Here is a 56,781-nt window from a genome sequence, read left to right on the forward strand (position 1 = left end):
TGGTGGATGAAGGCTTTCTTGAAAGAAGGAAGAATTTGATGCACAATTTGAAGATATTTAGAGAGGTTACCTTCATTGGTGGAGTACTCCTTGGTCGCTAAATACCTTGATCTCCTAGACATTGAGTTGCAGCGCCATTCGGAGCCCCATAATTAGGGCTTTGTACTCAGCCTTGTTGTTGGAGGTTGCGCAAAGTCGATGTGAACTGACTTTTCAACCATAGTGCCATCCGGTGACACTAAAACTACCCCGATCCCACTTCATCCTGGATTGGTAGCTCCATTCATGAAGAGTGACCGGACTGAGTTGTCGAGTGGTTTGGTGGAAGGGATGTCGACTTCTGGTTCCCAGTTCAGGTCGTCAACTGGGAAGTCGGTAAGAAAATCAACGACGACCTATCCTTTTTTAGAGGTTTTCGGTGTGAACTCAATGTGATGTTCACCGAGTTCTTCTGCACACATGGTCATGTGAGTTGTGTTGCTAATTTTGAGGAGAAGCTTTTGCAATGGGAGTTCGGTGAGCACTTGATTAGGTGTGCCTAGAAGTATGGTATGAATTTTCATGCTGAGTATAGTAATGCTAGAACGGCTTTTTTGAGGTGGGTGTAGTTTTTCTCCACGGGTAGCAATGTTTTGCTTGTGAAATAGCTTGGCTTTTCTATGCCCTTTTCCTCCTTGAAGAGAATTGAGATGATAGTGAAGTTAGCTACAGCTAGGTATAGCCCTAGTGTTTCACCATTTGTTGGTTTTGCCAGGACGGGTGGGGTTAATAGGTAGTCCTTTAGAGTGGAGAACGTTTGGTGGCATTGTTCGCTCCATGAGAACTGTTCACCCTTCTTGAGAATATGGAGGAAATGACGACATTTGTCTGACGCTCTTGATATGAATCGGTTTAGACCTGCCACCATTCCTGATAGCTTCTATATTTGTTTATTTGTGTTGTGGTCGGGCATGCCCAAGAATTCTTGAATCTAATCTGGGTTGGCTTTGATCCCTCGTTGAGAGACCTGATACCCCAGGAACTTCCCAGATGATGCTTTAAAGAGGCATTTTTTGGGGTTCAACCTCATTAGAGTTCGACGTAGTCGGGAGAACACCTGGTCGAGGTAAGCTAGATGATCTGCTGCTTTCTTACTTTTGACAACCATGTTATCTATGTAGACTTCCATGGTGTCTCCTAACATGTCTTGGAACATATATGTGACTAACCATTGGTAGGTCGCTCCAGCGTTCTTCAGACCGAACGGGAGGACGTTGTAACAGTAAATGCCTTATTCCGTTACGAATGAGGTTTTTTCCTTGTCTTCCTCAGTCAATGGGATTTGGTTGTAGCCACTGTACGCATCTATGAATGATAAGAGCCCAAAACTATAGTTTTAACCCCTTAACAATATTGCTTTTTGACCAATTATGTGATTAATAAGTAAGAGTTAGTATTGTTATCATGTTCTCATGTATTTCAGGCATTGGAGTCGAATATGTGCAGAAATGTGCCCCTTTTGCGAGATAATGGAGCAAAGGTTGGTTACTAAGAAGTTATATGATTAAAGGCCAAGATTCAAGGAGAAAAAGCCTTTTTAAAAGCCTGGTCAAAGCTGAAAAGTCAAAGTCAACGCGTGCAAAAATAACGCACAAAAGTCAGCAGAACTTCCGAAGGCCGTATCTTTGGACTCAAACCTCGGAATTGGGCTTACCTTATGTCAAAATGACCGTCTCAGAACGAGCTTTCTAATAGTCCAAGCCTTGACCCAATCAGAGGAGCAGAAGTGGATGAAAAGGCTGTTGAAATCATTTCCAGCTGAAAACCCCTTTGTGGACTGAAGTAATGAGGTTTTGGGCTCCATTTTCCGGCCCAAAACATGGCTCCTTAGCCCATGCACGAAATTGTGGATCTGGTCTCCTCCATATGAAGAGACAAAGACTTAGCTCTGAAAAACTTAGTTTTTACTTAGTCAATTATCCAATAGTTAGTTTTTATCTAGTTAATTAGCATCAAATTAGTTTTTAGAACAAGATTTAGTTTGTAGAATTAATAACTTAGTTTTTATTTAGTGAATTATCAATAAATTAGTTAGAATAACAAATTTAGTTGTTGGAATCCATTACTTAGTTCATTTCATTTAGTTTGTCTTAAATTGATAATTAGTTATTCATAATCTTAGTTTTAAATTTATTTTTAATTCATTTTGAATCATTATTATTATTGTTCAATTAGATTAATAGAGTTTAATACTTATTCAATAATGACTCGTTCTTATGGGTCTTGTGTTAGAAATGATAGTGTAATGATTTAAGGCTAAAACCTCCATTAGAGGGGTTTGAGGAAACCTTGATGAAACTTGATTTCGATTAGCGTAGAAATGGTCATAGTAATCTATTCCATTCTAGAAAGTAATTAGTTCTCCATGAGAATGGGTTTGATTGCTTCACATGCTGATTGTTAGTTGGTAGAGATTACCATGAATGATTAGGGATTAGATAGACCCAATTGTTATGTGAAAACATTTCAATTCGGATTACGACAATTCTTCGTTAGTTAATCAAGTCGAATTAAGGTGGAATCAAATTCCCCTAATTCAGTCTCATATTGTCAATTTAGTATTGAATTGCCGTCATTTCATTTATCGCATCTTGATTAGTTGATTTACCATCGTAGTTAATTTCAATTCCATTATTCTCACGACTTTGTTAGCTTACACGAACTAGGAAGCGTTACACCTAAATGAGCTAGGAGTGGAACGAATTCTCTACTCTAAACATATTGCATTGATAACGAGAGTAAAATCTTTGATATATATAGGCACGAAAATAGTTCTAGTTTTACTTACATTTGAGTTTCATCGCTTATTCGTAGGTAAAACTATTGTTTTCCCTATTATCAAATGGCGCCGCTGCCATCTTAATTGTGTTTAGTTTCATTTTCTTTAGTAGTGATAATCCTACCAAAGTCCCATTAAACCCCCACCCTTGTTTGGTTATAACTGTGGTTGTTTGCTTTAGAACTGATTTTTTTTTTCGCATGGATACACTGAGCGCACCCCGCGCCGTCCAAGGCAAATTCAGAGTGCACCCCGCGCTGCATTGTCTGGACATCAACCAAGGCACGAAGCATCTTTGCCTTCCGAAGCCAATTCAGAGCACACCTCGCGGCCGACTTGTCCGACATCAGCCTAAGACACGAAGCGCATCCATGCTCTTTGAAAGGCAAAACCCGAGCGCACCCCACGCCCTCTTTTGAATAGCCTGATTTCCATAGGTTAGTACAAACTTCCATTTCTTCAAGTTATTCAGTGTTTCTAACTTGTTAAATACACTGAGCTAGCGTATACAAGACGCTATTCATAAGCGAAGCAAGGAGGCATTCAGGTACTTATTTCTTCCACTCCTCGCATCTCTTGTTAGAGGATTTATACTAGTATATCAGGGTTGTCTTGACTGTTGTCGTGTTTCTTTAATATTGGACTTAGCCTTGCATGGGATTAAGGTCAGGTAGAGAAAAAATGACTAACATAATCTATCGTGAACGTCAACACACAAACCTATCTAGTATACCACATCCTACACCTGAAATAATGGCTGAAGAAAAGAGTTTCCTCTCTCTGACTTTTATAAAGTCCTGAACGATAGCCCAAAATCTTGCATCATTCTTGCAGACCCAGTGGGGGATTTCCAAATCCCCCCGAATATATTTAATTTGTTACCAGTTTTTCATGGGTTATACCATGAAAAACCTTATCAGCATATTCATAGGATTGAACAAGTTCTTACCACATTCCATCATCCTACGATAGGTGCGGAACAAATTAAACTGAGAGTGTTTCCTTTCACCCTAACCGATAAGGCGACGTCTTGGTTAACTGCCCAAGCGCCTAATTCTGTGGACTCTTAGGCCAAACTTGTTCAATTATTTATGGAATATTTTTGCCCACCATTGAAGACAGATGAAATACTTTCCAAGATTCATTTTTTCCGCCAGAATCCTCATGAATCATTTTTAGAGGCTTGGAATCGTTTCACTGATATTCTTATAGAGGGTCCACATCATAACCTTGCAAAAGACACGTTAGTTCGTGCCTTTTTCAAGGGACTTTTACACCACCATAAAGAGGTCCTTGATATAATGAATGGGGGTAGTTTCCTCAGTAAAGGAGCCTCAGAGGCTTATAGGTTTTTAGAAGATCAAACAAAGAGTAATAATAATAAAGGGGGTAGCGACGATATCCCCTGCTCCGCTAGTTCTTCTTCAACAGTTAAGGCTACCAGTATATTTGAGGTTAAATCCGATCCTAAGCTTAAAACTCTAATTAAATCCCTCACTAAAAAGGTAGAAGCTATTTCTGTTCACCAAAGGCCTACCTCTGTCATGAATGTCAACTCTATTCCCTGTAATTTCTGTTTAAGTCCTGTGCATCCCGACTCCTATTGTCCTTTAGTCTATGAAAATCCATCCACTTAGCCAGACAATGTTTGTTCCATTAATAGCGAACCTAACGCACCTTGGAGATAAAATCCCAACTTCAGTTGGAGAAATAATCAACATGTTAGGCCAGCGAACAATTACAATCAAGCTCCACCGAGACAAGGACAAGGACAAGGTAAATATAATAATTACAACAATAATAATTATAACGCTAATAGAGGTATCGTTCCGGTTAATCATAACCATCACAACCCACCTGTTAATAATCAACGTGAGATAGTTCCTGTCACACCACCTGTAACAACTACACATCCACAACCGGACCGTTTCGAGGCCTTTATGTAAACCCAACAACAGATTTTACAGTCCATCCAACTTTCCTTATAGCAGTTAAAGCAAGAGAAAGTACAACCAAAAGGTGTGTTTCCAGGTCAAGTGATAACTAATCCAAAGACAACAAACACAACCTTTGAGGTAAACGGTAATACTAGTAATGAAAATGGAAATGTAGGTGAGCTAAATGCCATCACCACTCTCCGTTCTGACAGAGTGGTTGATAACGCCGTAACTATGCCTGTAGTTACCCCACCAGTAGTCCCTACACTGGATATTGTACTAGATACCGAAGTAGTAACTGAGGATCCTACCCCTGTAGAGGTACTAGTTAAACCACAACCTAAGAAACAAAAAGCCAAGGTTAAACATCCTGTTGATCCATATGCTAAATATAGAGAGAAACCACCGTTTCCCTAGAGATTAGCCATGTTAACCAAGGATACGAATTTCGATGAGATTAGGGAAGTTTTCAAAAATCTAACGATAAGCCTACCCTTTATTGAAGCGACTAAAAAGTTACCTCACCATGCTAAGTTTCTTAAAGAGTTGTGCACTACTGGGCGTAAAACAAATATTTCTAAAGACGCCTTTTTAATTGAGCAGTTTCCAACTTTAACTGAACATAATAGAATCGTTAAGTACAAAGACCCTGGTCATCCTACTGTATAATGCACCTTAGGAGATTCCCACACGACGACCGCGTTATTAGACTTGGGGGCGAGTGTTAACTTACTCCCTTATTATTTATATAAACAAATAGGTTTACAAGATATGCAACCTACTAAAATGACGTTGCAATTAGCTAATCGGTCTATTAAGTATCATAAGGGTGTGGTTGAAAACGTGCTTGTTAAGGTTTAGGATTTCTACTATCCTAGCTAATTTTGTTATCCTCAATACAGAAGTCGCTAACGACTCTGTTCCAATCATCTTAGGGCGTCCCTTCTTGGCAACTGCCAACGCGCTTATAAATTGTCGCGATGGTTCGATGTCCATGTCTTTTGGCTACCTTTCTATTGAGGTAAACGTTTTTAAAACGATGAAACAGTTCCCAGATACGACTTTTGATGGAGAGGTTAGCATGATTGAGAGTTTAGCTCAAGATTATTTCGACAATACATTTCCTGATAATCAGATGCACCAATTTCTAACTTTCGGAAGTTCCAACATTGACGCCATGACGGAAGCACTACACCATATGAAGGAATTTCTAACAACTGCATTTTTTCATTTGTAACACTTACTCAGCCGTTAGTAATTTAATGACAGTTAGTATTCCGTTACTAAGTCATGTAACCGTTAGTAAATTAGTTGAATAATTTTGTGACCTTTATCAGTTATTAACTAACGGATACGTAAGTGTTACCACTGTTAAAAAACAAAACAAATAGCAATATCGGACTAAATAAAAAAAAAATTTAAAATTTAAGCCGGATTATTTTCAGCTCGCTCGTTAGGTCAACTGCCCTTAAGTCCTTATCTAAGAGAAAACATAAGCAAAAAGAAGCAAAGGGTTGCCGCCAAGCTGACCGCCACTGCGAAAGTAATCATCTTCCTCTCGATTTCTTCCTCGTTGTCTTCCTCGATTTCTCCCTTTTCAATTAAGTGATTAATAAGATATATTTGCGAGTCATGGTTCTATACATCTCCAAATTATCCCCTTCACGGAGTTCTATTTACGGATTGACATTGTTTTATTGCTTGATTTTGATAAATTAGGGATTTTGGTTTTTGATAATATTGTTTGTAAAAGTTAAAATGAGGACCTTTTTTTTTTAAAATTTTTTTTGTTTTGTTTTTTAGGTTTGGGTTATTTTTTTAGGTTAGTTTGATTTTACCCCTTTCATGCAAATTTCCATTTTTATGTCACTCCAAACTTTAGGATTATATAGGGCAAGGAAAATAACTTTCTTGATTTATCTTTTTTGTTTATGGAAATATGTAAAGTGTTTGAACTCTATTTTATCTCTTGTTGGTTTATAGCAATTTGTTGAGGTATATTAATGTGTGGGAATTGTAGGGTTTGATTTTTCTTTACTTGTTAATTCATGGCCTACCTTGAAGCCCCAATGATAGAGGTTTCAAACCTAAAGTTTTCTTGTCCCAATTAGCCATGACTAAATGAATGCCCTTTTTGTACTGATTTCTAAATTTTGCAATGTCAAACTGTTGGTAAAGTTAGAAGTGAAGGAGTGTGGTAGAATTGCAGTGAAAAATTTAAGACATTAGTTAATTCACTTTGATAAGCTGTTATTTTTTTTTTGATATACAGCTTTTGTACTAAAGTTGCATTTGGGTGGTCCTGCTTTTGTGGAAAACGTTAATATCTCTCCCAAATCGAAAGTTGCATACCCATCTGATGTAGCAGATAGTCAAGTTGATTCTGAGATGAACTTGAATGCCTCTGAGATGGATGGAAATTGCAAAGGTACTCTTTTATATGTAAATGTTTTTATTAGAATCCTATCCTCTTTTCTCATATCTTTTCATGATGTTTTTGTATTTCTCAATTGTATTTTAGAGAGTGAAGTGTTCATTCTGTTTGTACAGAATAATAATGTTTTCGAAAGCAACGCTGAGCATATTATAGAGGGTAGTTATAGGGGTAATGGGTAGAGTTATAAGTGTCATTGTCAAGATAGTTTATTTATTTAACTCTTGCTAAATTAAGAAGGGGAAACAAATGAGGAGGCTCTGTTAACGGTAAGTAAGCTAGGAGGTGCTCATAGTGAACCTCGATGCATTTGTATAAAAGGTAGTTGCCTTACTTTTATTTTGGTGCTGCAAACAAATGGTTGCTTTGATATTTCTCCCTTCAGGATGGGCATTTCAAACTTATGGTTGCTTGAAGTCAGAAAATCATGATTTACTTCATCTTTCCTGCTGATTCTTGTTGTGTAAAAATTGAGAATGCCTTTTCTTTTCAACTATGGTTTGAAGTGATCCATTAGACCATTGCAAAAAAGAAAACTTGGGTGCCCGCTCACATATACAAACTGATTCAACAAAAAATTGGTTTATGCTAATAGTAAAATGGTTTATGCTAACTGGTCATTTCATATACTCAACTTTTTTATATTCAACTATGCAAAGGAGAATGGGCCATGTGAGGAGTGATTCACAAATTTGTTTCTTTCTATGGAGGGGCTTACTATTAGTTCCCATTTTCTGTGTGCAACTATGGGTTGGGAATTGGTAACTAAATAAGTTTGGAACATAGTCGACGCCCTATAAGCAGCATTTTTATTTCTTAGTCATCATTAATAGAAGCTATGCCATTCATGGTTATACGATTTGTGTTAGATTAGTCTTTTATGTTAGAACTTGCTGATTGCTTTGTTTGAAATGATTTTTGTTTGTAGTATTAGTATGCACTGTTTGGTCAGTTTATGGTCTTTACTAAATAGTTGGTCTGCATCTTGAAAGTGGATATATAGTAGTAATATATATAGTATAGCATGATTGCAGACATATGCATCTTGTAGCTTCCGATTTTAGCTTTTAGTCTCATCTTTGTTGTTTTATTTGCCTTGTTGCCTATCACTTACCAGCTGGATCAGATGGTTCAAGGCTTATTGTTTCATTGGCATGTTTACCACTTAGTTACTTCAAATTGGCTTCTACATGTTGTTAATTTCCAATTCTATCTCGTCTTCTTTTATGATTTAAAACTTAATTTGTTACGCCTCGCATACCTAATTTCTTATACTGTTTATCTAGGAAATATAAAATTATTGAATGAATATCCATGTGCTTGAGAAAATGTTATTTTCATTGACAAGGGTTGTGAGTATATTTACCCCTATCTTACTCTGCCAATGCAAACGTAAGAAAGTTTTTGCATTGCCCGGTTCCAAGCCCAAACAAAGGAGGAAGGAGGGGGTCTCTTGGACGTCTCTTTCTAAACAAAGTATATATGTGTATACAACATGTTGGGCTGGTGGTTAATATATCAAGGTAATGGTGGTATTCTCGGGTTTGTGATGCTTGTCATTTTTTTTTGAATGTAGAATCAATGTTATGCTAGTTTTTTTTTTTTTGCTAATGTGTAGATGTTCCATATGGTAATTTAGCGTCTATATTTTGATGAATTGGTGGAGTCTGTCACATGCATTGGCAATGGCAGTTCCAAGGGGGGGATTGTATGTGGGGTAGTGAAAGGTGAGGTAACTATTAAACTTGTTGAAGTGAGATCTGCGAGGTTTTTATTCCTTGGTTGCCACACCTTTGTTCTTTAATTACTAGGCTTTTTAATAAACTTTGTAGGTTCCCACTCAGATTTCTCTGGGCCAACTTCTAGAAGCACAACTTGTATTGCAATTGTTCCAAACAACCATGTTGTTGTCGCAAATGCTGGTGACTATCATTGTGTGATATCAAGGAAGGGTGAGGTAACTATTAAAATTGGCACAATCTTATTAACATGTGATGCTCTTGTAAACATGTGTTAGAAGCTATTCATATTGTTACAAGTTTGGGTAGTTGATAGTGTTCAAACTTGCCTTGTCTCCGTGTTGATTAGTTTTGGTAGTTGATGTTGTTGCCTTGTCGATAGGGTTCTTTTATATTCAAATACCGTGTAAGTATCCAAATCTCATGTTGGTATTTGATGTTGGTATTTTATTTTATTTATTTATTTTTTTTTTTCTGTAGCCAAATTATGTTTTTCGGGTGTGTGGTTAACTCATCAATTTTTATTGTGGTGAGGTCCGATGTCTTTTACCCGATTCGTTAAATTTTTGAAGTACTATTTATGGTAATACAATTCAGTCCTCTATTTGTGTCATTTGTTTGGTATGTGGTAGCACCGATTAACATAGAAATGGGATTGCTTATGGAAAGTATGCTCTCTAAAAGTCTTAAATTGGTGAAATAGTTTAGTCCTCCACATTAACAAGTGTCGACCCTTGAGAATAGGCAGGTTCTTGACTCTCTATTTGGTGACTTCGACATTGATGGTGGTATATGTTTGATGAGTTCTTTTGGTGGGAAGTTGGAATGCAACAGATATTGCACATCCATCGGCCCGGTATTTATGTCTGCATTGGGATGCTTGGTATGGGTTGTCGAAAGTGATTTTTGCTCCTCAGCCGTTGGTTCCTCCAAGCTCCAAAGGGATTTATCAGCCATACACGTTTCATTTTTTCCATCCAAAAAAGGATGTTACAGCTGTATAAAATCTTCAAAATTTTGGATTTTACTTATTTGTCCCTCATAATTAGAAAGGAAATAAAAAGGAAAAATATAAAGAAAAAAGGAAAGTGGAATAAACCAACGTGTGTTCCTTCTTATACGGCAGTATCTTCAACTTCTTACAGCAAAAACCAGTTACTCTTTTCAATTCTTCTTCTAACCATCTTCTTACATTGTTCGATTAAATTGGGGACCTACTACATTAGCAATGTGAGGACAAAATGGAGAGGCTTACGGATCTTTGATTTTGGGACTGATTGAGTATGAAATCAATTAAACACCCAACAGTTATGGAAATTGATAACATCACAATGACACTTACGCTCATAAAAGGTGCGACTTCTTGGATTAGACGAATTCTCATTTAGCATGATTTTGCATATTCATATTTAATTTAGCCAAGGAAGTTGGTTACATGGAGACTGAAGTCCAGGAGAAATAGTTGTAACTGTGGTACTATGAGGTTGAAGATACTGCCGTATAAGAAGGAACACGCGTTGGTTTATTCCACTTTCCTTTTTTCTTTATACTTTTTCTTTTTATTTCCTTTCTACTTATGAGGGACAAACAAGTAAAATCCAAAATTTTGAAGATTTTATACAGCTGTAACATCTTTTTCTGAATGTAAAAAATGAAACGTGTATGGCTGATAAATCCCTTGGAGCGCTTGGAGGAACCAACGCTGGGAGCAAAAAATCACTCTGGGTTGTCAACCCTCAATACACATTACTATACATGAATGTCAGTCATCTTTCAATTGAACTGTGGTGTGGACTGTTATTGTACACTTTTTGCATGCACTCTTGCAAATCACTCCTTTGTATATATTTCAAGGTCTGACTATTCAATGTGTAGGATCAGACAGAGTGCATACATGGAGAGGGCTATCATCCAATATATATAGTATTCAATCTATACATTGTATTCTTGATGGTACTTCTAGCAATATACAAAGATTGCGGATGAATGCAGAACTATCATGGTGACTTTGGAATATATATAAACATGTCACATAGGTATTTGTGGGTAAAACGATGTGCATGTGTCTCTTTTATGTTGGTCTGTTATTGGAGAACATGGGTTGGTGGGATTTTTATATTGTTATTAAAATCGAAAGTTTCATAATGAAATTCAATTCCCATCTATTAAAATATAGATAACGATTGCCGGAAGACTCTTGTTACTTGTTAGTTACCCCATGATAGCATGTTGTTCAAACTGAATAAATAAATGCAGCAAATGCTCAATATTTATGTCCAACTCTTTTTAATTTTTCTGTATCCCAAATATACCAAGTCCAAGATATAATCTTTTTCCTTGGTTTGTTAACTGCCCTAGGCTTCCGGTACCAAGCCTGGATGTACAGATGGTGGCAGCTGGGATATAACTTGTTCTGGATTTCCCACCCTAAAGAAACTTTATCCCGCCCGTAGTTTAAGGTTTTAAATTTAAAGTTCTGCTGTAGGTTCTTTTCAATTTTTCAGTTGTTCGAAAAGGTATACTTTGACAGACAATTTCTTTGATGGATTCTTTTAGATCGTTGGACACTCATTAGCTAGGTGGAGGCACTGCAGCACTTCTAACATATGCATTAAGGGAGCAACGGGATTTCTCAGTGGCTACGTGTGTTGCATTTTCTCCAGGTATGTGTACGTTGTGCAATATATGTTTGACTTGTAATAATTGTTCCAGACACTATTTTATTGTTTCTTTTTTTGCTTTTTTTTCATGTCCCAGTTGCAACAGCTTTCAAACAAAACAAAACCAAGAAAAAAGTTTGCTCTGTTCTAGATTTAATTTAGATCGAAGCTCACTCTCTATAAAGTTGTTTGTTGGAAACAACTTTCTCACCATCTTCATAACTGATTAGATTTTAACTTAGCAGCTGCTTGCATTTGTATGACATGGGATCTGGCAGAGTCGGGCAAACACTTTATTACTTCTGTTGTAAATGGAGCAGATTTGGTGCCTACCATTTCAGCTGCTTCAGTAGATGACTTGCGCTTTCTGTACTGGGACTTCCATTCTTCTAGACTTTATGTATTACTATTATTTCTTATTTCCTCATATATGAGCAGAAGCATTATACTTCTGAGTAAGCATAGAATTTGGGCCGACTAGCTGAATTGTCAAATCCGAGATATTACTCGTCATTGTCTTATGTTTGTTTCTCTTTCCTTCTGTAGGTAACAACATATGCTTGGCTAAATGATTTGCATAGCCAGATTGAGCACACAAGAATCCTAAGCACTGTCTATCGTTATGCATCAATTTTGGGTTCTCGCCTTCCCTCCATTGCTAGTGCTAGGTAAAAAGTTGCTGGTGCTGAGGGATTTCTGCGTCCCCATTTCAAATGGTACTCGGGTAAGACCTAACTACTACCTTCCACAAATAAAACAAAATATTGCATGGATTTGTACTTGGCATTTTCGCCGCCTGCCTTGTGTAAGGAATTTAATTTGGTACGTATGAGCCTAGATTAAAATGTTGACAATATAAATAATTATATTCTTGACAATATAAATAATATGTTGAGAAGTACTAGATTAAGATGTAGCGTTTTGTTTTATGAAATGATTGAAAACTTCAGATTTTGGGATTGGATGTATGTGCTGATACCTTGGTTGGAAATGATATGTTGAGAGGTATCTCTGGTGGACAAATGAAGCGAGTCACGATAGGTAGAACATAGTCTGATGTGTAGTCAGAATTCCATTCATATGACTTACCTTTGAACCATTTATTCTAAGCCCTATTGCCTAATGTTTTATAGGGGAAATGCTTGCTGGAGCAGCAAAGGCATTGTTCATGGATGAAATATCTATAGGTTTGGACAGCAAAGGCATTGTTCATGGATGAAATATCTACAGGTTTGGACAGTTCAACAACTTTCCAGATAGTGAATGCTTTGAGGCAAACCATCCATATTCTCCAAGGGACTGCCGTCATCTCGCTCCTTCAACCAGCTCTAGAGATTTGTGACCTTTTTAATGAGATTATTCTAATCTCAGATGGTCAGATTGTGTACCAGGGTCCACGTGAGAATGTACTTGAATTCTTTGGATTGATGGGCTTCCAATGTCCTGACAGAAAAGGAGTTGCTGACTTTTTTGCAAAAGTAAGTTTCATTCAGAAAACTACCCTACTTTTTCTTTATTTTCCATTTGCTATTATCCCATGTGAGTCTTTTAGAAAGACTGGGGTTGAGATTGAACTTTCGTTTGTATGATAGCTAGGTGACCTCAAAGAAAGATCAGAAACAGTATTGGGTACGTAAAGATGACAAGAGCAAGAGCCATCATGCAACTTTGACAATGAAGAAGTTTGGGGTTTAACAAGAAGGAAGGAACTCTTAAAAGCTTGCATCGCAAGAGAATATTTGAGGATGAAGAGGAACAGTTTTGTGTACATCTTCAAATTGACATAAGTGAGTTTCATGTTTCCAGATAGAAAATCTTGCTCAATACCTGTTGATCTCTTACTGATTTTTTTTATTATTCATGTTGCAGCTTACCATAATGGCATTCAACACATCGACACTCTTACTGTGTACAGAAATGTCTTGTGATGATGTAGCAGATGGTGGTATATATATGGGAGCTCTATTTTATAGTCTTCTTTTGCATATGTTGTATTTGTGATTGGGCTATGTTAATTGGAAATCGTATATATGTATGGTAAAGATTGTTAGTTTTATGGATGAATAGAAGAATTTTTTTAATATATTGTAGAGTGAAAAGGTTGCATGTGGTGCTTGTAAAAGATTGTGTTGTAGCATTCTAGGTGGGCTGACAAAAAAAGGGCTAGGAAATTCAATTTTCTTTTTAAAAAAAAAACGAAAAAGTATTAGTAACGGATAAAAAACCGTTAGAAATATTTTAACCAAACAGTTCTAGTAACGGAAAAGCAAACGTTGGAAAGGGGTAATTACCAACCCTTCTATGTGTTGGGAACGAATCCTTATCTAAATTAATAACTGTTACTAATTAATTGTAACGGTTGATATGTGTTGTTGAAATTAATTTTAGTAACACTTATGAATCGTTAGTAAATTTCCTAACGGATACTATCCGTTACTAATATCTGTTACTGTTCATTTGTCACGCATTTGTGTAAACGCAAGATAACCGTTACTAATATTTTTTGTAACGGATGTGCATCCGTTACTAATGTCCTATTATGGTGTAGTGAAGAAGAATTTTTTACCCACTATCCCAGTGAGTCTTCTAATTCACCTATCGAAGAATGTCTTGCATATCTAAAAACTTCTGATGATATAGACCTGAGAGCTCTAGCTAAACACCATTCACCCACCGCACATTATCCTGTCACTCATTCACCTTCCATCAATGTTCCCTGCCCTCCACCTTTTCAAAGGAACCTTGAGTTTGCACTTGACCCTCTTGTTTCTCCTATGCTTCATGATTTTTTAAATTCTCCTAGTACGAAATTACTACCTACAGAGCCACATGATACTTTCAATTTCAGTTGTATGATTATACCAACCCACTCCACTAATGAATTTTGTGATAAACCCACTCTCTCATTTCTTCCATTTCTTACTTCTACAATTCATTCATATCCGCTATACCTTCCACAACCATCCATTTACTCAAAATCATTCACTTGCCCACCCTTCCGTTAGAAAAACAAGAAGACTTTGCATACTAGGTTAGATTCTAGATTCATCAGTATTCTCTCTCATTTTGTTATGCCACGTCATGGGAAATCATGGTGTTTGATGGTGTTTGGATGTGTTTTCTGTGATAATTATTTATGGCAGGACCCACAACTATTTCGGTTGTTGATATATGGCAAACTGCAGGGTATGTATATATATATATATCTAGGTATTTGTTAAAGTATCGAGTATCTGACTATAAACGGCTCATTTTATTCTTCGGTGTACTCCATTCCATTCTTATATTTTGGTAAGTGCACCATTTAGATAACCGGGCCCTCCTATTGGAGTGTGTGGTTGTAAGTACCGGATCCTAAGTCCACGTTTAACTTAATTCACGCTTTCCTCTCTCACATGTTTTCTCAGTTTTCGAGTCATGTTTATCTATGGAGTGAATTACGTCTTTACTGCTTATTGTTTTTCTTATATTAATCTGTATTCATAAAAAGAAAAAAAAAACCATAAAATAGTAATCTAGGAAGTCTCGGGAATCTGACTTTAAAAGACCCACGTTTAAAACAAATTTTCTAAACTCTGTTCTATAAAATCTGTTTGGGGGTGGGGTGTTGGTCTTTCCGTCTTTGATTGTTCAACTTTCCATTTTTGTTGCTTATGCCATTTAATCGTATTTTGATTCGGGTTGACATTATCTATGAATTTAGATCTCATTTGTTCGCATAACTTACGTCATTCACACACTTCGAGGCGTTTTCCACCTTTTTATATACCAACCACGGTTAGAATAGAGTATTTTATTGATTATTGGATTAGAAATTCTCTTCTGATCATTTTCATATCTCATTCACAAAAATTGGACCGATAACGAGTCGAGAATTTCATTTTTAATTTTGCGCGCATAAGGACAAAATGGATATTTCCAAATTTGTTTGGGCTTGGCCCCAAGTCAACAGTAAAACCCAAGAACGCATCGCGTTCTTCTTCCTCCTCACGCCTCCAAACTCCATTAACGACCAAAACCTTAAAAAAAAACCACCACCGATTTTAACCACCTCAAAACAACCCACCCACACCGAATTTCGCCCCCTCCAGTTCATTCTCTCTCCAACAGTTCGAAAAAAAAATTTTTTTTTTCAAACATTTCACCTAAATCAAATGACCATTCAACACCAAAGTTTGATATCTAGTTTCAACACCTCTCCCCCACTTTATTCAAACCCACATTTCGAATTCCAATACTCAATGGCCCAAAAACGCAAAATCCTTCCGGAACAAGTTTTCAAAACGGAAAAAGTTTGCGCCGTTTTATGATGACGAGATAAAATGTAGGGATTGACAATGGTTGCGGTATACAGAGGATGATTTTTACCATGAGGATTTGGTTTTAAATTTTTATAAGAAGCGGGAAATTGAGGGGAGGAAGATTTTTGTGAAATCGAATGGTGCGAGGAGAGAAGTGCATGCTTCGGAGATGACTCATATTCTGGGCATTATGCCAAAATGCCAGCTTGTAGCCACCGTGCAGGAATCCCAAGATATGGTAGAGCCGTTGATGAAAGACACTGTTTTGGAGGGACAGTACAATGTGAAATCGCATTGCGTCTGACAGTCGTCTCTGAGGACCAACCAGCTGTTTGTAGCACAGTGGGTTGGTAAGAATGTGATTGAGAAAGAGAAGTTCAGTGACATCGGTCTGAACTATCTGCACGTACTCTCGATATTACAGAAACAGAGGTATGATTTTTGTATCGTCGACTTTGTGTTAAATATGATTAGAGCAGTTGGAGTAAGTTCCACACCCTTTCCTGCATTAATTACGAAAATAATGTTGTCTTTGGGTGAGAAACCAAGAACCGAGCGGACTATGTTGAAGTTGCATGCAAATGTAATTGCTTATACGGACTGTATTCAGAAGGTTTGGAGGTTGCCTGGAGATAGGGTTGTGGAAGAGGTTAATTCGGATGATGAGGATGAGGACACGACATGTTTTGATGTTAATGCCTTGGAGAGGTGTAATTCGGATATGGAACGCATGTCAGTGTTGCATTGTGGTTTGCGTTCCTTGAACCATATTTGTGAAGACCTGCGGAATAGGCAGGTTGCCATTCATGATGAAAATGTGAACCTGCTAGAAGACTGCGGAGACGAATGTCCAGCGCCAGGATGAGCGTTGGGAAGAGATGAGGGTGTTTATGGAGGCACAACACCGGTTCCGAGTGGAAATTCTAGAACGCATGTCACCCATGGGGGGGTCTTCCTCAGAAGAGTCTGTGAGGCATGAGCGTCGTCGCCGAAGGACGAATGACATGGGCCCATCTTCGTCTCAGGGCCCATCTTCATCTCGTGGCTAGTGGTTTAAGAAATTTGTTGTTTTGATGTTGTTTTTATTGTTTTTAGTAGATTGGATATTGAGTTGTTAAATTTAGTAGTTAAATTTGAATTCTGTAGTTAATTGTTATTTGAATTTCTATTTTAATTTAATTTAATTCTTGTCTAAGCATGCGATGATTTTTGAATAAATCCCACATTCCCGAAGTGTTTGGGGTGGTGGTATTATTATTTTTCGCATTGTTTTTATCTTGTCCACCGTTTTAGAAGTTAAATCTTGCAAATCGTGGAAATATGAGTTGTTGGGAATGTTGCCGATATGGGTGTGGCTAAGATTAGATATTGTTGTAGAAAGGAATTTCAATGAATAGAATTAGAAAGTTGCTATTTTGAAATTAACCAAAAAGTTATTGGTTTATATTTGGAATATGCACCTAACTTGTTTCCGTTTTGGTTTTAGAATATTTTGTTTCCGGCAATTGCCTTAAATTTTTTTGGCAACTTGTTGATATTTGTTTTAGAAACTAAAACCCTATATATACTTGATTCACTGTACACTCACAACCCACACCCCTCACTTGCATCTCTCACCTTGAACCTCTAAATTTTTCCTTTTGTTTTTCACTTCATCCTGCTCATAGTACACGGAGCACGCCTTATGCTAAAGCCTCTGGAACTCAAGCAAGACCAGAGCGCCCTGTGCCCTACTAAGGCCAATTCAAAGCGCACCCTGTGCTCTCTTCTCTGGACCTCGCCCAAGACAGGAGCGCACCCCGCGCCCTGACCTTCGCAGCCACTTTAATTTCCTGATTTTTTGTGAGTTTTTCCAAGGTTGTTTGCAGCACTTCTAGAGAGTATTTATTGTGATGACATCTCTTACAGTCATACCTGAGCAGTCTTTCAAAGACTTGTTGGGAAGCGAGACCTATGGAGGATCGCTTACTGCTAAGATCGTGCGATTAGGATGGCAAAGATCTCACCGGTAAGTCCCCGACGACTCGTATTCACCTCAACTTACTGCATATTTCTATAATAATGCTAAATTCTTTTGTCAACCTGATGGAGAACAAAAATCGTGAGAGTAATGGAATTGAAATTAACTACGATGGTAATTCAACTAATCAAGATGCGATAAATGAAATGACAACAATTTAATACTAAATTGACAATATGAGGAGGAATTAGGGAAATTTGATTCCACCTTGATTCGACTCAATTAACTAACGAAGAATTTGTCGTAATTCGAATTGAAATGTTTTCACATAACAATTGGGTCTATCTAATCCCTAATCATTCATGGTAATCTCTACCAACTAACAATCAGCATGTGAAGCAATCAAACCCATTCTCATGGAGAACTAATTACTTTCTAGAATGGAATAGATTACTACGATGATTTCTACGCTAATAAAATCAAGTTTCATCAAGGCTTCCTCAGACTCCTCTAATGGAGGTTTTAGCCTTGAATCATTGCACTATCATTTCTAGCACAAGAACAATAAAAACAAGTCATTTGATATAAGTAATTTAAACTTTATAATTCTAATTAAACAATAGTCTAAGATTCAAAATGAATTAAAACTGAATTTAAAACTAATTTAGAACTGAGATTATGAATAACTAATTATCAATTTAAGACAAACTAAATCTATGAATCAAATATTGAATTAGAAATTAAATATTGAAATATAACTAAGTATTTTATTCTAAAACTCAAATCTTGTTCTAACAACTAATTAGATTAATATATATAAACTAATTTAATGCAATAAAACTAAGTATTTTTATCTTTTACCAAGTAAAAACAAACTAAAAACTAAGTATTTTTAGAGCTAAGCTTTTGTCTCTTGATATAGAAGAGACCAGATCCACAAATTCGTGCATGTACTGAGGAGCCATGTTTTGGGCTAAAAAATCGAGCCCAAAACCTTATTACTTCAGTCCACAAAGGGATTTTCAGTTACATTTGACTTCAACAGCCTTTTCGTCCACTTATGCTCTTCTGATTGGGTCAAGGTTTGGACCATTAGAAAGCTCTTTCCGAGCTGGTCATTTTGAAGTAAGGTAGGCCCAATTCTGAGGTCCGAGCTAGTCGTTTTAAAGCTCTTCGGAAGTTTAGCTGACTTTTGTATGCTATTTCTTCCCGCGTGACTTTTGACTTTTTTGCTTTGACCGGGCTTTAAAAAGGCATTTTCTCCTTGAATCTTGGCCTATAATCATAAAACTTCTTAGCAACCAACATTTACTCCTTTATCTCGCAAAAGGGACGCATTTCTGCACATATTCGATTCCAATATCTGAAATACATAAAAACACGATAACAGTACTAACTCTTGCTTATTAATCATATAATTGGTCTAAAAGTAATATTGTTAAGGGGTTAAAACTATAATTTTAGGCTCTTAGCAAACCACTCCCAAACAATATTTTGTCTTGTCCTCAAGCAAATATGAGAAATTATAATAAGTGACCAAAAATGGAGTTCTAACTAATCTCGTTTCACCGAGTGCGATCACTAGGAATACCCTAGTGAACGAGTTATAGCCTCGTGAGAGTTTTCCAGTGAAGGTACTCACAAACTTCATCTATACTACAACGACTAAGAAATAAAACTATTGTTTTCTTATTTATTCTCAAATATCTATACATCTCACTAGCAATTAATACCGAATAATCAAGTCGAAACCTAAGCTAATATATACATAATAATCAATCATCTACGAATAAACATATATACAATGAGCAATACTATGAAATGCACTAACAGGTCCGTTTCTGAAACTTTGGAATAACGTCCTTAAGTAGGTCCTCACATAAAAGTCAAGACAAAAACACTCTGATTTTTTCCGCTCGAAGTTTATTTACTCCAAGTTAATGCGGTGGGTACACTTTACCTTACAATCTCAATGACACACAAGAAAGTCGAAGTCGATCAAACACATCTGCCACTTACTATCACACTAACCTATTCCTAATTGAGCTAGAGGTCTTTATTAGGTATTGCGGGGATTAGGTGATGGTTTAAGAATGAAGGAAATGGATATTCAAAAAGGACAAGTCTGAGATAATAGAATCTTCATATTATGTGACTAGAGAAAGCCTTGTTCTTACTTTGCTTCTAAACTTTGTTTTCATCCTTAGCCATTTCTTTTTCTTTTTCTTTGGCTTTTGACTCCTTTGATTATGTTTTTGGAGTTCTAACTCTTTATTTTATTTTTATTTATTTATTTGGATGGAACTTTCTTTTCTTATTTGAAGCAACTAACAAATTCTTGATTTCAAAGGTCTTTCTCTTTTATATTCTTCATCTCTATTCTCAGACTCATTCAACGAATGGGTAGGCTGATTTTTATTTTTATTTTGTTTTATAAAAGGGTAAAGGATTTGTGGTTTATGAAAGGCTAAAGAAAGGCTCAGAGGGGAGACTAGTGGAAAATAATTTCATAAGGTTTGAATCTCTAGCTATATCGATCCAAAGAGGGCCTAAATTCTCGTTTAGGATATGGTATAGTGATCAAACACGTAGACGTGTGATTTCTCTATTCGGAATTTACTTCTCTCTTGTGTCATTTCTCAAATTATTTCACTCATATAAGGCCTTTGGCTATATTCTCACAGAATTTGTAGAATAAGTACTCTAGCCTAGATTTCATAAACTTACTGTCAAACAATCATAGATACTCATGCAATATATTTATAGAAAGATGCAAAGATTATTATCTACATATTATCCTAAGTTTCTAAAAACTATTTTAAAGCAAAAGCTAACGTGGAACTTCTAGATTATTAAGAGCATAGAGAAAGAAACAATACCAATATTCCTAAGTGTATAACATAACTTTGTATTTATATTTTTGATTTTTTGATTTTTTACTAGAAAATAAGTGCATATTGTACATATCTATATCCTAACAAATGCCTTGAATTACGCATGTTTCTATGCCACCCCCAAACAAAAAATATGCTTTGTCCTCAAAGTATTGAAATAAAAAATGGTAGAAAAATACCATGGAAACACGTGAAATTTTGGAACATCTGCAAAACAAAGTTAAAACATACTAATATAGATAAATAAAAATAGATGCAACTCTATATGAGTTCCACCCGTCATGGGGTTACAAGAAGTAAATTGCTTGGGACATAAGCAGACACAAACAAAAATAAAACTTACCTTATCTCCAGCGTTTAAACGTCATCATCCTCCTCTTCATAGGAGCGAGGTTCTTTTGTGTCCTGCCACACTATGATAACTTGTCAAGCCCTTCGCCATGTATCATCAACCCGTGCTAACCTATCAAGTGTTACTCGGTCTGATGGGGTGTATGGAGCAACCAAATGAGGTTGCACCTGCCATCCCGGCCAAGTCATAACTCAAAATGAACGAACAACGCAATTGGTGGGTCTCATGATCGATTTCAACCCCAACCCAATCCGTGAACTGGGTATAGAATTCATGTAAACAACTGCGCATGATGCGGCAAACCAAAACAGGCATAAGAAGATACTTATGCCTTATGCTATGGGCTCTCGCAAGACTCGCCACTAAAACTCTGGGAATGTCATATAAGAAATGTCCCTCGGCTAAAGCAAAGAAAACGTCACCAGCTACATTATTTGTAGAAGTAAACCGCCACTCCCCTAAAATATTCATCAGGATAAATAACATGGTGGTGCCTACATTCAGGGACAGGCTACCAAGGGCTATGTTATATTGCCCTTGGTCCATTACACGAAACACCCCTCCCCCATAATGCTCGTGAAAATACACATAGTTATAGAGGTATGCATTATTAGTCATATATCCCCACATGTTTGTAGGATCAGGCCAAGGCATTCCCACAACCAACGCTACCAAAGACTTACTGAATTCCATTATCGTGTCATTAACTACGAAGAATAATTTTTGTTCTCCATCAAGTTGACAAAAGAATTTAGCATTATTATAGAAATATGTAGTAAGTTGAGGTGAATACGAGTCGTTAGGACTTACCAGTAGATGCCGCCATCCTAACTGCACGATCCTCTCGCGGAACAATTCTCCATAGGTCTTGCTTCCCAACAAGTCTTCGAAAGACTGCTCAGGTATGACTGTAGGAGATGTCATCACAATAAATACTCTCTAGAAGTGCCTCAAACAACCTTGGAAAAACTCACAAAAAATCAGGAAATTAAATTGGATGCGAAGGTTAGGGCGCGGGGTGCGCTCCTATCTTGGGCAAGGTCCAAAGAAGAGAGCGCAGGGTGCGCTCTGAATTGGCCTTGGTAAGGTGCAGGGAGCGCTCTGGTCTTGCTCGAGTTCCAGATGCTTCAGCGCAGGGCATGCTCTGGAATGGTGTGTGTAGGGCGCAAGGCGCGCTCCGTGTACTTTGAGCAGAATGAAGTGAAAAACAAAAGGAAAAATTTAGAGGTTCAAGGTGAGAGATGCAAGTGAGGGGTGTGGGTTGTGAGTGTAGAGTGAATCAAGTATATATAGGGTTTTAGTTTCTAAAATGAATATCAACAAGTTGCCAAAAAAATTTAAGGCAATTGTCGGAAACAAAATATTCTAAAACCAAAACGGAAACAAGTTAGGTGCATATTCCGAATATAAACCAATAGCTTTTTGGTTAATTTCAAAATAGCAACTTTCTAATTCTATCATTGAAATTCCATTCTACAACAATATCTAATCTTAGCCACACCCATATCGGCAACATTCCCAACAACTCATATTTCCACGATTTGCAAGATTTAACTTCTAAAACAGTGGACAAGATAAAAACAATGCAAAAAACAATAATACCACCCCCAAACACTTCGGGAAGGTGGGATTCATTCAAAAATCATCGCATGCTTAGACAAGAACCAAATTAAATTCAAATAGAAATTCAAATAGCAATTAACTACATAATTCAAATTTAACTACTAAATTTAACAACTCAATATCCAATCTACTAAAAATAATAAAAACAACATTAAAACAACAAATTTCCTAAACCACTAGCCACGAGATAAAGATGGGCCCGAGTCATCCTTCCTTCAGTAACGACGCTCATGCCTCACATACTCCTTTGAGGAAGAACCCCCGATGGGTGGCATGCGTTCTAGGATTTCTACTAAGAACCGGTGTTGTGCCTCCATAAATGCCCTCATCTCTTCCCAACGCTCATCCTGGCGTTGGAAGTTCGTCTCCACAGTCTTCTGCAGGTTCACATGTTCATCATGATGGCAACCTGCCTATTCCGCAAGTCTTCACATATATGGTTCATGGAACGCAAACCACGATACAACACTGACATGCATTCCATATCCGAATTACAGTTCTCCAAGGCATTGGCATCAAAACATGTTGTGTCCTCCTCATCATCCGAATCACCCTCTTCCACAACCTTTTCTCCCAGCAATCTCCAAACTTTCTGAACATATCCCATATAAGCAATTGCATTTGCATGCAACTTCAACATCGTCCGCTCAGTTTTGGGTTTCTCACCAAAAGACAACATAATCTTCGTAATTAAGGCAGGAAAAAGTGCGGTACTTACTCCAACTCCTCTAATCATAGTGAACAAGAAGTCAATGACGCAAAAATCATACCTCTATTTCTATTGTATCAATAGTACGTGCAGACAGTTCAGACCGATGTCACTGAACTTCTCTTTCCCAATGACATTCTTACCAAGCCACTGAGCTACAGCCAGCTGGTTGGTTCTTAGTGACGACTGTTGGACGCAATGCGATTTCGCATTGTACTCTCCCTCCACAACAGTGTCTTTCATCATTGCCTCTACCCTGCCATACTGGGATTCCTGCACGGTGGCTACTAGCTGGCATTTTGGCATAATGCCTAGAACCTCAGTCATAATCGAAGCATGCACTTCTCTCCTCGCACCATTCGACTTCACAAAAATCTTCCTCCCCTCGATTTCCCACTTCTTATAAAAATTTAAAACCAAATCTTCATGGTAAAAATCATCCTCCGTATACCACAACCATTGCCAATCCCTATGTTTCATCTTGTCATCGTAAAACGGTGCAAATTAAAATGGTCCGATTTGAAAACTTGTTCCGGGAAGATTTTGCGTTTTTGGGCCATTGAGTAATGGAATTCGAAATGTGGGTTTGAATAAGGTGGGGGAGGATAAATGGAACAAGAAATCAAACCTTAGTTTGATTGGTCTTTTGATTTGGGCAAAAAATTTTGATTTTTTTTTTTTTCGAACTGTTGGAGAGAGAAGGGAACTGGAGGGGTGGAAATTTGGTGTGGGTGGGTTGATTTGAGGTGGTTAAGATCGGTGGTGGTGAAAATCGGTGGTGGTGGTTTTTTTTTTTTTTTTTTTAGGTTTTGGTTCGTTAATGGAGGTGGAAGGATGAGGAAGAAGAAGAACGTGATGCGTTCTTGGGTTTTACTATTTACTTGGGCCCAAGCCCAAACAAATTTGGAAATACCCATTTTGTCCCTATGAGCGCAAAATTAAAATTTAATTTCTCGACTCATTACCGGTCCAATTTTGCGAATGATATATGAAAACAATCAGGAGAAATTTCCAATCCAATTATCCATAAAACACTCTATTCTAACCGTGGTTGACATATAAAAAGGTGAAAAACGCCTCAAAGTACGTGAATGACGTAGGTTATGCGAACAAATGAAGTCTAAATTTATAGATAATGTCAACCTGAATCAAAATATGATTTAACGGCATAAGCAACAAAAAGGGAAAATTGAGCAATCAAGGATGGAAAGACCAACACTCCACCCCTAAACAAATTTTATATAACAGAATTTAGAAAATTTGTTTTAAACGTGGGTCTTTTAAAGTCAGATTCTCGAGACTTCTAGATTACTATTTTTATGGTTTTAAAAAAATATTTTTATGAATAAGATTTAATATAAAGGAAAACAATAAGCAATAAAAACGTAAATCACTCCATAGATAAACATGACTCAAAAATCGAGAAAACATGCGAAAGTGGAAAACATAAATTACGTTAAACGTGGAGTTAGGATCCGGTACTTACAGCCACACACTCCATAAGGAGGGCCTGGTTACCTGAATGGTGCACTTACCAATGTATGGAAGTGAAAAGAAGTACACTAAACAACAAAGGTCAGTCCTCATAGACAGGGTCCTTTAAAAGGACTTCCTCCACATCAGCGGACATTAACTCGTGAAAATATTTTAACCGTTGGCCATTGACTTGAAAGGTACTGTTGTCCTTGGGATTTACCAAGGTGATTGCCCCGTAGGGGGTGACTTCAGTAACCAGAAAAGGACCAGACCAACGGGTTTTTAATTTCCCGGGAAAAATATGTAGACAGGAGTTATAAAGCAAGACTTTTTGACCAACCACAAACTCTTTGCGCAAGATTTGCTTATCATGAACACGTTTCATGTTAGCTTTATAATCCTTCGCGAGATCATAAGAATCGCTACGGATTTCTTCAAGCTCATTTAATTGCAACTTGCGCTTGATAGCCACCTCATCAAAATTGAAGTGAAGGATTTTTATAGCCCACATAGCACGGTGCTCCAATTCAACGGGCAAATGACAAAGTTTCCCAAATACAAGTCTGAAGGGAGACATACCTATAGGAGTTTTAAAAGCAGTCTTATACGCCCATAAGGCATCAGTTAGACGCTTAGACCAATCTTTCCTATCATGATTTACAATTGTTTCTAAGATTTTTTTGATTTCCCATTAGAAACTTCTACTTGGCCGCTAGTTTGTGGATGATAAGGAGTTACCACCTAATGTGTAACTCTATACTTTTTAACTAGAGACGCAACAACTCTGTTGCAAAAATGTGTTCCACCATTACTAATGATGACTTTAGGAATGCCAAACTGACAGAAAATGTATTCCTTAACAAAAAACACAACTGTCTTATGGTCATTGCTACGGCAAGCCATGGCCTCTATCCATTTAGACACGTAGTTCCACGACAACTAGAATATATATAAAACCATGGGAAACAGGAAAAGGACCCATGAAATCAATGCCCCATACGTCAAAAATTTCTACCACCATGATTAGATTTAATGGCATCATATTATGCTTAGTGATTCGCCCAAGTTGTTGGCAACGAACACACGTCTTGCAATGCACTTAGGCATCTTTAAAAATGGTAGGCCAATAAAACCCACATTGAAGAATTTTAGCAGTTGTTTTCATACCACTAAAATGGCCTCCACACTCTTTGTCATGACAGAATAATAGAACCTCATTATATTCTCACTGGGGAATACAACGACGAATAATCTTATCTGCATAATACTTAAAAAGGTAGGGCTTATCCCAGTAGTATAACTTAACTCTGGCCAAACTTCTTACATTCATTTCTTGACCAAACATCAGGAATAATATCAGAAGTTAAATAATTGACAATGTCAGCATACCATGGTGTAGAAAAAATAGCATACAGATTCTCATCAGGAAAAAAAGTCAAGTGTGGACTCAGAATCACTATCATCGTCATTTGTTAGTCTAGATAAGTGGTCGGCAACAACATTTTCGACCCCTCTTTTGTTCTTAATTTCTAAGGTGAACTCTTGTAGGAGAAGAATCCATCGGATTAATCTCTGCTTAGCATCCTTCTTTGCGAGAAGGTACCTAAGGGCTTCATGGTCCGTATAAACTAAAGTCTTGGTACCAACCAAATAAGGACGAAACTTATCTAAAACATAAACGACATCTAAGAATTCTTTTTCTGTAGTTGTATAATTCCTTTGAGCATCGTTTAAAGTTTTACTAGCATAATAAATGACAACGGACTTATTATCTAGTTTCTGACCTAACACAACACCAACGCATAATCACTAGCATCGCACATGAGTTCGAAAGGTTTAGACCAATCGGGAGGTTATATAATGGGTGCAGATGTTAAAGCGGCTTTTAAAGTTTCAAAAGTCTGTTTACAATTATAATTAAAATAAAAAATGACATCCTTTAAAAGCAAATTAGTTAAAGGCTTAGCTATTTTTGAAAAAACTTTGATAAAGCGCCTATAAAACCCTACATGGCCTAGAAAGGCTCTAATATCATAGACAGTCCGTGGTATAGGTAAAGACGCTATCTTATCTAGTTTGGCATTATATACTTCGATGCCATCACTAGACACAATGTGACCTAGCACTATTTCCTTTTTCACCATGAAATGACATTTTTCCCAATTTAAAACCAGACTCTTCTCTTCATACCGTGTCAAAACCTTAGACAGGTTAGACAGACAGTCAGTGAAAGAGTCTCCATAGATAGAAAAATCATCCATAAAAATTTCCATGAAGCGCTCTACCATGTCACTAAATATATGAAACATACACCGCTGGAAGGTACCAAGAGCATTACAAAGGCCAAAAGGTATTCGTTTATAGGCATATATTCCAAAAGGACATGTGAAGGTAGTCTTTTCTTGGTCATCAATATCGATAATGATTTGAAAATAGCTAGAGTAGCCATCTAAAAAACAATAATAAGCGTGACCAGCTAGACGTTCGAGCATCTGATCTATAAATGGTAAAAGAAAATGATCATTTCGTGTCATGACATTTAAATGTCTATAATCAATACAGATTCTCCATTTTAACGGGACTCGTGTGGAAACATATTCACCCTTAGTATTACGTACCATGGTAACCCCCAATTTCTTAGGAACTACATGAATGGGACTTACCCATTCGCTATCGGAGATTGGGTATATGATACCCGTATCGAGTAAACGTAAGACTTCTTCCCTGACCACCTCTTTCATGGCAGGGTTCAAGTGACCCTGCGATTCGCGAGAAGTCTTTACATTATCCTCCAAATGGATACGATGAGTGTAAACATTAGGGTCAATCCCCTTAATGTCGTCTAGGGACCAATCAATCGTTGAACGATATTCCCTAATTACCCTAATCAACTGTGCCTCTTCATCTATAGACAACAGAGAAGATATAATTACCGGATGACTACCATCCGGATCAAGTTGAATATAGTTCAACTAAGAAGGAAGAGGTTTAAGCACCGGGGTGGTGGGAATGTCGATAAAGGCTTCTGGTGGTTCCTCATCTTGAGTAATGAAAACTTGTTTAGGTAGCAGGTCTTCAAACTCAGTAGATGGAGCAACAAAAGGGTCTACTATAGGAGTAGACTCGAAAATGGCGTTGACTTCCTCTAAGTAGGAGTCATCGGCGAAAACTGAACTTCCAAAGGAAAGGAATTTATGCATCTGGTTTTCTAGAAACGTGTTATTAAAATAGTCTTGAGCTAAGCTCTCGATCATGCTAACCTCCCCATCTATAGACGAATCTGGTAACTTTTTCATTATTTTAAAAATATTTATCTCAATAGAAAGATGGCCAAAAGACGTGGACATCGAACCATCGCGACAATTTATAAGCACGTTAGCAGTTGCCAAGAAGGGACGCCCTAAGATGATCGGAACAGAGTCGTTAGCGACTTCTGTATCGAGGATAACAAAATCAGCAGGATAGTAGAAATCCTGAACCTTAACAAGCACGTTTTCAACCACACCCTTAGGATACTTAATAGACCGATCCTCTAATTGCAATATCATTTTAGTAGGTTGCATCTCCTGTAGACCTATTTATTTATATAAATAATAAGGGAGTAAGTTAACACTTGCCCCCAGGTCTAATAGCGCGGTCATCGTGTGGGAATCTCCTAAGGTGCATTGTACAGTAGGACGACCAGGGTTCTTGTATTTACCGATTCCATTATGTTCGGTTAAAGTTGGAAACCGTTTAGTTAGAAAGGCGTCTTTAGAAATATTTGTCTTACGCCTAGTAGTGCAAAACTCTTTAAGAAACTTAGCATGGTGAGGTAATTTTTTAATCGCTTCCAGAAAGGGTAGGTTTATTGTCAGATTTTTGAAAACCTCCCTAATCTCATCGAAATTCGTATCCTTAGTTAACATGGCTAATCTCTAAGGAAATGGTGGTTTCTCTCTATATTTAGTATATGGATCAACATGATGTCTAACCTTGGCTTTTTGTTTCTTAAGTTGAAGTTTAACTGGTACCTCTACTGGGGTAGGATCTTCCTCAGCCAATGGGATTTGGTTGTAGCCACTGTAGGCATCCATGAACAACAAGAGTTTGTGGCCACAAGTCTGGTCGACAAGTCGGTCAATTCTTGGCAAGGGGAAACTATCTTTGGGAGTTTCTTGGTTTAGATTGGTAAAGTCTACGCATACGCGAACTGTGTCGTTTTTTTTTGGGACTGCTACAATGTTAGCAATCCAGTCTGGGTATTCCACCTTCCTAATAAAGCCAACTTTTTTGAGATTCTCGATCTTGTCATTTACTGCTATTTGGAACCTAAGAGATAGTTTCCTAGGTTGTTGGCGAACTAGTTTGGCAGTTGGGTTGATATTCAATTTGTGCCATGCCATAGTAGGATCAGTCCCAAGGACATCGATATACGACCAAGCAAAAACATCTTTATTCAGAGATAAAAAGCTTACAAGTTGTGCCTTGAGAGCAGGATCAAGGTTAGCTTCTACATAAACAAACTTAATTAGGGTCATCCTCGGTTCCCAGGTTGACCTTCTCCTTAAGTTAGGGCTGAGTAGCCGTACTGGTGCACTGAGCGACGGCGACCCCGGGGGTCTTGGTCTCTTGTGTTGCCTCCTTGTCATGAATATGTTGGGCGACCTCTGGGGTCTTGGTGGAGCCCCCAACGTTCTCTTTCACCAGTTCGGCGGGTTGGACCTTGGTAAGGGTTTTGACTTTGGTAATGAAATCTTCTACTAGCTTGGTTTTTGCGATCTCTCCCTTGTTTTTGAGTGAAGCCCCAGTGGATTTGTCTACTGAGAGAATCTTATTACAGTTGTGAGCATCGAGCTGGTTGCTTCGAAGCTCCATCATGTCTCTGGGGCCAGGGAAACGTAATACTTGATGGAGTGTTGATGACATTGCTTGCATCTTGTGGATTCAACGTCGTTCTAAGATGGCAGTGTAAGACGAGTTGACATCCAGGACGCTGAAACGCGTGTTGATACTGACTTTGTCTTCGTGTGACCCGACTGATACAGGTAGAATGATGTCCCTGATCAGGTCAACTCGAGATCCATTAAAGCCATAGAAGGGGCTTTTGGATCTATCAGAACCGACTTGGGTAGGTTCATCTCCCTGAGGGTTTGGTAGAACAAGATATCACACGAGCTGCCTGGGTCTATCAGGACGCGTTTAACTGTCCAATCACTAATTTTGACATGGACAACCATAACATCGTTATGTGGGAGGCATACCTTGTTGAGGTCGGCCTTAGTGAAGGTTATGTCTCCTGAGCTGCGGCTGCTTGTGTGTGGGATGGTGGTTGTTTGTGAGGAGAACTGGTACTCCCTGAGGACATGACAGAGTCATTCTCGAAGGTGATCATGTTAATAGTTCGATTGTTATCTCTGTCGGAAGAGTGTTGGCGGCGTTCATGTCGGGATCGCTCCATAGAGCGGCCGCGAGCCTGAGAGCGACCTCGACGGTTGTCGATGCGAGCTGGGCTTCGACTCCTTTCTCTGTGAGCCATCAACTTGTGGCGTAGGTCGTTATCTGCAATATCAGTGTAGTGTTTGATATGGCCTGCTTCAACGAGGTCCTGGAGATAATGTTTCAGCCTTCAGCACTCGTTGGTCTCATGACATTTCGCTTTATGAATAGCACAATATGGTTTGCCTGGGGTGTCGTTTAGTTGATTCACCTCAGGTTTGTAGTAGGACGCCTTCTTGATCTTTTACAGTATGTAACTGGGAGATTGGGTAAGGACAGCGAACTCTCGCTTGGTGTGCGTTTTGGTTCCAGAAATCTATCCTTGCTATCTGGGCCGCTTATTGGAGGATGGGGCGGCATCTGAGATTGCCCTAACTTCTTCTTTTTCGCCTTCACATGCTAGTCCCTCCTGCAGCTTGATGTACTTGTCCACACGAGTGTACAAGTTTTCCAATTTTTCAGGATGCTCTTTCACTAGCGACCTGGATAGCCAGGTGTGTTGCTGGATAGCATTAGTGAAGGCCAAGGTGGCGAAGGACTCCTTGAGGCTACTCTCCATGGACAGTAGCTATGTCTTGAACCGTCCTAAGAAGGAGCGGATTGATTTGTCACTCTTCTGAGATAGTTGGAAGAGTGAATCGAGGTCAGCCTTTTTACGTTGGTTGTGGACATACTAGTCAATGAGCTTTTCGAAACTTTCTATTGAGTTTGGTTCTAGTATGTAGAACCAATCCAGAGCGCCATCTTTGAGACTGGCAGGGGACATGCGACATTGTAGATGGTCTCATTCCTGCACACTATCGAGTGCGAGACTTTGGATGTAGCGAGCTACGTGTTGACCAGGACATGTGTTGTCGTCATACATCGCAAACATTGGTTGGATGAAGTATTGAGGGGAGGGTTTACTGAGTACCTCAAATGTGAATGGGGAAGTCCGATACGTTTTTAGCATCTTCTGGACGATCTGCGTGGCATCGCGCTTAACAGCATTCTGATCAAGTCACTGAGATAGTTTGTTGATTTGCTGGTTGACTTCGTTGATACCGTCCTCAGCAGTGGTACCGTTTGGGCTTTGGGCTACGACCTGGTTTTTCATAATCAGGTTCTCCTGTCGCAAGAGGTTGATACTATCATTCATCGATCCCATCTGGCTGACCATAGTCTGCATTTGCTCTTGTACGTAGGCTTTTCATGCTTCGTGGGCTTGAGGTATTTAGATCTGAAGGTTTTTGGTTTTCTCAAGAAATCGAGCCACAGATGGCACCAATGTAAATGCTCGATTTGGTGTAGGCTTTACAAGTCTTGATTGGAGATGGGAATGTGAATTGTATTTGGTTTTGATTGAGTTCGCGATAGATGCGAGCTGTCTACGTATCAAGTTCTTAGGTGCAACTTGAATCAAGTCAGACGTAGTTCATCTTCTCTTTATATAGGCAAGTTGCCCGCACTTCCTCCTCTCCCGCGTCAAGTCAAGTTCTGGACTTTATGTCATTTAATGAGCCATGATGGCGAGTGGTGGTGGAGTAATGGATTGCGCATATGCGGCTCCGGTCTTGATGGTGACAGTTGTGGTGTACGTTACTATCCATTATGATGTGAGCAAGGGTGGATCTTCTGGAGATCGCTGTGTGTCAGTCGAACTGGTAGGATGATCTTTCTAAAGAGATCGTGCTTTTGGGTCAAGTTGCTATGAAGCGACCTGAAGGAGTATGTGGTGGAGGTCAGTTTGGTAGCTCCGTTTGTACTGGACACGTGCTTGATATTTACTGGATATGAATATTACTCCCTCATATAGCTCATGTTTAGGTATGAACAATTGTTCATACTCCAATAGGTGTTCTCATTAATCATACATCCTTGTTCATAGCTCATGTTAAGGTATGAACAACGATTGTTCATACTACATATGCCGAGTCGTTTTGGTTGGGTCAGGCCATTTTTTTATTTCGCGTTAGGGGTAAATTTGACTTTTTACCACTCGAACAGTTTTTAATTTCGTATTAAGGGTATACTTGTCTTAAAATCTACCGGTCCTTATGAGTGATTCTAAAAAAAATGTAGGTCAGAGATTGATTTTTTCGTTTTTTATGTCCTTGAGAGTCTATTATGGCTGACCAGGTCATAAACTCTAGTACGATTATATTGCTTATGTTTTAAGCGTATTTCCAAATTTATGTATAAGTGATTAACATAAGTTCATTGTTGTTTCTATATAGAAGTAGCTGTGCTGATGGAAATACAAGCTGTTGTGACGCATGTATATGCACGAGGTCCTATCCTCGAATATGTTACTGTGTGGACATAAAGACGACTTATTGTGACTTTTCATGCAAACACTGTGATTGTGAGATCGGGTTTCCTCCAAAATGCCGCGGAATTCGCACCATTTTAACTAATTCTACTATATAATAATTGTTTTTCCAAAATTTTGGAGTCCCGTAATCCATCACAGGATACTAAGCTGAAAGTTGGGAGTTGTAATCTCAGATGTTGATGAATAAATATAAATAAGGGACCCTATAAATAAAGTGTCGTGTTATCGTTTCTAGTCAAATAAATTATCGCGACCCTAAATTTGATGGCTTGAAGCCTACCTTGATGTGTTTAACTCACATATTAACCTTTTTAAGTCTTAAATGTAGAGATCTTTGGTGTTCTTCTTTTTGGGAGAATCAAAACTCTTGGGTGATCGATGCTGAACTAACTCTAGTGGGGAAGACGTACGGTTTGAAGATTTTAGATTTGTACTGTTATTGGGAGCTTTATTCAAGGGGATTTTATCTCAAGCATACTTGGCTTCTATGTGTTTCCCTTGTGGTTGTTTTAATGATGTTTCTACCATGTATTTTCTGTTTTCGTGTTTTTTGTTTGATTTGTAGGGTTCCATCTTTTAAGTAATGCAATCAATTTGTTCATCCAAAAAAAAAATGAGAACTACAAAATGGCAGAAGTATTCAGGCGAAAGAAAATGGCAAAACTCAACAGATCATTGCCTTGCATTGTTGTTTTGGGAATTACTTATCATTTTAAGAACTCGTTAAGTTTGAAAATGTATTATGTTGTACACTGAAAAATAATATATGGTTTTTTAGGTTATGGTCTTCTTAAATAATGGATATTTGGAGTTTGGTCCGTACTAATTGACTTATTAGGATTTGGTCCTATTAAATTATCTTGACTAACTGCACCAAATTGATTGTTTGTACTGGCTGTTAGTCAAAATGATTAGGAGGTCCAAAACCTAACAAGTCGATTAGTGCATACCAAACCCCAAATACCTATTATTTAAGAGGACCAAAACCTAAAAAACCCTCAACACTATTACATGCTCTGCTCAAGTTTTTCACTATCACAAGAGTTATCTGGGTTAAAAATCACCCTTCAAGATGGAATTAGTGAAAACCCATATTATATGGACGAAACGGATACATGTTTGTCTCTGCTATATTATTCTATCACTTAATAATGACAATTATGAACGATTGTAGGATGTATTCCGTTCGACCAAATATCCATGAATTACTTTCAAAGGTTGGAGCAGCTGGAGAGAGTTGCAATGCATGGAATATTTTATTTACTCACCTTTAAAACAGAAACAGAGACTAGGAGTTAATTCTGAGTTCCACACATCCCAGTGGAGGAAATTGAGTAGTCCTTCCCGTGATCTCACATAGCTAACTTATATAGCTAACTTATATGGATTATTCCAAACGCATACCATTATAGCAACAAAGTTTTCTGCTTTGGGATCAAAACAAGGACTATGCAGGGTTCAACTCGCAGCAGCCACACAATGACACAAGTACCACTAGCTAGCACATACCACGTTGTAAGCAGGGCTTATAACAGCAAAAGAGTTTGCAGCGCAAATGAGATGCTAATATAAAGTCAATTTAAAAGTATCATATTTAAATTAAAGGCCATTATCGAGTTGTTATGGAAGTAAATCCATCGATCAATCTAAATGCGCTTTTGAATAGAGATCGACTTGGACCAGTATGAGATCATCTTCTAAACTACAATAATTTGTTTCATCAGTTATATACGTATTTGGTTATAATAACATATCGTGTCCAACAGTTTGAGAATCTTCGTATATCATTGAAGTTAACAAGAAAAATTGTAAAGCATTAATGTGGAACCGTAGATAATATATTAGATTTTGGTTTTTCTAAATAATAAGTATTTGGGGTTTGGTATGCACTAATCAACTTATTAGGTTTTAATCAAGATGATTTAGGAGGACCAAAACATAATTATAGGTCGATTAGTACAGACCAAACCCCAAATACCCATTATGACCAAAACCTAAGAAACCCAAAAAATTATTGTATTAAGAGCATTTTTAGAAGAGAAATAAAAAAAACACCAAATTTTTTAACCAAACAAAAAATCACCAACCAACTTCAGGAGAAACACCAACCACCTTCAGGAGAAACATCAAATGTTCGACATCAAATGACACGGTTTTGGATAAACCGCGCCATATAGTCCACACGACTTTCTTAAAACTGCGCCACTGAAGCATATCTTAAAAGCCCAAGCCCACGCGATTTTTCAGAAACCGTGCAATGTGTCGCACATCAATTTTTTTTTTTTTTTTTTTTTCTAAATCTTTCACGCGGTTTTCGCAAAACCGCCTGATTGAAACCCACACTCTAGCCCAAGCCCATGTGGTGTTCAAAAAACCACGAAAGAGATTTGATAACCAAAGCTGGAACCAAATTTTGGCCGATTTGGTATTTGGTTTGGTGTTTTCATCAACATGTGTCTCTTTTGAAAATGAAAAAACACTAAATTATTGATTATTTGGTGTTTGATGCTAGGATAGTATCTCACCTAAAAATGCTCTAAGTTCTTTTTACAAGGGAAAATAGTTAAAGTAGACAGAGTAGAACAAGCCAGTAGAAAATATCCAGGGAATACAATGATTAAATACTGGCACGATCCAACCAAAACAGAAAACAAATATTCATCCATCTCCTTAACATGCATTGTAAAAATCTGTTCAACCTAGCATTTTTAACTTGCCAAAACCCATGTTCAAGTTCCAGATTCATCAAAAGGTTAGGACCGTTCAATTTTCAACTGAAAGTAGCTGTAGCACATTAGCTGTATGTTTCTTCCAATTCGACAACTTGGTTAGGTAATTCCATCATACGCAGAGATAACAACAATGGATGACCCAACGTGGGTGTATTCAGTAATGAAACGACCGTCATATCATCATACAATAAAAGGTTTGGTGGTTTCAGGAGTCTAGCAATGCAGGCTTCTGTTCATGCAACCTTAAGCACGCAAGAAAAATAAGGGCTCTACAATATTCATCAGAATGATAACAATGGCATTTCCTTTACAGAACTACTCTAGGACATTTGATTCTTTTAAAATATGTAAACGCATTTGATTCTTTTAAAATATGTAAACGCCCGTGAAGAGACATGCCAACTTAATGTACAGATCCAGAAAAGCAGAAACTGCCCATCCCAAAATTTTCAGAATCATTCATTCACCAATGGAACTTAGCAGCAACAAGGACATCCTCGTAATTCTGAGCAGCATTATCCCAACTAAGGTCTTGCATCATTCCACGTTTTTGGATTCCTTCCCAACTGGTCTTGTACTCTCGGTACGTGTATAAGCAATTCCCTAATGCATGTATTAGCTTATTCGTCTCAGCACTGTCAAATGTCCACCCAACCCCTGATTCGTTGAACGGATCAAATGGCTGCACAGTATCTCTCAGTCCACCAACAGCATGAACAACAGGGATGGTCCCATAACCCATTGCATAAAGCTGGTTCAGGCCACAAGGTTCAAATCTGGAGGGCATGAGTAGGATATCTGCACCAGCTGTAATCCGGTGAGCCATCTCCACTGAGAAACCAACCCATCCTCTAATCCTGTCGTGGTATTGATTCTCAAAGTTCCTGAGCATGTTCTCCAGGTCAGGTCTCCCAGTACCTAACATGACCAGCTGCACATCCTGACCCACCATCCAAGGTATCGCCTCAGCTATGAGATCAACACCTTTCTGGTCGTCCAGCCTCCCAATAAAACCAATTAATGGGACATTGTGCCGAATGGGAAGGCCAAGCTCCTTCTGTAAGGCTTTCTTGCACTTGGGTTTTCCCGTCTGCAGGTTTTCCAGTGAGTAGTTGGAGTAACCATCAGACTGCAGGTGAGAATCGACTTGTGGGTTCCACTCTTTCACATCAATCCCATTCACAATTCCACTGAGTTTCCAATGGTTTTCATTTATGATCCCATGAAGGCCCCAACCACCGTCTAAGGTTTTGAGTTCCCATGCATATCCATGGCTTACAGTAACTATCCGATCTGCTGCTTTTAGGCCAGCTGCAAAGATATTGCAGTGCTCTCCACCAATCGGATCATATAATTTGAAAAGGTCTATGTAATGTCCAGGCAGATCCATGCTTGAGAAATCAGTGACTGGACCACGTCCCTGGAACAGAAATATGGATAAATATATAGCTGAAAAATGCTCGTGATTGGGCTCTGTAGGTTAATAGCAAAAATAAGTGAAAGCAGCTTGGCCCTGCTAGAAATCTGAAATAGTAAGGAGCATTCCACTCAAACACTGGTCATTTTATGTCATACAACCGAAAAAAAACCAACTCCTGAATTATTTATAAAATTTACAGCAAATGGACTTAGATTTAGCAGGGAAAATGAGTAATTCTTGATTTGGTGTTAGTCGCAGTGCAATAAATACACGTATCAAATCCAAAGCAAAAGTAAAAATTACAAAATTTTGATAAAACCTCTCAATATTGATCTATACTAACCAAAAACAAAAAGGAATCGATATATGCTAGTAAATTAGTAATTGATAAAGTACTGAAGCTTGTGAAACTGACCTGGTGTGCTATGTTGTGAATCACAAGAACTGATCGGGTGTAACTCATTAAACCATTGTCACGATAGTACGCCTTAAGATAAACCGGCAACAATGCAGTGTGCCAATCATTAGCAATGAAAACCAAATTTCCATCGCCATAGCACACACCACCACATGGAACATACCAAGGCACCTGAAGAGGTTAACGTCTTTACTTTAGATGCTACTTCAAAACAGAGAGCAAAATTCATGAAGTTATACACAGTAGCCTCACTTCAAATACATCACAGTTAAGAAGAAACAGTTACTATAATTATTATTAATGACCAGGAATGCCAACTGAAGTTTGCAAGTGATTCATGATAACATAATTCATGGAGTGGCAAGCATTAACAAATCTTGTAATCTTGTTACTACTATTCTTTTAACAATTAGCATGGCTCGTTTACAGGAAACTGACTGGACATGCCAAGTTGGGTATGAATTAACGACAGAGTAAATGGTACACATGAAAGTAAAGCGGAAGCACATACAGGATTTACAACGCCAGAAATTTGAGCAACGGGCAGATCATAAGAATTCGCAACTAGAAATTTCTTACGCTCTGTGTAATTTGTTGTATTTAGTAAATGAACTCAACCTAAAGGAAATCCAAAATCCAAATGCTCAACTAACTTATGCCTTTAATCTCTTCCTATTGAATAAATAAACTGTATCTACTAATATATTAATGTCTATACTGAAAAAATTGGTAGAACGATAATGTAAAAATACATATGCTAAGATTTAATCATGAACACGGCATATATAAAGCTTTTAAAGTATTTCTTATCTACAAGTTGGTCCAGGATTATACCTCCACCGCTGCTTTGCAGAACAAAATCATGCGCCTTAGTATTTCCTGCAAATAATGAGGTAAAAAATGTTGAAACTGACAACCAAATAAATTGAGTATCTCTGTTCGGATAGGACCCCAAGACAACCCCTTGGGTCAATTTAATAAAATCTACACTGACTACGTTATGTTGTTTGGGTCATCAAGGTAGCAAATCGAAAGCGCATAGGTCATGTAAGAAAATATATACGAAGAATGTTAACAAACAATAATTTAAGCTATGTTACATGGACACACCATATTTCAAAAATAATCTGTGTCGGACACGTATCCACGTGTCCGTATCGGACACACGGACACATATTGTGTGTGATATACCTTAGTTTTTGATATTTCACTGTGTAAGACACTCCGTATCTGTGTCGGATATGGACACACGTGTCCGTGTCAATGTAACTTAGAATTTAAGTGTTTTTTAATAGGTAGAACTTAATTATCCTAATTTATTCTCCCCAACCCCCAGGTGAGAGTGAGAATTGATCCCCTAGACCTTGGGAACACCTACTAAAGCCATGACCAGAGGGCCACTGTACAGCCTCTAGTGTATTTTTAGTGAAACCTATTAAGAGGTGTTCTAGGCTTCTAGCCTTCTGTACACAAGCCACAGCATGATATGGATTATAGATGTTACAGTAAGAATCGAGTTATATAGCCCAAGTCTGATTACTGCTTTTCTAAACATGAGTTTACAAGGAAATAATAAAAGATATATGATAAAGAGCATCCTTGCAGGGAAGAGGAAGATCTTACCACTCGCTCCCCTCCATAAATATTATGCTCAATATGGTGAAACATATGGTTGTCTATGAAAACAAAATCCACACCATCAATATAGGTCCGATGGTAAGTAACTTCAACATCCTGCAAAATTCGTTGAAAATTATGTAATCACAGCAACTAATCTAGAAGCAAGGCAATAGAAGATAAATGCTTTTCCTGCATACCTGGCCAGTGATATTATACCTCCTGCGCACTCCTGTATCCGAAAGTTCAGCATAATTACTGTATCGTGGTACGACAACCTAAAACAGGGAGAACAGTTTTTGTCAATTTGACTATAGGGAGAAAGTCAAGACATCTTATGCTGTATAGTCATAAACCGAGGACTGATTTTACTATCCACGTGTCCAGGTTCTTTAAACATCAATCTACCAATTTAAGTCTAGAAACATATGTCAACATGGATATCAAATGCATAGAAACAACCCTATGATTTGTTTTTGAGAAAAGTAAAGACCAAGTCTGCATAATGAATGGAAGGGTTTGTCTGTACACCTCTTGCATTCATTACCCTTTGCACTCGTTATATTTGATTCTATGCTAAATTCCTATCCATGATGCCCCTTCTCCAGACTATGCTAAACCAACTTTATGATTTTCTCTTGAGTGAAGTATAGAATAAACTAAATCTCTACCCATAACCCCTCCCAACCCCATACTTGAACTCGAACTCAAGACGCTCTTGGGATAACCTCCAAGGTCTTTCCGGTAGGCCCACTAGCCATGCTCGGAAGAAAATAAATTTATACCCAATGTATTTATGCATGACTAGTATCCTATTTAATGACTCGAGAGATCACTTTTTGAGAAAAGGCAACTTGATGAAGGATAGGTTTAAAATTATTTACTGCCAGAAGACCATGTGAAGCTCTTTTCATTAGGAGATAATATTTATATAACTATATAAGTAACACTTTACCATGACTCTATGTCCACGGCGAGCCAAAGCCTTTGGTAAAGCCCCAGCTACATCTCCAAGCCCACCTAAGACAACTCACCAACAATCAGATTCCCACATTTAAAAATGAAGCTGTAGACAACAATGTGGAATGCACCAATAAGATGCTAAACAAACAAAGTTTATATGCATGCCAAGAAAGTATAGAACAAACATAGAATGAAAAATGAATATGCATGCACGTCATTTCCAATATGGATATGACTTGAATACGCATGCATATATGTTCCAATACGGATCTGACTTACAAGGTATCAACATGATGACCTCAAAAGTAATCAAATGTATTAAGTATATAAATATTAACAAAATCTTATGGGGTCTGATCAACGATGTAGTGGATCACTAGTAGAAAATCCTCTATGTTGGATTCAATTGGGAATAGACATCATAAAGAATAAAACCACAGATCTACTGATTTCCTTCTGGTCTATTTGCCACTTCTTTCCTCAGAAACAAAAAATTGTGATGGAGCAGCTCGGATAGCCAATTTGGGTCAATGTTAGGCCAAGATCATATAAGACATCCCCATTCAATGTTGGGAAATTGCAATGTACAAGTATGTGCCACTTCCCACAACAACCTGTTCTCACTATCTACCTAATAGACTTGATATCCATACAACTAGCAAATGGAGGCACAGAAACAGACATATTCGTGACGTGCAAATGTTTAAAGCAGTTAAATAAAAAGGAAAGGAGATACAATGAATCATATCTAGTGAATAGACAAATGAAAAGATATAGGTACATGAACCATTCTAGTGAAAGAACAACGAATATTAGCTTAGTGACCAAATAGCACTAATGATTAGTTAGACATGAAATCCAGCCACGTACTTCTGGTAGCAATATACCTGTTTTGGACCAAGGAGCACATTCTGCGGCTACCAATATGATATTCATGACATTAGCCCCAGCCAAGGGAGGTGGTTTGGCTTCTTCTTCTCCAGGAGCTATATTAGTTTCAACATTCACATCCTCAAAACATGTTTCTTCTAACTTCTCTTTGTCATTATTGTCTAATACATGGCTTTCAGAGGTTTTGGAAAGAAAAGATGGCAATACATCTGACTGAACTGAGTCGGAAACAATTTTCCCTACAATCGGGAAGTTTACATCTGAGGAATACAACTCCAGAGGTAAACTTCGTTCAGGTTCCTCATCTGATTCACCAAAACGTTTTACATTAACATCATCAGAAGCATTATAAGAAGCCACATCCTCTTCTGTGCTGATAATACTATTTTTTATGGACGAAACTATTTTCCTTCTCTCTGCAATCTGCAAAAGGACAAGGGATTTGAAGAAAACTATTAGATTTTACACAGAAGGTGAAGGCTGACAAACTGCAGAAACAATAGTATAATATTTGGCAAAAGAAGACCCAGAGTACTAAATGCTCGAGGTAAAACAGGTTTCATTATTGCACGCGATCAGAACCAGAAATAATAGCGGAAAATGTCCAAATCTGTATGAACAATTTGTCATTATGATGAAAAAAAAGAGAGAGGAGCATTGACCAGGCCCAGAGGATTATGGTGAAATCAATTCAGAAGGACTTTCTAAACATTTGCCTTGATCAAAATAATGTCCTGGTCAAGCATGTCAAATTCACGCCAAAACACTTCAGTAAGGCTTTGTCTATACAGGAGTCTGCATATTTGGTACTTTATACCTATTCCTTTTTATGGGTGCTGATGGGTTTTATGTTGAAACGTTCGAAAAACTTGCCAAACGAAGCTAGCTGGTGCCTGGAGTTTACATCCATGCAAAGCACCAATGCAGACATGACCACTCTATTTCTATGGAGGGCTACATACTAAGATGCGAGTATAATTAGTTTTCATAGAGGAAGATGAAATTATGGAACAAATTGATATACGCTCAAGTACAAAGAAGGATAACAAGTACCTGCTCAAGTAGTTGTTTCTGCACAGCTAACACTTTCTTGCTCTTCTCAATAGTAGCTTCAAATGCATCTTCTGATTCATTTTGATCCTCCCCTTTTCCAGCATTCATTCTCATTGCTCTCTTATTACTTCTCCAATGTCTTCTAACCATTTTCTCGCATTTTAACGACACCCCTATACACCCTATCGTCTTCTCTCTATCTACATTCTTCCAAACCCCAAAATTTGATACTAAATCAAGACTAGTTCTTCCATTAGAAGCTACAAACATGAATCTAGGACGATGAAAATGAAGCAATGAAGTGTCCATTCCGGTCTCGGCGACGAAAGAAAGTGATCCAATAGATGCCACACATATGTTTGTTAAATTGTCTAAAAGAAATGAGAAATTAATACATACCAAAATGATGTTTTAAGGATGGCCCAGTTTATGAAACAGTGATTAAACTGAACAAATTTCTTCAAGTTGTGTGCTGTCTGTTAAATGGGCCCATGATTTCGATGATGATGGAATGAGAGGCTGACAACATTTGTATTTGGACTAATAATAAACACGTGGAAAGAACCTATGTTGGAGACACATTTGTTTTGTTTTGTGCGTGTAAACAACGGAACTCAATGCATGCTTAATTGAACGATCATGAAAGAATGGGCGATATTAATGTAATATATAAGGTCAGCCTTAGAACAGATAATTAAGCTAGTCTAATCATTTCATGACAAGTGGCAAGTCCCCCACAGAAAAGAATTTTGGAGGTGCTTTATACATACATAGCAAAAAGCACAAACATAAGGAGGAAAAGTTAGTACTTACTAGAAAGTTAGTACTTACTAAAACAGGTGCAGCCAGAATACATTGCCTGAACGCAATTGCACAAGGAAAAATTCTGTTAGTAGTACCTTTGTGGTATCTATTTTGCCAGTACTACCTTGTGGACCTGTGGCTCAAGGGGATAGGATCCTAGGACGACTTAAATCGATGTGACAGAGTGATTCAAGGAAATATTGGTCTTGCAATATTTATTTACTAGTTGGTTGAGTCTTGGTGCAGTATTAGCTCACCATAAACAACTACTTCAGTTAACTACTATATATTTTCGTATTGGTTACATACTTTACATCCCTCTCTCGTTGTAATGAAGTAAGCCATTATCCTGTTACATTCCTGTCAACCATGGAAGCCGCATTAGCAACTTATGATCGTGAATCAAAGTTGACTTATTGATTACGAAGCTTGATCAATCTGAGGCAATGCCCACACTGGTGACTGCAAGCAGAAGTTTGCACCCAAAAAAAAAACAGATGTTTGCAATTCGATCAGAATATAAGCTCAAATTTATATCGTAGCAACTTACAAGATGGTATAGTTATTTACTTATGGCCACACACTGATTCTTGAAAACTATTGTCATAACCAATATTGCTTAGTACAGCCTCTGTCTCAATGCAGAGTATCCACAGTTTACATTCTCTATAAAGTACGCAGCAGCGATGTAATATGGTCGTACGCATATAAGGTACCGTTCAGTGGACTAATCTCCTGAGGAGGGAGCGGCAGCTGGTGCTGGTGAAGGAGCAAGATTAGTTCCATTATACAAAAACCCAAGTTTTCTGATGATTTCAGTTGCAATCATCTCATTAGCTCTATCTGAAGGGTGGTACTCATCCCAAAAAACATACTTGCTTCTATCTTCGCACAAACTTGAAGCAGGAATGCAAGTAAGAGCTGGTCGAATTCGTCCAAATGAACAACATGGGGAGTCTGAGTTGTTAAATCCTGAAAACATACAAATGAATGTGAATGGAAATAATGTCATGAAAAGCATCACAGGAAAATGGACTAACATTTTGTGCATACATACCATATCTTACTGGATGGCTGATTACATCTGCCACAACCTCATAAGCATCTCCGAACTTAAAATTTGAATTAGGAAGGGTCTTTGTTAAGTCAGCTACGAGATTGTTCCCAGCTTTGTTGAAACTGAGTGCAAGTTTATTAGTTCTGTCCTGGCAATCTCCTGACGTACTTAAGACACGCTGGAGAGGTATACAACCCATAGGGCCTAGCCCAAATATAGTCATTTGTCGGGCGCCTAGGCCATATAACAGCTACAAAATAACACAGCCAAATAACAATTAGATCAGATCAATCATCCAGGATTATCAAACGCAAACCTAGTTTGCATGTGGACTACCATTTAAACCTGTAGATGAGTAGATCTCCCTTGAATGTCAATGTATTACGTTGGATTAGTTTACCTTGAGTTGTTTGCCTAGTGTTTCCATTAAATATGCGACAAAAGTGTTGTCATTGTACGTCCAAGAATCGCGGTAAACAGGTAGCAAGTAGTTGTTAATGAAATCATTGCTCCCTAAAGCAACTACATAATTTGATTCGGCGAAGAACTTCTGTGATGCGTTGTGGCCGATTTTATTTTGGATTAAAGTTTGTGTTCCTTGAAATAGCTCAATTTGCTTATAGAGTGAAAATCTTTGGATCTGAAGAAAGAAAATCAAACTAACTCATCAGTGATATACTTCAAAACATTTTAATTTAGAACCAATGTGATGAAGACTGTTCAAGGCCAGCTTACAAACAAGTTTCCAGTATCATTTAAGATACCACCACCACCAGACGCATAATTCACTCCATTTGCTAGTATTATGTCCTCAGTTAGAGTTGGTTCTAGGAATGCAGGTGGTCTAGGAAGACCCATTCTGTCACCTAAAAAAATAAAACACAAGCTTAATTGCTTAGAACGATCCTACAAAAACCGTGACAAATATACGAAAATTACAATATTAGAACAGCAGATTGATCTTATATTTACCTATTATATCGGCAACTGTTCGACCATTGGTAAACCTCCCATTAGGCATACCATTCCCAAAATCGATTCCATACCATGGAAGATTCGCTGTAGCTAAACTCCTGGTAAGGTATTTATTGTTACCGACGTCTGAAAGGGAGTCCCCAAATATGAATTGCACCTTGCAAGAGCCTAGCTCCATAAAAATTGCTAAGACCGATATAATCATAATTGCAACTAACATATTTGTATTGATGGACTCCATCTTTGGCACTTTAGCAGCTAAGTACAAGCTTGAGTTTAACTGAAATTACCTGGAGTCCTTGTAAGGAGGTATAGCTTTTGTAGTGCAAAAGAAGGCAGAGTCATGGAAGATTTTGTAAACTTTGAACTAGTAGGTTTGCATGGTAAACTAAGGTCTTCAAGATGGAGGAAAATAGTAGAGAGGGTTGGATACAACAACCTTTACAAATGTAAACCTACTTCACCAACCAATATATGCTATAAGCAAAGTGAAAATACGTCTGGAAGTTGAACTTATTCCATGAAGTGTTTCTTGGGTTATAGTCCTCAAATTGCTTATAAAACTGTCAAAATTCACATTTACATGGGTTGAGACCAAATTTCTTTAGTTTATCGGCTTAGGGACACTGGAAATGAAATGTTTTAATGGACATATTGTATGCTGGATGCAGACTATGATTACCATGATGACATTTGTTAAGCTTAATTAATATTTTAAACAGCACCATAATTTGGTGCACATCGTCCGCATGTTTGATGAACAGTTTCAACAACATGACTGGTGATACTAATTAACTAAATTAAGTAATTAGTGTTGGAAATGTGAATGAATTTGTGTCCTCATGGGTTTGAACCCATGACCTTTTGTATCTACTACACTCTAATGTGGGGGGCTTTAGTCCCACATTGGTTACTAAACTTAAGACTCTTAAGTTTATATTGGTTGTGTCCCTATGGAGGGATAGTGTAGAGAGATATAAGGAGGTGCTCGCGCGCACACAAGGCCTCCTTGGTTTGGGGGCTCTCGGGAGGTGGGAGCTCCAGAAAACCTTAGTGTGCGTGTGCCCACACACGCGCGCTTGTGGCGTGGAAATACTTGGGCTTGTTTTTTTCGCTTTTGGTCTTCTTTCCAAAACCGTAATTAGCAACAAAATCTTTCCTTGATGCAGTAATCGGGCTTGTTTTTGCGCGCTTTTATGCTTTATTGACTCTAGCCTTGAGTTGCGTTTTTTTAGATCTATAAAACTAAGGTCTCTCCTGTTTTAAAAAACACGAAAAATACAACATTATTTTCCTCTGATTAAAAACTTGTCCGAGTATCTTTGAGGGTTCCTGCAGAGCTGGTCATTGGCTGGTGACACGCTCATCCACTGTTGTATCCTGGGAGACTTACGCTTGAGGCTGGCAGCAACCACACCGGCTGCGTTTTTCGTCTTAAGGAATTAGTACAATTAGTACATAATTAGTACATAATTAGTACATATTTGGCAGCAATCCTCAGTGATAAGTCTTTACTGCATTCTTATTACTGTTTTTGATTACTAGATATTACAATTAGTACATAATTAAGAGGCTCTGGTTCTCACTTCTCAAATTATTCTAGCCAAATAGCCAATGCCTTCTGTTAAGGGCGAGCCCGGCCTATACATCGGGGTTTAGCACTCTAGCCGTCTAGCTACATGATTTAGTTTACACTGAACACTATATCAAAAAAAGAGTTTACCCTGAACACAAAATCACATATCCATGTATTGTTGATATTGTACAATCGTACACACAGAGTTTAAACTTTAAAGCATTGCATATCAAAGACCATTAATACTGAGTAGTTGAGAATGCTCCCAGTGACCCACGTCAGCCCCTCTTTTTTCTCTCAGACTGACACATCAGATTTTAACTAAAAAAATGAATTATACGCCCTATTTCAATTGTTCGTAGCCCAAAATAGTTAAAAACCTATCTCTTTACTCTTTTTCAATTATACAAAACACTCCCAACTCTCAAAAAAAAAAAAAAAAAATTGTATCGTTCAAACTCTCTCTTATTCTTCTTCCAAAATAATTGAACTCTAAAAAAATAAAAAAAATCGTCTCTTCAAACTCTTTCAAGATGACGCCTTTCTCATAATATCCTCTTCCTCAAGTGTTGTTAATGACTTTGAAGCATGCTTTTAGAAACCGCAAGTCCAACAAATGAGCACTTTTGAAGAAGCTTCCTTCTACTACTCTTTTCGGAAAGTATGAAAGTATTATTGAAGGTGAAAAGTTGAAGATATGCTCGCATTACGATAAGCTTTCTCGAGGGAGTAAATAAGAGGAATATGTGACTGGAACTTCAATATTGAAGGTATTAAGTTACAAAAGGCACTAATTGAAGAAGTTAGAGAGGAAACTGTTTCGGCCGAGATTCTTCCGAAATGGACGACGATTTTGGATCACAATACAATGCTTACAAATGGTAAAATATGACACTAATAGCCCAATAGCCTCTTTTCGAAAGTAAAATTCATCTCTTCAAACCCTCTTTCTTTTTAATTCAATCTTTACATATAGATGCTCAGCATGAACCAGTATGTTACATACTCACATCTTCTTTTTTCGGTTCCAAAAAAACTACCTTCTTTATACTGTTATTTTCTAGATGGGTATTGCTTTGTTGAGTTTTATTAATTTTTGGGTTTTGTTTGATTATTATAATGAAGGATGTTTTTGAGAGACATAAGGTGGTGTTTACTATTGCAACTTCTATTGGCTCTGTTTTAACTGCTTGGGCAGGTCAGTTTTTCTTCTTTTCTGGAATTGGGGGTCATAAGTTTTTTTTAACAAGTATGGGATGTGTACTGTTCGAGAGCATTGTTCTTTAGTGGTCCAAGGATATAACCATATGAAACCTGAGTAATTTTGAACTACAAGAAAAAGGAAAAAAATATATGGGGGATACCATATATTAGTGTACCTGTATCATTGACATAACCATGGTGCCTTTTTCACCTTTAGAACTTGAAATTGTGTTGCAGGCTACTCACTCACTACGTATCTTCATCAAACAAAAGTTGAGGAACGGCCGGAGTCTATTGAAAAGGCTGTAAGTGTTTATTGTCTTTGTATCAAGATTCTTATTTCCGCACAAACCGCTTTATGTTTTTTTTTTACGGACCATGATTTATACATCAAATTTTCATCCAAAATGGTATTGGTAGTGTTAAGAACAAATGGGGTTTACTTTATATACTTAAAGTTGTTTCCGAAGATCGAAGAAATGATAAGAAATTTAAATCGGATCTCGCAAAAGGAGTACATAAGAGGAATATGTGACTGGAACTTCAATATATATATATATATATATTCATGGAGAGTCATTCTATGATGTAAAGAATATTGGTAATGAGTGATTAGTGGTTGCACTTTATTTTCTACGGTTTTCTGTTCACACTGTTATTGTGACAATTCAATAATGTGGGATATATTTTAACATCTTGAAGATGACCTTTTTTGTCTTTTATTCCAATGTCAGGCGGCAGGTGTAAAGAGGCTCCAAAATCCTTATTTCTAAGTATGGAGAGACATTTAACTTTTGCTAACCTCATGAACATGTTAAGATTTTAGATAGAGGGTAAATTTTTCAGTCCTCTGCTGACTTTAGCCTTGGGTCTGTTCCAGTTTGCCACAAAGATAAGAATTCTAAAATAATTGGTTTGTCTCTTTGGTCTGCAATATGTTTTTATCATACGAGCTATGAAATATAGAGATATTGGAAATTTGGTAGAGTTAAAGTGTTATCCTCTTTTTGAAATCAAGAAACCATCCTCTGACAGATTTCTTGGTTTCAACATATTTGATCTTATATTTTTTTTTGTTTAAATTATTCCATAAGTATTTCGCGTACCAAACATACAAGGAGTTTCTTTAAGTATTTCTATTATGAGTTAGGTAAAGATAATCATCCTTCTTTGCTCTCTGAAGGAGTAATCTTCATCGAGAATATAGGGGATACTCAAGTAGTAGAGCATCTTGAATAAATTTTCCCGTGAGCCCATGCAAATTGTATTTCCGAGAATGCACTTTTACTGTTCCTTTCCAGATAGAAGGATTGCTGGATCATAATAAAACATTAGATCGTTTTACCAAGTTGGAAGAAACTGCTTTGGGAAGTGGGGGAAATCATTCATGTGGTCATGGCACAAGTTTCTGTGTTGGATGACATTTCTATCTTCAAGATGTTTAGAACAAGTAGTCCTCAAGTTTAAATATAATTATCGTAGGACTGATGTTTTATGTGGTCAATCTTTGCATGAAAGCGACCTAGGTGGAAGATTTTAGTGAAAAAAAAGCAAGCAAGGGTGTTTTCAAAGGCGGTGCCAGGGCTTACTGAGCAATGTTTAGGAGATGAATATGAAGTGGTAATATGAATTTGATTGCTTGGGCTCCCCGAAGTTCGTGGTGGACCTAATAGTTTTTCTTTCCTCTTATTATACTTTTGACCGCCATAGGAGGAAAGACAAAGATGACAAAGAAATCGAGTTTTTTACACCTCCTTGGCCTCGAAAGCGTTTGGGTGACAAAGTTCAGTGATGGTGATGTCCTAGACATCGTTACCGTGGTCCGGCCCACGGTGCTTAGTGGCAGCGGTCTAGATAATCTCTATGGGAGTTGTGCTTCGACTATGTTGCTTGAATGTGGCAATCAAAACAAATAAATTCAACCATGGTGTCCGTGATACTCATTTCCGATCGATTCACTTTCCTTTGTATTGATCCAATAGAATATGCTTTGGAACTCTCTCGGATCACGAAGTTTTAAAAGTTTGAGACTTCCCATTTCCCTCTAAAGTTGGAGACCGAACATGGGGTCAGTCGATCCAGAAGAAAGCAGACTTGGACTCCCCTATGTTTTGCCATTTCACTTAGAAGAGGCTGCAATAGTGATAGTGACGTTGATTTATTGGATATTGACCGGTCGAAAGGGGAAAGTGCTGAAAATTGATAAACAAATCTGAAATCTAAATTCCTTGGTCAGAAGAAATTAAGTGTGCAGATCCGACTAAACTCCTTAGGTTAGGGAAGGAGGTTACCGCTTTCCATTATTTTGGAGTAGGGTGTCGGTGATTCTTTGTTTGCTTCTTCATCTTTGCGCAGAAGTTCTCAAAGTCAATGGATGCAGACTAGGTGGAGGATGATGTGTCACCCAATTCTGAGTTGTTCCCCAAACAAGCTATCTTGGTGATATAGTTCAACATCTTTGGATATTTTGGATTCTCAAGAAAGTTCGGATAAGAGAACTAAAAGGTTTTGCCGTGATGGAAGACCACAGAAAAGAGAAAATCCATCACATCTTGCCAGTCTGCAGATTTTGTACTTTTACTAGACTGATGAACTTGGAGATTGCTTTATCTCCATCATTTCTCTGCAATCTGTAAGTTTACAGGATACGACAGAGTATAATACATTATAGACCTGTCCCGATCATATCAAATTTGAATTTTCCTGGAGATTTACACTTATATTAGGAATAACTAGAGATCAAACTTTAAATTGCCGAATACATTAAATTGCTCTTACATCAGGGAAATAAGGTGATATATTATTATATATTATTTTATAAATTATGATTTTTTTGTCCTTCATTAAGAAGTATAAATGTTGGTTTTCTTTTTGTGCATAATGATTGCAGCACATTGTTATCTCCCGCCACCCCCCACCATACCTTATTCTGCTTTTGGGTGGGTGCTCTGATGTGTTTGAATTGATCCATTTTACCACTAAATGGCGTTTGTAGTTGATGATGGTCATTGTTTCTGTAATGACCATACTTAAGTTTGTGTCCGTGTGCAATCAGTAACACTTTCTTTTTTGTATGATAGGCGTAACACCAGCACTCTAGATAACAACACCAACGCTCTAGATACGCCTGCCCCTAAGCCCATTGCCTATTCTCAAGGTTTAACTATTGTGCCTCAAGACTAGAGGCGCCTAGGCACACCCCCAGAGTCTAGCCAGCGACTTTAAATGAATGCATATAGAGTCTTGGTATATAGTCTCACTTCAAAGCCATGACCACCGGTGAGCAGAACTTCATCAAACCTTTGCAGCTTTGTTAGCAGCAACAACAAAGTTTTATTTAAGTTTTGCATCATAGTTACGTATTTCATTCGGCAATAAGAAAGTAGACAAAGCCCTCAAAATAATTCCCCAGCATAAATTGTGCCCTCCAAAGTTTTGGTTCATATATAACCAAACCCAAACACGTTACCCAGGCAGTCATGCAGATTGTTGACCTAGGTTTACTCAAAGGAGTTACCAAGCAAGAAGTAAATAAACTTAACAAATATATACAGTTATCTATACGTCTGTATAGATTTTTTTTATAGGAATCGTCTGTATAGATAAATGCATATGGATACTGTGATGCATGTATACGTGAATCAATATAACCAGCAAACAAAATGTAGTGAGAAGGAGATAAAGATTGCCTCACAGGATTCACAGGTCAGAAATGAATAAATAGCATAAGAAAGCACAGGATGCACTCTGAACGTAATTAAGTAAAACGTAATGCAAAATTGTTAAAGAGACATACTTCCTCAATGCAGAACAAGGAGGCCGCACTGATAAAAGTAGCAGGGACAACGATCCACCTGCAGTCGTAATCCCAGAGTATGACGGGAAGGGTGAGATGCGAAAACACTAAAAACCTTGAGGTCAAGCGAGTGTAAGAGAGAGGAATTAGGATACCAATGAGCTGTTCATAGATAGCAATAGCAATTCCTTCATGAAAACAAGTAAATTTGGATTCCTACAGTGCATTGAGCCTACCATAAGCCAAAACATAATCAAATCGTATGACTATAATGAAGTGCTTTGCTAGGCCAAGATGGATATACCAAGAGGTCTCGCTTTGAATCCTCCAAAGGTAGCATTTGAAGGCTCTGTGAAATAAATTATATGATGCAGCGTGGACGATCCTTTGAGTCAAGAACAATGACTAAGTCATCTTCTTCAAGCAAATCCTTTCATTTATCCAATATCAAATTGATTATGTTCGACGTGATTTGTAGTTGAATCACACTAGAGCATTAGTTGGGTGAGGCAGTGGCCATATTGGAGATTATTGCTACGGTTGGTCTGGATAAAAAGTTATACACTTTTGATTTAGGAAGTAGAAGGCCCACATTTTGTATACCTTACGAGGCACCTTTTTCTTCTTTGGTATTTAGAGATGATGGTTGGATACTCGCTACTGGAACTAATAATGGCCGAGTGGTATTCTATGATGTTCGAGGGAAACCACAACCTATCACTACTCTTCGTGCTTATAGTAATTCAGAGGTAAAACTCTGACAATAATGTTATCTATGCATCAGCCATAAAAAGTATACGCATTACACGTACTAGATCAAAATTTGAGAGCTTGCAATCTCTTTAAAAAAAATAGAAAAACATCAACTCTTCAAACAAAATATGCAATGAATCATTAGCTATCAATATACATATATTATCTATTCAAGTAGACTTTAGGCTTTTGAGTCATTAGCTAATTATGTAACAAGTCCGGCCATAGGCCGGGCCAAATGGCTAGTAGATATACAGCAATACAGATAAAAGAACATTTTTACTTTATAAATAAAACTCCCCAAGCAACAGTATTTTTTGGATAGACTAGATTTTTTTGTTTTCCAAATTTGTCCTCACTCATATTTTCTATTTACAATACTATAATCTGATTTTATTTGTAATTTGTTATATTTGATGAGGGTAAATATGTAAATATAATATTCACCTCTAATTGGATTGGTCAACAATTGCAGTTGGGTTTCTGATGGAATTTGATGGGCTTTTTGCTACTGGGCTTTTGCTGGAATTCGATGGGCATATTTTGAATGGGCTTCGGTTGCAAATTTTTTAAAAATCAACCTCACTATATGGACTGGGTTTTTGTTGGGCTTACTTTTGTGGCTTGATTAGTTGGACAGCTCCCAATTTCACGAGCATGCCCAAAATGCTAGTTTTATATAATTTGTTTTCTGAACTGTTGGAAATTGGAACGAAAACGGATGATCTAAACACGAAATATTGATGTGCTAAATTAAAATTGACATTAAAATACGGTGGAAGTGTGGTACCATATTCATCTTTTCAAAAAGTTTTCAGCCGCAGCATTTTATTGTAGAAAAATGTCAATGATGAATGGCAAAGGGGATTAAATACCACATCTGTCCGATTTCCTGTGAGTTTTCGTGTCCTACGTATATACATTGATATTTTGTACCATGGAAGTATTAAACAATTTTAGAACCACAGCCTTTCACAAAAAAAAATTTGAGCTTCCAGAGTTCCACTTGCCCAGACTTACAGAGTAATCAAAAGGCTCATTAGAGTCCAAAGTAAAATTTTGGTGGAGGCCCACTATCACATTGCTTACATACCCATTTGGTAACTTATAGGCCTCCATATATTACCACAAGAAACTTGAAACTTGGGCGCTCATAATAACAAGTCTAATGGGATACTATATGGATGCTAGAAGAGTCTTAAATTTGGCGTGTTAAACCAAGTTTAAATTTGTAGTCTTGTCTAGCAGATGCTATAATTAAGTTTCGGGAGACGAACGACACAATTTCTACCGTCTTCGAAGACGTTAGAAATTGTATCGTGTCTTAAATTTACCAATTTAGTTTGCAAACTATAAACGGATAGTAGAAATTGTGTGGTTCATATCGATTTTAGAATGTCAACATTTAAAACCTATTGGAACGGTTTTGAAGTTTCGGCAAGGCAAATTTAATTTGGACATGTTAAACTGCCAAAAAAGGTTGGGTGGCTTCCTTTAGAGCATTTGCAATGCAGGTGATAGAGGGGGGGGAAGTGATAACTATCACCTACTTTCCTCCAAAAGTCTTTGGCAATCTTTGGGTGATAAACTTCGGTGATAGTTTTCCCCGAAGTTCAAAACAAGGTGAAACCTTCCACCGAAGTTTATCAACGACTTGTTAACCGGACGGGATGTTGGATTCCGTCGGATTACAAAAACTCACCGGGCGGAATCCAACATCCCGTCCGAGTCCTAACGCCATCTTGTACCAACGGTCAAAAAGTCGAAACGGTCAAAAAAGCGGTCAAAATAAAAAACTTTGGTATATATACAACATTTGTTTCATTTCAACTCACACTTCCAACAATCATATATCATATTTCTTCTTCTTTAAAATCAGTTCTTAAAAAACCAAATATCAAATGGCATCAACTCAAGCATCTCAAGCAAGTGGTAGCACTCAAGCAAAAGCGAGAGCTCACTTTAGCATGTCCGATGATCAAGCTCTATGTTTTGCTTGGATAAAAATTAGTGAAGACTCCATTGTTGGTGCTTTCCAAAATGCAAAAGGATTTTGGAATCGCGGTAACAAACGAAGTTCAATCAAGCACGTGGATCGGATAGGTCTCCCGATTCAATTAGCGGTAGGTGGAAATATATTTCAAAAATGATGAACAAATTTGTTGCAATTGTGAATCGCGATGGAGGCTCGACATGCAAGTGGTACAACAATACAAAGCCGGGTAATTACAACGTTGTCAATTTGGAATTTATTGATTATCTTAGTCTTAGTCTAATTATTTCCGTCTTCGTCTAATTATCTTAGTGTATTTATTATTTCCATTTTAGTCTTAGTCTAATTATTATCTTAGTCTAATTATTATTGCAGTTTAATTATCTTAGTCCTAGTGATTATTTTAGTCTAATTACCACTATTTTTTTTTTAGTTGTCCGAGGCAAGGATGGCGTACCAACTACAAGAAAAATCGGCTTTTTCACTTGATCATTGTTACGTTATACTCAAGGATAATCCAAAGTGGAGTAACGTTTTTGAGGCAAGGTCAAGCCAAGCACAAAGGGAAAAAGGTCGCAAAAATGATGGTGAAGATTCAACTTCTAATTCACCAAGTGTTGGTGGAGTTGAATTGGAGGGTTCTCAAGAAATAGAGCGTCCAAAAGAAATGGAGCGTCCTCTTGGATCGAAGAAAGCCAAGTCCAAAAGGAACCAAGAAAAATCAATTGGTATGTTGGAGGGTTACTTTACACGTTTAGAGGATACATTTTCACAGGATGCAAATGAAACACAAAAATGCTTAGAACTTAGGGAAAGGGAACTTGCATATGGTCAAAGAACTGTGATGGCAAGAGAAGAAAAAAATCGGATTCAAGCAGAAAAAAATCAGGTTCAATTGGAAAAAAATCGGCTTCAAAAGATGCAATATGAAGCTAAGATTTTAGCGACCGATACAAGTGTCCTCCATCCCGATACCGCTTTTATAATCGAGCAACAACAAGCTGAAATACGTGCTGAATGGGGAAGGGCTAGAGGTGGTTCTAGCTCTAACTAAGCTTATGTATTTTAATTATCTAGTATTTTATTTTAATTAAAGCACTATGTATTTTAATTAATGCACTATGTATTTTAATTTCACTGTCTTTTAATTAATGCACTATGTATTTTAATTTCATTGTATTTTTAATTAATGAACTATGTATTTTTATCTAACTGTTTTTTTAATTAATGCACTATGTATGTTCTCATTCAATATAATTATTTTCATAGAAATACAATTACTAATAAAATTAAAATACATTGTAATATAGTTCATTAAAACACAACTCATTAAATACGTTGGAACTACATAGGAAATACATTAGGAAATACATAGGAAATACGTTGAAACTTAATAGTTCACGTTAGGAAATACATAGGAAATACACTTTCATTTCCATTTTAATTTTAGCCTCCTTCTCCCTCATCCGATCCGACCAATTTGGATCATAAATTGGTACCGGATCTGCTTGTTTCTTCAATGCCACCAAATTAAAAACATGTTCAACTAAGTCCTTTTGAATATTAGTATGTGTAACTTCATTTACGATCTTATTTCTTGCTTCAATCATCCGATAGACAAAATGAAAACCATCATCTTCCCCGAAAGAGCGGTATTGTTTCTTTCCTCGACCTTTCCAATTCCAAACTCCACTTTCACGCTCATTCTCAACAATCATATTATGCATTATAATGCATGCCTTCATTATATCTCCAAGAACAACAACACTATGACAACGCCAGAAGCCTTAACAATATGCCATCGTTGCGCAAAACTCCAAACGCCCTTTCAACATCCTTTCTTGCGCTTCTTGACGTTGAGTAAAGATCTTTTCATGCTTATTTCTTGGATAACGAATGGCTTGAACAAATGTGCCCCATTTTGGGTAAATACCATCGCCAAGATAATATCCCATATCATAGTCATTACCATTCACATTAAATGCAACAGCCAGGAGCCTCACCTTGCTCTAATGATTCAAAACATGAGAACGATGAAGCACGTTAATGTCATTATCTGCGAACCTCGGTAGGCGAAGAAGCAATGCCGGATCCAACAATGTTTGTCCGCGAACGGCTTCAAGTATCAAAGTTGGTTCCTTCTTGTACCCTACATGTGTTCCGATTCATCCACTTGGGCAATTCTTCCACACCCAAGTGCATACGGTCGATTGATCCAAGCATTCTGAAAACCCCTTGTCGCATTTTTCAGCTAATATCCTAGCGATTAATCCGCCTCGGTTGGTCGTCTCAAGTACTCTTCCTCAAACGCGGATAATTGCCTTGCACCAACGCTTCATAGATACATTTGCTGTGGAATCTCCAATTTGTAAATACTCATCCGTTGAATCGAGGAAGAACAACCAGGTTGCTAATTGTGCAACTGCCTAGTCCCTTTTGTAACCCGTAAATTGCTTGCCGAATCAATCCATCCACCTTGTCTTTAAAGTAATCGTCGAATGATGCAACAAGATGCAACATATACATAAAAAGCTCTCTTGTCATCCCCAGTACCTTCGCCTAAACTTATGAGGCGACCACCTACAAGGTGTTGTGAAGTAATCCCTCATTATCTTTTGTTTCTTGAAATCACCACCATCTCTAAACGTGTACTCTCGCCCTTCACAGATCCACACCGTTTGTGCAGATCCACATCTTCAATTTCAATGGCTGCTTGAGTCATTAATGCCCCAAAGATGGATAATAACCGTAACCTCCTCCTCCTCCTTCCCTCATCATATCATTATGCTCATCTCTTACTCTTTCCATGTAGTCATCTTCGTGAAGTACCGGAAA

The 56,781-nt window shown here is 37.7% G+C and overlaps 3 protein-coding genes across 25 annotated transcripts; 1 reads left to right on the plus strand and 2 right to left on the minus strand.

Moving 5' to 3' along the window:
- The first annotated feature begins 6,448 nt into the window (after positions 1–6,448).
- LOC147522496 (putative protein phosphatase 2C 58) lies at positions 6,449–13,694 on the plus strand. 23 transcript variants are annotated; one of them, XR_015213109.1, is made up of 11 exons: positions 6,903–7,183; positions 8,538–8,712; positions 8,808–8,921; positions 9,022–9,141; positions 11,287–11,387; positions 11,485–11,591; positions 12,135–12,312; positions 12,539–12,629; positions 12,722–13,066; positions 13,181–13,375; positions 13,458–13,694. XR_015213109.1 is itself a non-coding variant. In XM_086593860.1 (10 exons), the coding sequence occupies exons 2-5, from the start codon at positions 8,685–8,687 to the stop codon at positions 11,501–11,503; spliced, it is 273 nt and encodes a 90-aa protein (XP_086449986.1). In that variant the 5' UTR covers positions 6,479–7,183; positions 8,538–8,684; the 3' UTR covers positions 11,504–11,591; positions 12,135–12,312; positions 12,539–12,629; positions 12,722–13,066; positions 13,181–13,375; positions 13,458–13,694. The 23 variants fall into 23 exon arrangements, 13 of the variants coding, with proteins under 13 accessions (XP_086449936.1, XP_086449973.1, XP_086449964.1 ...); XR_015213107.1 differs by having other exon boundaries at positions 6,905–7,183; positions 8,808–8,916; XR_015213105.1 differs by having other exon boundaries at positions 6,906–7,183; positions 9,022–9,146.
- Positions 13,695–35,562: 21,868 nt separating this feature from the next.
- SS2 (starch synthase 2) lies at positions 35,563–42,664 on the minus strand. Its single transcript, XM_086593882.1, has 8 exons — positions 41,790–42,664; positions 40,733–41,159; positions 39,838–39,902; positions 39,083–39,160; positions 38,889–38,999; positions 38,100–38,144; positions 37,263–37,436; positions 35,563–36,847 (listed from the first exon to the last, which is right to left on the minus strand). The coding sequence occupies exons 1-8, from the start codon at positions 42,096–42,098 to the stop codon at positions 35,891–35,893; spliced, it is 2,166 nt and encodes a 721-aa protein (XP_086450008.1). The 5' UTR covers positions 42,099–42,664; the 3' UTR covers positions 35,563–35,890.
- A 436-nt stretch (positions 42,665–43,100) lies between these two features.
- On the minus strand, positions 43,101–44,967 carry LOC147522498 (GDSL-like Lipase/Acylhydrolase superfamily protein). The gene is made up of 5 exons (XM_086593889.1): positions 44,623–44,967; positions 44,386–44,516; positions 44,051–44,290; positions 43,651–43,900; positions 43,101–43,565 (listed from the first exon to the last, which is right to left on the minus strand). Exons 1-5 carry the CDS (start codon positions 44,864–44,866, stop codon positions 43,321–43,323), a joined length of 1,110 nt encoding a protein of 369 aa, XP_086450015.1. The 5' UTR covers positions 44,867–44,967; the 3' UTR covers positions 43,101–43,320.
- Positions 44,968–56,781: the final 11,814 nt, after the last annotated feature.

The sequence above is a fragment of the Coptis chinensis genome, chromosome 1 (assembly GCF_015680905.1).
Source record: "Coptis chinensis isolate HL-2020 chromosome 1, ASM1568090v1, whole genome shotgun sequence".
Taxonomy (NCBI): Eukaryota; Viridiplantae; Streptophyta; class Magnoliopsida; order Ranunculales; family Ranunculaceae; genus Coptis; species Coptis chinensis.

Bases quoted from the DNA above. Each gene is read 5' to 3' on its own strand.
- LOC147522496 (XM_086593810.1), top strand. From the start codon at position 7,144: ATGAACTTGAATGCCTCTGAGATGGATGGAAATTGCAAAG. The intron at 7,184-9,021 runs GTACTCTTTTAT...TAAACTTTGTAG, and splicing joins GATGGATGGAAATTGCAAAG to GTTCCCACTCAGATTTCTCT. The intron at 9,147-11,484 runs GTAACTATTAAA...GGATTCTTTTAG, and splicing joins TGATATCAAGGAAGGGTGAG to ATCGTTGGACACTCATTAGC.
- SS2 (XM_086593882.1), bottom strand. From the start codon at position 42,098: ATGGACACTTCATTGCTTCATTTTCATCGTCCTAGATTCATGTTTGTA. The intron at 39,903-40,732 runs GTATATTGCTAC...GAGTTGTCTTAG, and splicing joins TGCTCCTTGGTCCAAAACAG to GTGGGCTTGGAGATGTAGCT. The intron at 38,145-38,888 runs GTAAGATCTTCC...CATTATTTGCAG, and splicing joins TTTATGGAGGGGAGCGAGTG to GAAATACTAAGGCGCATGAT.
- LOC147522498 (XM_086593889.1), bottom strand. From the start codon at position 44,866: ATGGAGTCCATCAATACAAATATGTTAGTTGCAATTATGATTATATCG. The intron at 43,901-44,050 runs GTAAACTAATCC...GTTATTTTGTAG, and splicing joins CACTAGGCAAACAACTCAAG to CTGTTATATGGCCTAGGCGC. The intron at 43,566-43,650 runs GTATGTATGCAC...GTATGTTTTCAG, and splicing joins CAGCCATCCAGTAAGATATG to GATTTAACAACTCAGACTCC.